General features: G+C 45.4%; 3 protein-coding genes across 4 annotated transcripts in view; all 3 read right to left on the bottom strand.

The window, feature by feature from the left end:
• Positions 1-16,611: 16,611 nt before the first annotated feature.
• On the bottom strand, positions 16,612-34,900 carry LOC121583231 (protein regulator of cytokinesis 1). 2 transcript variants are annotated; one of them, XM_041899421.1, is made up of 14 exons: positions 34,743-34,900; positions 33,700-33,832; positions 33,481-33,603; positions 33,133-33,366; positions 32,797-32,967; positions 32,541-32,690; positions 32,068-32,218; positions 31,848-31,984; positions 27,249-27,344; positions 24,242-24,394; positions 23,524-23,625; positions 23,015-23,107; positions 22,518-22,622; positions 16,612-17,387 (listed from the first exon to the last, which is right to left on the bottom strand). In XM_041899421.1, exons 1-14 carry the CDS (start codon positions 34,757-34,759, stop codon positions 17,322-17,324), a joined length of 1,731 nt encoding a protein of 576 aa, XP_041755355.1. In that variant the 5' UTR covers positions 34,760-34,900; the 3' UTR covers positions 16,612-17,321. The 2 variants fall into 2 exon arrangements, with proteins under 2 accessions (XP_041755355.1, XP_041755356.1); XM_041899422.1 differs by having other exon boundaries at positions 23,015-23,104.
• Positions 34,901-39,500: 4,600 nt separating this feature from the next.
• On the bottom strand, positions 39,501-43,315 carry LOC121583230 (sulfate transporter-like). The gene is made up of 3 exons (XM_041899419.1): positions 43,112-43,315; positions 41,320-41,967; positions 39,501-41,090 (listed from the first exon to the last, which is right to left on the bottom strand). Exons 2-3 carry the CDS (start codon positions 41,911-41,913, stop codon positions 39,567-39,569), a joined length of 2,118 nt encoding a protein of 705 aa, XP_041755353.1. The 5' UTR covers positions 41,914-41,967; positions 43,112-43,315; the 3' UTR covers positions 39,501-39,566.
• Positions 43,316-71,161: 27,846 nt separating this feature from the next.
• The window catches only part of LOC121583229 (purpurin-like), a 2,224-nt gene continuing 1,296 nt past the window's right edge, over positions 71,162-72,089 (bottom strand). Inside the window, exons 4-5 of the mRNA XM_041899418.1 lie at positions 71,667-71,992; positions 71,162-71,408 (exon numbers count right to left, since the gene is read on the bottom strand). Of these exons, the coding sequence (XP_041755352.1) occupies positions 71,398-71,408; positions 71,667-71,992 (337 nt within the window). The 3' untranslated portion in view covers positions 71,162-71,397. The remainder of the gene's footprint in view (positions 71,409-71,666; positions 71,993-72,089) is intronic.

Here is a 72,089-nt window from a genome sequence, read left to right as displayed (position 1 = left end):
GGAGAACGTTCTGCTGCCTGCAACATCCTCCAGCATGACCGGTTTGGCAGTGGGTCAGTCATGGTTTGGGGTGGCATTTATTTGGGGGGGCCGCACAGCCCTCCATGTGCTCGCCAGAGGTAGCCTGACTGCCATTAGGTACCAAGATGAGATCCTCAGACCCCTTGTGAGACCATATGCTGGTGCGGTTGGCCCTGGGTTCCTCCTAATGCAAGACAATGCTAGACCTCATGTGGCTGGAGTGTGTCAGCAGTTCCTGCAAGAGGAAGGCATTGATGCTATGGACTGGCCCGCCCGTTCCCCAGACCTGAATCCAATTGAGCACATCTGGGACATCATGTCTCGCTCCATCTACCAACGCCACGTTGCACCACAGACTGTCCAGGAGTTGGCGGATGCTTTAGTCCAGGTCTGGGAGGAGATCCCTCAGGAGACCATCCGCCACCTCATCAGGAGCATGCCCAGGCATTGTAGGGAGGTCATACAGGCACATGGAGGCCACACACACTACTGAGCCTCATTTTGACTTGTTTTAAGGACATTACATCAAAGTTGGATCAGCCTGTAGTGTGGTTTTCCACTTTAATTTTGAGGGTGACTCCAAATCCAGACCTCCATGGGTTGATAAATTTGATTTCCATTGATCATTTTTGTGTGATTTTGTTGTCAGCACATTCAACTATGTAAAGAAAAAAGTATTTAATAAGATTATTTCATTCATTCAGATCTAGGATGTGTTATTTTAGTGTTCCCTTTATTTTTTTGAGCATTGTATATTTGAATATTTAGTTTTAGTCATTTAGCAGATGCTCTTATCCAGAGCGACTTACAGTTAGTGAGTCCATACATTTTCATACTGGCCCCCCTGTATGAAAATAATTAACAAAGATTATTTAAAGATTATTTTTAAACATACTTTTTAGTTTAACCATAAGATGTGTTCTGTCTTTTCTGGTGGATTAAACAGAAATTGCAACCAGCTTTCTATGGCTTGTTTAAAAAATATAGATATATTGGAGATCATTTTCAAATAAACGAAAGTGAGAGGTTGTAATCTGAATAAAGGGGAAAAGGCCATTTTTGAACACGGGTTGAGCCATTCTTACTAATCTGCTGGAAAACCAGTTCGGAATTAAGTATAACTTTTGTATGACTGAAGCCTTTAGTGAGAGGTTCAATGCTTTAATATTTAATCATTTCAGCCCTCTGCATTCATATTCATTATATAAATAGGCCAGTTAAATTTAGTCTGGCTTGCCGTTCCAAATAAAGTGGAATATTTTTCGCTCATATACACTACCAGTCAAAAGTATGGACACACCTACTCATTCAAGGGTTTTTCTTTATTTTTTACAATTTGTTACATTGTAGAATAATAGTGAAGACATCAAAACTATGAAATAACACATATGGAATCATGTAGTAACCAAAAAAATGTTAAACAAATCAAAAATAAATTTTATATTTGAGATTCTTCAAATAGCCATCCTTTGCCTTGATGACAGCTCTGCACACTCTTGGCATTCTCTCAACCAGCTTCATGAGGTAGTCACCTGGAATGCATTTCAATTAACAGGTGTACCTTCTTAAAAGTACATTTGTGGAATTTCTTTCCTTCTTAATGCGTTTGAGCCAATCAGTTGTGTTGTGACAAGGTAGGTGGGGTATACAGAAGATAGCCCTATTTGGTAAAAGTCCAAGTCCATATTATGGTAAGAACAGCTCAAATGAAGGTCAGTCAATACGGAACATTTCAAGAACTTTCTTCAAGTGCAGTCGCAAAAACCATCAAGCGCTATGATGAAACTGTCGTTCGGTGTAGGCAAGGCCATAGACCCATGGGGCGGCGCACAATTGGCCCAGTGTTGTCCAGGGTAGGGGAGGGAATGGCCGGCAGGGATGTGGCACAGTTGGTAGAGCATGGCGTTTGCAACGCCAGGGTTGTGGGTTCGTTTCCCACGGGGGGCCAGTATGAAAAAATTAAATAAATAAATAAATAAAATAATGTATGCACTCACTAACTAGTCGCTCTGGATAAGAGCCTCTGCTAAATGACTAAAATGTAAATGTATAAGTAAATAGGTAAACTGAGATATGACTAAGAGTAAATCAGGGTGATTTTTCCACAAATAGACAGGTATTTACCTTTCCATGGTAGCAAGATCTTATCTATTTTTGCTAACTTTCTATTACAATGTATTGTTGTGAGATCGTTATTTCTTTTGGGATATGAATACTGAGTATGTCCACTTCACTGTCTGTAACGAAGACGTAGGGAGTCAGGAAGCAGGTGCAATTGGTGAGTTTAATAAGAACGAACATAGAGTGAATACACGAACAAGAGTAGTGTCTGAACATGAACACAGAATAAATACTGCCTGATGGGTGATAACAACAGAAAGGGGGAGTAATCTGGGAAGTGATGAAGTCCAGGTGTGCCTAATGATGAGACGCAGGTGTGCGTAATGAAGGTTGCCAGGTGTGCGTAATGATGGGTTGCCAGGACCGGTGGTTAGTAGACCGGCGACGTCGACTGCCGAAGAGGGGGAGTGGGAGTAGACGTGACATATCTCGGACATATCTCGGACATGATTTTGGGATCTAGAACGTCGTCCACCGGAACCCAACACCGCTCCTCTGGACCGTACCCCTCCCAGTCCACCAGGTACTGGAGCCAACCCCCACGACGTCGGGAATCCAGGAGGGATCTGACGGCATAGGCGGGGCTTCCCTTGATGTCCAAGGGAGGCGGAGGGGTGTCGAGGGGGACGGCATCAGCCAGGGGACCAGGAACCACCGACCTGAGGAGGGAAACGTGAAAAGGGGGTGAGATCCGGTAGTTAGTAGGGAGCTGGAATCGGTAAGTTACCTCATTGACCCTCCGGAGGACTTTGAATGGCCCCACAAACCGGGGGCTCAGCTTCCGGCAGGGCAGGCGGAGCAGGAGGTTCCTGGTGGAGAGCCAGAAGTCATCACCAAGATGGAATATGGGTGCCTCACTGCGGTGGCGGTCCGCCTGGGCCTTCTGGCGGCGGACAGCGCATTGGAGCCTCACTTGGGCAGCGTCCCAAACCTCCTCTGCGTGCCGGAACCACTTGTCCACCGCAGGGGCTTCAGTCTGGCTCGGGGTTCACAGGGCCGGCTGGTACCCCAGGACACACTGGGAGACAGCCCGGTGGAGGAGTGACGAAGTGAGTTCTGGGCGTACTCCGCCCAGGGAACGAACCGGGCCCACTCACCCTGCCAGTCCTGACAGTGACACCTCAGGAACCTCCCCAGCTCCTGGTTGGTCCTCTCCACCTGCCGGTTGGACTGAGGCCGGTACCCGGATGTGAGGCTGACCGTGACCCCCAACTTCTCCATGAAAGCTCTCTTTACACCTAACGTGAATTGGGGACCACGGTCGGAGACGATGTCCTCCGGAAGGCCATAGTGCCAGAAGACCTGATGGAACAGTGCATCAGCGACCTGGAGAGCGGTAGCGAGACCAGAGAGAGGGATAAAATGGCAGGATTTTGAGAATCTGTCCACAACAACCATAACAGTGGTGAAACCATCAGACAGGGGAAGATCAGTAACAAAATCTTTGGCCAGATGGGACCAAGGCTGCTGAGGCACGGGGAGGGGAAGGAGTTTCCCTGCTGGAGCATGCCGGGGAGATGTGGTTTGGGCACATACGGAGCAGGAGTTGATGTAGTGGGCGACATCCTGTGCCAAGGTGGGCCACCAGTACTTAACGGAGATGGCTTGAGTGGTGCGGGTGATACCTGGGTGTCCAGCAGCAAGGGATGTGTGAGCACAAATCAATAGCTGTTCCCTTACCTCCGTGGGAACGTAGGTGCACTCCGGAGGACAGGTAGCAGGCGCAGGTTCCCTCTCCAGAGCTTGGCGGATGTCCAAGTCTTTGTCCCAAACCATGGGGGCAACGATTCGGGAGGGCTGTATAATGGGCGCACTCAGGACAGGAACCTCTCCTCAATCGTGGAGACGGAATCGTTGAATCTAGTAAAGAAAAGGGCCCACCTTGCTTGGCACGGGTTCAGCCGCCTCGCTGTCCGTATGTACTCCAGGTTCCGATGGTCGGTGATGATGAGAAACGTGTTCGTGGGACACCCTCCAGCCAGTGTCGTGGTTCCTTTCTGCAGGAGACAGTATGCACATGGATACAATTTTTGTGGATTAGCTTGACGGTGTGACAGGCTGGCCCCCACGCCCACTTCTGAGGCGTCCACCTCTACCACGAAGGGCAGCGTAGGAACTGGGTGTTTCAGCAACGGGGCGGAGGTGAAATGCCCCTTCAGTAGGCGGAAGGCCTCATTGGCTGCAGGACTCCACACCAAGTTACGGGGGCCACCTTTGAGGAGAGAGGTGAGGGGAGAGGCGATGGAGTTGAAGTTTTTGATAAAGCGGCGGTAGAAGTTTGCAAACCCCAAAAACCATTGTAGTCCCTTTATGGTGGTTGAGACTGGCCATGACCTGACTGCATTGACCTTCCTCTCCTCCATAACCACTCCCTGCGGGCTGATCTGATATCCCAAGAAGGAGACGGCGGCCTGATGGAACTGGCACTTCTCCGCTTTTACGCACAGATGGTTCTCCAGAAGGCGTCCCAGGACGGGAGGGGGTAGCGGTACTTGGTGGTGATGGCATTGAGACCTCTGTAGTCAATACACGGACGTAGACCCCCTCCTTCTTGGCCACAAAGAAGAAACCTGCCGGCGCAGGGGAGGTAGATGGGCAGATGAAACCCTGTTGGAGAGCCTCCTGGATGTAGTCCTCCATAGCCTTGGTTTCAGCCACCGACAGGGGGTAGATGTGGCTACGCGGAGGCGCAGAGTCTGTTAGCAGGTCGATGGCACAGTCCCAGGGCCGATGAGGTGGGAGACAGGTGGCGCGGGTCTTGAAGAAAACCACCCAGAGATCCTGGTAAACCTCCGGGATGTCGGCCTGGAGGGAAACCACAGGACTCTCAACCGACGTGGAACCACAGGGTAAGGGAAAGCAGGTCTTCCGACATCCGTGTGCCCAGGCAGTGATCTCCATCCTCGACCAGGAGATGGTGGGGTCGTGCCGTTGGAGCCACGGGAGGTGCCTGGATGATGAGGAAGGGAAGGTTTTCTTGATGCAGGGGCCATTGGTAATGGTGAGTGGTGCTGTGATGTGTGTAATTGTCCCAGATCCCAGTGGTCAGTTATCCAGCGCTTGAACCGGAAATGGAGAGCGGGTATAATATTATGTTCAGGGAGGAGGCAAGGGCCTGGTCAATAAAATTCCCCACGGCACCAGCGTCCACTAGAGCTGTAGAAACAACACAAGAGGGACAGCCAGCGAGTGAAATCGGTACTAAAAAGGGTTTGGTGGAGAGTGATGATGAAATACTCACATCTACCCCAGGAGACGGATGATCACGGGCCGTCCCTCTGCTCCGCATCGGTCTGGAGTAGGCGCTCACCCCCCTCTCTGCCCTCCGATGGATGATCGAAGACTCCTCTGAACAGAGCCATGAACCTCTCATAGGAACCCAGCTCCTCCTCTCCTCTCTCCCAGACCGCCGTAACCCACTCCAACGCCTGCCCGGTCAGCAGGGAAATAACTGTGGCAACCTTGGACCACTCGGTGGTGGGAGTTCCCATTTGATGAGCGAAATAGAGGGAGCACTGAAGGAGGAAGCCACGTCATTTGGATGGAGTCCCATCATATTTGTCGGGGAGGGACAAAAGGGCATCGCTGACCTGGGCAGACTGTTGAATGGGCTGGGGTGCTGGCTCGCTGGGTTGACTCATGGTAGAGGATCCTCCGCTCGTTGGAGGTGACGCCCCTTGAGGAAAATCTAGACGTTGAGGACCTCATCCATAGCCGTCCCCAGTTGGGCCAGCTGGTCGTGGTGTTGGCCAAGTAGGTCTCCCTGTTCGCCGACCATCTGGGAGATGTCTTGGTTGGCTGCTGCTTCCATTTTGTGAGGAATGGTGGAAAACAGACTGAACCAGGTTTTCCTCTAGGAATTTGCCTGTGCTTAGCTCCATTCCGTTTCTTTTCTATGCTGAAAAACTCCCCAGTCCTTAATGATTACAAGCATACCCATAACATGTTGCAGCCACCATTATGCTTGAAAATATGGAAAGTGGTACTCAGTAATGTGTTGTATTGGATTTGCCCAAAAAAGTTAATTGCATTGCCACATTATCTGCAGTATTACTTCAGTGCCTTGTTGCAAACAGGATGCATGTTTTGGAATATTTTTATTCTGTACAAGCTTCTTTCTTTTCACTCTGTCAATTAGGTTAGTACTGTGGAGTAACTACAATGTTGTTGATCCATCCTCAGTTTTCTCCTATCACAGCCATTAAACTCTGTAACTGTTTTAAAGTCACCATTAGCCTCATGGTAAAATCCCTGAGCGGTTTCCTTCCTCTCCGGAAACTGAGTTAGGAATGACTTTGTAGTGACTGGGTGTATTGATACACCATCCAAAGCGTAAGTTAATAACTTCACCATACTCAAAGGGATATTCAATGTCTGCTTTTTCTACCAATAACACCCTGGTCTTTGGGGTTGAATCTGTGTTTGAAATTCACTGCTCGACCGAGGGACTTTACAGATAATTGTATGTGTGGGGTACAGAGGTGAGGTAGTCATTCAAAAATCATGTTAAACACTATTGTTTCACACAGAGGGAGTCCATGCAACGTATTATGTGACTTGTTCAGCAAATCTTTACTCCTGAACTTATTTAGGCTTCCCATAACAAAGTTGTTGAATACTTATTGACTCAAGACATTTCATTCTTTATTAATTTGTAAATATTTCAAAAAACATAATTCCACTTTGAGATTATGGGGTATTGTGTGTAGGCCAGTGACAAAACATCTCAATTTAATCAATTTTAAATTCAGGCTGTAACACAACAAAATGTGGAAAAAGTCAAGGGGTGTGAATACTTTCTGAAGCCATTGTAGCAGGCTCCAATAGCAGGGTCCATTTCCTCAGACAGACCACCCTCTCTCTCTCACACAGTCCCTCTCACTCCTGTCCTGCTCTGACCATACTGGTGGTCATCTGGTTATGATCAAGGTTTTGAGTTTAGGACCAAATTATTGGAGAATTTAACATTGTGTCTCAGCCTCAATCCAATAAACCCAATACAAACTGAAACAAGTAACATCTACATACCAGAGATGAGAGGAGCTGATCCGGATTGTAATTTCAGTTGTCAGTGACTGCAAACTGAGTTACCCAATGTAAGATGAATGGATAGGTAGATGGGTGGAGGTGAAAGGATAGAAAAATATAATATTTGTTTTCATCTATCAGTATATTATATTGTAGACCTACCTACTGTAGCAGTGGCATAATGCCCGGGATAACGGTCTGGTGATCGGAAAGTTGGTATTTTAATTTCCTTTGGGGTACATACTGCTGTTGTGCCCTCTTCAATAGAAAAACATGTTTTATTCTGTTATTTTTTGGTCTGGGAATAAACTGTTGTTAAATGTACCATTGCTCTACATTTGTACAAATATTGCCTGCTGCTATTCCAGGACAAGTTGCACCAGAGATGGTCTTTGGTTGTACTACATTAGAAACTATCTGGGACTTTGGGATTTGATAGAGTTGCAAAAAATCAATTTATTTGTTTTCAGAGGCAGACCAAATCCTTCGTAGCATGTTTTGGCAGCAAGACATTCAGGGTACTCAAGTACCCAAGGGACTCATGCCACATTCTTTATTCTGAACCCTGCGAAATAAGGTAGAAGTGGTCTGTATCACATACTGTACCTCTCTTTCTACATTCTTTGATGTCATGTCAGAAGAAAAGCATATTATTATTAAGCCAATCAACATGTGATCTCCATGGCTCCTCATGTCTGCCTAGTACATGTCTGAGGTCCAATGTTTTGGTTTGATTTCCACCCAGAGTCCTCCAGGTTTCAGAGTTTATACTTTAAGACTGATCACATTATATGTTGGAAAGAACAACCATGTGGACCAGCGCCCGAGGAATCAAAATGAAATTAAACAGCAAACTAGTCAATAAAACCTTCCCATGGATATGTTCAAATGGTCTCCCTGCGTCTCTGTTGATGTAGAACTCATGTGTATCAGATTTAAGCTTCAGGTTTAATCCACGTCAGAGACATGTTGAAGATCCCACGGAGGACAGTGGATAATAAACATCTAGGCCCAGATTCACAAAACACTTCTTACGTAAGAAGCTTCTTAAGAAAAAAAAAAAGTTCATAAGATAGTTTGTAAGTGCAATTCCTCAACAATATCTTAAAATGTACAGTGGGGGAAAAAAGTATTTAGTCAGCCACCAATTGTGCAAGTTCTCCCATTTAAAAGATGAGAGAGGCCTGTAATTTTCATCATAGGTACACGTCAACTATGACAGACAAATTGAGATTTTTTTTCTCCAGAAAATCACATTGTAGAATTTTTAATGAATTTATTTGCAAATTATGGTGGAAAATAAGTATTTGGTCACCTACAAACAAGCAAGATTTCTGGCTCTCACAGACCTGTAACTTCTTCTTTAAGAGGCTCCTCTGTCCTCCACTCGTTACCTGTATTAATGGCACCTGTTTGAACTTGTTATCAGTATAAAAGACACCTGTCCACAACCTCAAACAGTCACACTCCAAACTCCACTATGGCCAAGACCAAAGAGCTGTCAAAGGACACCAGAAACAAAATGGTAGACCTGCACCAGGCTGGGAAGACTGAATCTGCAATAGGTAAGCAGCTTGGTTTGAAGAAATCAACTGTGGGAGCAATTATTAGGAAATGGAAGACATACAAGACCACTGATAATCTCCCTCGATCTGGGGCTCCACGCAAGATCTCACCCCGTGGGGTCAAAATGATCACAAAAAATCCCAGAACCACACGGGGGGACCTAGTGAATGACCTGCAGAGAGCTGGGACCAAAGTAACAAAGCCTACCATCAGTAACACACTACGCCGCCAGGGACTCAAATCCTGCAGTGCCAGACGTGTCCCCCTGCTTAAGCCAGTACATGTCCAGGCCCGTCTGAAGTTTGTAGAGTGCATTTGGATGATCCAGAAGAGGATTGGGAGAATGTCATATGGTCAGATGAAACCAAAATATAACTTTTTGGTAAAAACTCAACTCGTCGTGTTTGGAGGACAAAGAATGCTGAGTTGCATCCAAAGAACACCATACCTACTGTGAAGCATGGGGGTGGAAACATCATGCTTTGGGGCTGTTTTTCTTCAAAGGGACCAGGACGACTGATCCGTGTAAAGGAAAGAATAAATGGGGCCATGTATCGTGAGATTTTGAGTGAAAACCTCCTTCCATCAGCAAGGGCATTGAAGATGAAACGTGGCTGGGTCTTTCAGCATGACAATGATCCCAAACACACCGCCCGGGCAACGAAGGAGTGGCTTCGTAAGAAGCATTTCAAGGTCCTGGAGTGGCCTAGCCAGTCTCCAGATCTCAACCCCATAGAAAATCTTTGGAGGGAGTTGAAAGTCCGTGTTGCCCAGCGACAGCCCCAAAACATCACTGCTCTAGAGGAGATCTGCATGGAGGAATGGGCCAAAATACCAGCAACTGTGTGTGAAGACTTACAGAAAACATTTGACCTGTGTCATTGCCAACAAAGGGTATATAACAAAGTATTGAGAAACTTTTGTTATTGACCAAATACTTATTTTCCACCATAATTTGCAAATAAATTCATAAAAAATCCTACAATGTGATTTTCTGGATTTTTTTTCCTCATTTTGTCTGTCATAGTTGACGTGTACCTATGATGGAAATTACAGGCCTCTCTCATCTTTTTAAGTGGGAGAACTTGCACAATTGGTGGCTGACTAAATACTTTTTTCCCCCACTGTAATTATTTTCTTACGAACTTCTCAAATATCTTCTTATGAATCTTCTTAAGATGTTTGTTACTAGGCAACCAATTTAGCTATCTAGCTAGCAATGGCAATCATATTAGCATATTTCCTACTGAGATTACTGTTCTAAAACATGTTATTGGGTTTAAAATAATCAATACTGAAACTTTCAGATGAAGTTTGTGAGTGAATTAAACATGTTCAATTGCTTTCATGAGCTTATTCTCTCACTGCTCTGCATTTAAGACAAGGGTTTAGCTATTTTGGAATAAAGAACAAATCCCAAAACTTTATTTTCAAGAATCACATTTTTTCTTAAATTTTTAAGAAACATAAGAAATAGCGCAAGAACATTCCCAAGAACGTTTTGGTACAATAGCAACTTTGCTTAATTTTCTTCATAAGTCTACATGACAGTTAAGAATACATTTCTTAAGGTTTTGTGAATCTGGGCCCTGGACTGTTCCTGAAATACTGTTCCCACAATCTTCTCTAATGCTGCTGTAATCACACCTGAGTTCTACAGTATGTGGAGGACATGTGTGAAGTGTGATCATGCTATGATGGATATTTCTCCATCTCCATGATATGGCTGATAGTGAAGGTTGAGTCATAGTTAGAGCAACATTCTGTTGCTTAGCAGTGGAATGGGTGTGGTAGTGTCATTGACAGGTGGCACCATTAACTGATTAAATCAGTATGTGTCTTACAATAAATAAATAAATACATATTATTTTGAAAGAATAGCTGTGAAATAATTTGCATAAAGGAAGGGACCAGGAAATCTGGTCACAATGCAGACACAGTGGATGGATAACAGACACATTTTAATACCATATGTTGACACATTTCTGGAAATGTGGACACAATCAGAATTTAGACAAGATCAGGACAAAGGACCCATGTTAGCACCAGGTATAAACAGGGCTTTAGATGCATTCAAAGACAAGGCAGTCAGTGAATTTAACCACACACATGGTACACTGAGTATACCAAACATTAGGAACACCTTCCTAATATTGAGTTGCACACCTCCCTTTGCCTTCAGAACAGCCTCAATTCGTCGTGGCATGGACTCTACAAGGTGTCGAAAAGCATTCCACAGGGATGCTAGCCCATGTTGACTCCAATGCTTCCGACAGTTGTGTGAAGTTGGCCGGATGTCCTTTGGGTTGTGGACCATTCTTTATACACATGGGAAACTGTTGAGTGTGAAAAACCCAGCAGCATTACAGTTCTTGACACACTCAAACCGGTGCGCCTGGCACCTACTACCATACCCCGTTCAAAGGCACTTAAATATTTTGTCTTTCCCATTCACCCTCTGAATGGCACACATTTACAATCCATGTTTCAATTGTCTCAAGGCTTAAAAATCCTACTTTAACCTGCCTCCTCCCCTTCATCTACACTGTTTGCAGAATTACTGTCTACTGTCTCACGAAATCCATAGTTTGAAAGCGACCATTTACTGGAAGCTGTGCAGCGCCATTTTCCCCACGTGGGCAAATTTTCCCCACCTAGCAATTCGAGTTCCAGCCAATGAGGTTCAGCCCCTCGCCATTTTAGTGACAGCTACAGTGTCTTGCAAAAGTATTCATCCCCCTTGGTGTTTTTCCTATTTTGTTGCATTACAACCTGTAATTTAAATTGATTTTTATTTGGATTTCATGTAATGGACATACACAAAATAGTCAAAATTGGTGAAGTGAAATGAAAAAAAATAACTTGTTTCAAATAATTCTAAAAAATAAATAACGGAAAAGTGGTGCGTGCATATGTATTCACCCCCTTTGCTATGAAGCCCCTAAATAAGATCTGGTGCAATCAATTACCTTCAAAAGTCACATAATTAGTTAAATAAAGTCCACCTGTGTGCAATCTAAGTGTCACATGATCTGTCACATGATCTCAGTATATATATATACACCTGTTCTGAAAGGCCCCAGAGTCTGCAACACCACTAAGCAAGGGGCACCACCAAGCAAGCAGCACCATGAAGACCAAGGAGCTCTCCAAACAGGTCAGGGACAAAGTTGTGGAGAAGTACAGATCAGGGTTGGGTTATAAAAAAAGATCTGAAACTTTGAACATCCCACGGAGCACCATTAAATCCATTATTTTAAAAATGGAAAGAATATGGCACCACAACAAACCTGCGAAGAGAGGGCCGCCCACCAAAACTCACAGACCAGGCAAGGAGGGCATTAATCAGAGAGGCAACAAAGAGACCAAAGATAACCCTGAAGGAGCTGCAAAGCTCCACAGCAGAGATTGGAGTATCTGTCCATAGGACCACTTTAAGCCGTACACTCCACAGAGCTGGGCTTTACGGAAGAGTGGCCAGAAAAAAAACATTACTTAAAGAAAAAAATAAGCAAACATGTTTGATGTTCGCCAAAGGCATGTGGGAGACTCCCCAAACATATGGAAGAAGGTACTCTGGTCAGATGAGACTAAAAGTGAGCTTTTTGGCCATCAAGGAAAACACTATGTCTGGCGCAAACCCAACACGTCTCATCACCCCGAGAACACCATCCCCACAGTGAAGCATGGTAGTGCTGTGGGGATGTTTTTCATCGGCAGGGACTGGGAAACTGGTCAGAATTGAAGGAATGATGGATGGCGCTAAATACAGGGAAATTCTTGAGGGAAACCTCAAGAGATTTGAGACTGGGACGGAGGTTCACCTTCCAGCAGGACATTGACCATAATCATACTGCTAAAGCAACACTTGAGTGGTTTAAGGGGAAACATTTAAATGTCTTGGAATGGCCTAGTCAAAGCCCAGACCTCAATCCAATTGCGAATCTGTGGTATGACTTAAAGATTGCTGTACACCAGTGGAACCCATCCAACTTGAAGGAGCTGGAGCAGTTTTGCCTTGAAGAATGGGCAAAAATCCCAGTGGCTAGATGTGCCAAGCTTATAGAGACATACCCCAAGAGACTTGCAGCTGTAATTGCTGCAAAAGGTGGCTCTACAAAGTATTGACTTTGGGGGGGTGAATAGTTATGCACGCTCAAGTTCTGTTTTGTTGTCTTATTTCTTGTTTGTTTCACAATAAAAAAAAATTGCATCTTCAAAGTGGTAGGCATGTTGTAAATCAAATGATACAAACCCCCCAAAATCCATTTTCATTCCAGGTTGTAAGGCAACAAAATAGGAAAAATGCCAAGGGGGGTGAATACTTTCGCAAGCCACTGTAGCAAGATGAACACACAGCAGAGCGAGAGAATATGCACATATGTGAAGTAGTACGCAATTTTCTGGGACCACTTTTGGCTTGTGAGCGCTACTTTAACTACTGGCTAAAAAGTATGCAAAGGTTCTGGAGTATTTCTTTAAGTGAGAAAGATCTAAGCTAATAAACTGGATCAGCTTACTCATGTTCACTACACATTCTCTTTCGAAGACTTGTATAGAGTTGAAAGGATGTTGGAAAGTTTAGGTCATATTGGACATGTACTGCATGGTATGTAGTTATAGTGCTTCTTTTGACATGTTTATGTTGAGTCCATGACCCAGTTTGTGTTTATTTTGACACATGTTCTTTTAAAATTGTACATGCTGGAGGTTTCCCAGTTATCAAAAATGCCACCAAAGCGTTTCCATTATATGAAATACAGGTCATGGTTCAGGGGTTACGAGGGGGACTATAGGAGACATTTTGGTTAAATGTGGGAATGTCCACTATGGAGAGCGATTTTAGTTCTTTAACCATAAACATCTCAAGCTAAATCATAACTGTCTGTGGGTGAATGGAACCATACAAGTGTGCTGCTCTAGAAATTTATAATTGGCATTCAAATTGTCTCAATATATGCCTTTTAGCAGACACTTTTATCCAAAACGACCTACAGATGCAGGATCTTAATTTGATCACCCTGTTGCAGGAGAACTTTCCTGCAATGCAGGAATTGTAAAACGTGTTGTGTATTTGGGGTTTAAAAAGGCTTCTGAAGTTTGTAATTTCCACTTTGAAATGTCAGACTTGATTTTCCCTTACAATCGTTTTAATCATTATACAGGTATGTTGCTGTGTAAATTAAAAACACGCTCTGGAACTTTGGCGACTAATAAGTACTGTTTTACCTCAATTAGCCACAGAATCCCTAGTTTGAAAGCCATTGGGTTTTTTTTGGAAGCTGTGCGTTGGCATTTTCCCCCACATGGGCCAGCTCCCTAGCAATTCGAGTTTCAGCCAATGAGCTTCAGCCCATCGCCAGAGAGAGAGCAACGATGTGGTGCACAAATCTGCACATACGTGACGTAGTACGCCATTTTTGGGGAACACTTTTGGCTCGTGAGTGCGACTTTCAGAACTACTGGCTAAAAAGTATACAGAAGTACAGGAGAATCTAACAAATTAGTAATTACAGTGGCATTATTACATCTTTAATGGCAGATCAGCAGTGTAAATATGACCTAAAACAATTACAATACTGTTTATGGACAATTCATGAGTCTTTTGTCATTCCTGTTTGAAACAGTGTAGGAGTGATAACACGTTCCCAAGTTTGATGGATGTCCATGTGACTGATGGATGTTCATGTGACAAACTTTACTGGTGACATTTTCATGTTGTCAAGTTGATCATGACAATGCCTGACATGACAATTACCTCCCATACTGTACGGGCTAAGCCAGGTGGCATCTGACATTGTTTGTCTGAGTATGATAAGTACTTACAGAGCTCTACTTGGACAGTAAAGGGAATCCTGAGAGAACAGAGTGCATTTGGAGGTGGAGGAACATTGCTTTTTGTTTTGTTCCCCCTCAGGTTTCTCATCGAGGGTTTTGGTGTTCTGATAATGAGGCCAACCGTCATCTGGCCTCCTGAGGCTGGCTTCAGTAGACTCCCTGGAACTCAGGCAGGGCAGCAGTAGCACCTAGCAACACTAGTCCTACTTATTTCTCACTTCTTAGGAGCCTTATTACTGAGCCCCTCAGGCAGCAATAACTCAGCTAACCCTACATGTGATTAAACCACCTAAGACATGATCTATCCAATATTCCAAATATGACGTGTTTTCTCACAGGCTAAGAGGGGTATTTTTGTATAGTAATTAAGAATACATGTCTTGAGGAATGAAATATGTGTCAATTATTCTATTTTTAGTGTAGCTGGTTGTGTAACACGATGTGGTATCTGCCCTGCCTGCTAGAAGCCAACTACAGTGTACCTTTCTATACAAACAGAACTGCATTATAACTCATGAGAAACAGCACTTGCATACAAATACCGTACACCTACCGGTACATTAGTCAAATGTGTTTTTTCAGATTCACCTTTCCATTGGATATCATTTGTATTTTACTTTGACCCTCATCAGCTTATAAACGGTAACTAACAGCATTCTTTTCATTTCCCCCTTCTAGACTATCCTTCCTTCGCAACCGAAGCAACAGTGAACGGCAGAAAGATTTTATCCAATGAGCTAGAATCTCAGGACTCCATGGGTAGACTATAGCCCAGAGAGATAATGGCGTTAACCTGCTTGTCTCACACAAGTTGAACAAGTGGTTTTAAAATGGGGACATATGGTCACGACAATGAGATTCTGAGCTGAAGGACTTGAGAGGACTGCAGTCCGATAATTGAATTAGCAGATCATGGTTTATGGAATTTCCTGCGAAAAAGCACTGTCCAGTCGAGGGTCCCCCCAAGTGAAAACTATCAGACAATGAAGATACAGGAAGAGATCAAAAGCCAGTTAGTGTGCCTGTGGAATGACTTCAGCATTGTGCCAACATTGTTGGTGATTGATGTTCCAAGGGTCCCTATGAAGTTAAAAGCTATTGTACATGTAATCAGTTGGCCAAGCAGTTTTGTGGATGAGGGTCTCTCCAATTCCTGCTAGTGACCTGTGTATGTTAAGGACGACTACATTTAAATATGTCAATCAACTTAACATTTACTATTCATATTCTCTTTTGGCAATAAATATTTAATGTATATTTGAAGCAAAAAATTATAATTTGGGGGGGGGGGGCATAGTTGGGATGTACCAAATGTAACTTTATCATGTAATGTGCCAATAATTTAGCAACTAAAAATGTGCTTCTCAATGTCTAAAATTATTTCCAACTGGATCAGGGTATTGTTCTAACTCATTGCTGTCTGTTTAATCTAGCCTTGGATTTGTAATCATGCAGCCTAGACAACGTGATGGGCTTCAAATGGAGACAGTTGAATAGCAAACAGCTTTAATTGTGTAATACTGTGTTGCCTTGAAAGCATTTCAAATGTTCTTGACCATCATGCCATTGTTTGAGTGAGGCAATTATACAGCCAAAATCCTCTTCTCCCTGTTCATAAATGACTAACTTGATTATCCATGACAATTACATGGTTTCTACAATCCCACTCATCGGTAGAGGAGTGTTTTGGCTCAACGTCAATGAAACAATCCAGGATTGATGGAGCAGAAGAGGAATATCATTCATTTTCTATAACCACTCAAGTTTACAGGGCCTGGTTCAATCTCAGGACTCTAAATCAACATTCCCTATTATGAATAAAGACAAACTAATTTCATGTGTATTCATCTTTACCATAAATAAAAGTTCAAACAGTCCCATGTAGCTCAGTTGGTAGAGCATGGCGCTTGCAACGCCAGGGTTGTGGGGTCGATTTCCGCGGGGGACAAGTATGGAAATAAGTATGAAAATGTATGCACTCCCTACTGTAAGTCGCTATGGATAAGAGCATCTGCTAAAAGACTCAAATATAAAAGATAGGTGACATATAGATATTTATTAATAGGTATAAAAGAAACAAAGTAAAATTCACATGTTGACATAAGGCACACGGGTCAAGACAAAACACATTGCCAAGACAGTGTGTGCAGAACAAACAAACGGAGAGAAGTAGCTTTACAAGAAAGCAATATTTACAAACAGAAATATATTTTTAAAAGCTGTATGTGGATCTGCTGGAAGGTCTGTATCAAAACAGGATGCTTCCTCTGGTGTTACCAGGACATTTATTAAAAAGTAAAGTAAAATATTTTAAATGAATAGTACTGCATGTCTAACATCTAAGGGGCTCTACCTTTAAAAAAAAGTATCAAAACTTGTGCAATACCTGCCCTGGACGGCAGAATATTAAATCACAGGAAAACATGGCTTTATGACAGTGTCATCCACACCTGACATTTACTATTGCAATACGTTGCAAGTTCTACTAAGAATCCCTTTTGACCTATCCACTTCCTACAGGTTGTCTAAAGCATTACTATACATAGAGGCAAACTTGGTCAGATTTCAAAGTAACAACAACACCAACTAGCTAAAATTAGTTGCATCAAGACATCACAGACTTGTCCGTTGATGCTTGCATTACCTGAAATTCTCACTGACCATTACAAACACCGCCCGTATAGCCAGGAGAGGAGTGACAAGTGGACAGAACACAACCTCTGAGGAGTGAACTGTGCACGCACCTCTTAAAATGTGGGGTCCTTCGCTGTCGAATTGAAAACAGCGTCACTTGTCTTATTGGACAGCGCACTCTGGAGGGAATGAAAGATACATATTTCAGTAACTGATATCATAACCTCCCCCAAAAAACATAGGTCAGTATTTGATGTGCATTCGGAAAGTATTCAGACCCATTAACTTTTTCCACATTTTGTTACGTTACAGCCTTCCCCTCATCAACCTACACACAATACCCCATAATAACAAACTAAAAACAGGTTTAGAAATGTTTGCAAATGTAAAATAAATAGAAAAAAATAACAGAAAGTGAAATATCACATTTACATAAGTATTCAGACCCTTTACTCAGTACTTTGTTGAAGCACCTTAGCCAGCGATTACAGCCTTGAGTCTTCTTGGGTATGACGCTACAAGCTTGGCACACCTGTATTTGGGAAGTTTCTCCAATTCTTCTCTGCAGATCCTCTCAAGCTCTGTCAGGTTTAATGGGAGCGTCACTGCAAAGCTATTTTCAGGTCTCTCCAGAGATGTTCGATTGGGTTCAACTCCGGGCTCTGGCTGGGCCACTCAAGGGCATTCAGAGACTTCACATTTACAATGTTTATTATTATTATTACTTTTTTTGCATTTTAGTCATTTAGCGACTTACAAGAGCAATTAGGGTTAAGTGCCTTGCTCAAGGGCACATTGACAGATTTCACCAAGTCAGCTCGGGGATTCGAACCAGCAACCTTTCGGTTACAGGCACAACCTCTTAACCGCTAGGCTGTCACCCAGCCTTCGAGACTTGTCCCGAAGCCACTCATGCGTTGTCTTGGCTGTGTGCTTACGGTCGTTGTCCGGTTGGAAGGTGAACCTTCGCCCCATTCTGAGGTCCTGAGCATTCTGGAGCAGGTTTTCATCAAGGATCTCTCTGTGCTTTGCTCCGTTCATATTTCCCCTCGATCCTGACTAGTCTCCCAGCCCCCGCCACTGAAAAACATCCCCACAGCATGATGCTGCCACCACTATCCTTCACCGTAGGGATTGTGCCAGGTTTCCTCCAGACGTGGCGCTTGGCATTCAGGTCAAAGAGTACAATCTTGGTTTCATCAGACCAGAGAATCTTGTTTCTCATGGTCTGAGTATTTAGATGCCTTTTGGCAAACTCCAAGCGGGCTGTCATGTGCCTTTTACTGAGGAGTGGCTTCCATCTGACCACTCTCCCATAAAGGCCTGATTGGTGGAGTGCTGCAGAGATAGTTGTCCTTCTGGAAGGTGCTCCCATCTCCACAGAGGAACTCTGGAGCTCTGTCAGTGACCATCCGGTTCTTGGTGACCTACCTGACCAAGGACCTTCTCCCCCGATTGCTTAGTTTGGCTGGGCGGCCAGCTCTAGGAGGAGTCTTGGTGGTTCCAAACTTTTACCACAGGTGGACTCCAAGTTGTAGAAACAGTCTCATAGCAAAGGGTCTGAATACTTATGTAAATATGGTATAATTTTTTTTATATATACACATTTGCAAAATTTTCAAAAAAACTGTCAATTTTAGAATAAGGCTGTAACATAACAAAATGTGGAAAAAGTCAAGGGGTCTGAATACTTTCCAAATGCAGTGTAAATTCATGTGTCCAGATTATTGAAGTACAGTGACACAGTCTTAAGGCTGTTCTTACAGTGAAGTCAGAGTATAGTTTAAAAAGCTGGTCTAGTTTGGACACACCTACTCATTCAAGGGTTTTTCTTTATTTTTACATTGTAGAATATTAGTGAAGACATCAAAACCATGAAATAACACATATGGAATCATGTAGTAACCCAAAAAGTGTTAAACAAATCAAAATATATTTTATATTTGAGATTCTTCAAAGTAGCAACGCTTTGCCTTGATGACAGTTTGCACACTAATGGCATTCTCTCAACCAGATTCATGAGGTAGTCACCTGGAATGCATTTCAATTAACAGGTATGCCTTGTTAAAAGTTAATTTGTGGAATTTATTTCCTTCTTAATGTGTTTGAGGCAATCAGTTGTGTTGTGACAAGGTTGTGGGGGTATACAGAAGATAGCCCTATTTGGTAAAAGACCATGTCCATATTATGGCCACAACAGCTCAAATAAGCAAAGAGAAATGACAGTCCATCATTACTTTAAGACATGAAAATCAGTCAATACGGAACATTTCAAGAACTTTTAAAGATTCTTCAAATGCAGTCGCAAAAACCATGAAGCGCTATGAATAAACTGGCTCTCATGAGGACCGCCACAGGAATGGAAGACCCGGAGTTACCTCTGCTGCAGAGGATAAGTTCATTAGAGTTACCAGCCTCAGAAATTGCAGCCCAAATAAATGCTTCCCAGAGTTCAAGTAACAGACACATCTCAACATCAACTGTTCAGAGGGGAGTGTGTGAATCAGGCCTTCATGGTCGAATTGCTGCAAAGAAACCACTACTAAAGGACACCAATAATAAGAAGAGACTTGCTCGGGCCAAGAAACACAAGCAATGAACATTAGACCGGTGGAAATGTGTCCTTTGGTCTGGAGTCCAAATTTGAGATTTTTGGTTCAAACCGCCGTGTCTTTGTGAGACGCGGTGTGGGTGAACGGATTATCTCGACATGTGTAGTTCCCACCGTAAAGCAAAGAGGACGAGGTGTTTTGGTGTGGGGGTGATTTGCTGATGACACTGTCTGTGAATTATTTAGAATTCAAGGCAAACTTAACCAGCATGGCTACCACAGCATTCTGCAGCGATACGCCATCCCATCTGGTGTGGGCTTAGTGGGACTATCATTTGTTTTTAAACAGGACAATGACCCAACACACCTCCAGGCTGTGTAATGGCTATTTTACCAAGAAGGAGAGTGATGGAGTGCTGCATCAGATGACCTGGCCTCCACAATCCCCAGACCTCAACCCAATTGAGATGGTTTGGGATGAGTCGGACCGCAGAGTGAAGGAAAAGCAGCCAACAAGTGCTCAGCATATGTGGGAACTCCTTCAAGACTGTTGGAAAAGCGTTCCAGGTGAAGCTGGTTGAGAGAATGCCAAGTGTGCAAAGCTGTCATCAAGGAAAAGGGTGGCTATTTGAAGAATCTCAAATATAAAATATATTTTGATTTGTTTAACACTTTGTTTACTACATGACTCCATGTGTTATTTCATAGTTTTGATGTCTTCACTATTATTCTACAATGTAAAAAATAGTAAAAATAAAGAAAAACCCTTGAATGAGTAGGTGTGTCTAAACTTTTAACTAGTAGTATGTGTGTGTGTGTATATATATATATATATATATATATATATATATACACATACATATACACACACACACACACAGTCGTGGTAAAAAGTTTTGAGAATGACACAAACATTAATTTTCACAAAGTCTGCTGCCTCAGTTTTGATGATGGTAATTTGCATATACTCCAGAATGTTATGAAGAGTGATCAGATGAATTGCAATTAATTGCAAAGTCCCTCTTTGCCATGAAAATGAACTTAATCCCCCCCAAAAAATTCCACTGCATTTCAGCCCTGCCACAAAAGGACCAGCTGACATCATGTCAGTGATTCTCTCGTTAACACAGGTGAGAGTGTTGACGAGGACAAAGCTGGAGATCACTCTGTCATGCTGATTGAGTTAGAATAACAGACTGGAAGCTTTAAAAGGAGGGTGGTGCTTGAAATCATTGTTCTTCCTCTGTTAACCATGGTTACCTGCAAGGAAACACATGCCGTCATCATTGCTTTGCACAAAAAGGGCTTCACAGGCAAGGATATTGCAGCTAGTAAGATTGCACCTAAATCAACCATTTATCGGATGATCAAGAACTTCAAGGAGAGAGGTTCAATTGTTGTGAAGAAGGCTTCAGGGCGGCCAAGAAAGTCCAGCAAGCGCCAGGACCGTCTCCTAAAGTTGATTCAGCTGCGGGATCGGGGCACCACCAGTGCAGAGCTTGCTCAGGAATTGCAGCAGGCAGGTGTGAGTGCATCTGCACGCACAGTGAGGCGAAGACTTTTGGAGGATGGCCTGGTGTCAAGAAGGGCAGCAAAGAAGCCACTTCTCTCCAGGAAAAACATCAGGGACAGACTGATATTCTGCAAAAGGTACAGGGATTGGACTGCTGAGGACTGGGGTAAAGTCATTTTCTCTGATGAATCCCCTTTCCGATTGTTTGGGGCATCCAGAAAACACCTTGTCCGGAGAAGACAAGGTGAGCGCTACCATCAGTCCTGTGTCATGCCAACAGTAAAGCATCCTGAGACCATTCATGTGTGGGTTAGCTTCTCAGCCAAGGGAGTGGGCTCACTCACAATTTTGCCTAAGAACACAGCCATGAATAAAGAACGGTACTAACACATCCTCAGAGAGCAACTTCTCCCAACCATCCAAGAACAGTTTGGTGACGAACAATGCCTTTTCCAGCATGATGGAGCACCTTGCCATAAGGCAAAAGTGATAACTAAGTGGCTCGGGGAACAAAACATTGACATTTTGGATCCATGGCCAGGAAACTCCCCAGATCTTAATCCCATTGAGAACTTGTGGTCAATCCTCAAGAGGCAGGTGGACAAACAAAACCCCACAAATTCTGACAAACTCCAAGCATTGATTATGCAAGAGTGGGCTGCCATCAGTCAGGATGTGGCCCAGAAGTTAATTGACAGCATGCCAGGGCAGATTGCAGAGGTCTTGAAAAAGAAGGGTCAACACTGCAAATATTGACTCTTTGCATAAATGTAAAAGCCTTTGACACTTATGGAATGCTTGTAATTATACTTCAGTATACAATAGTAACATCTGAAAAAAATATCTAAAAACACTGAAGCAGCAAACTTTGTGAAGATCAATACTTGTGTCATTCTCAAAACTTTTGACCATGACTATGTATGTAACTGATTTTGTTATAATGTTTGAGTCACTCAGATAGCATAACAACACGGCATAAGCCATGACAAATTGTGTAGAATTGCAGGAAACTAGCTTTGAAACTGTACTATTTTCTCTCCACCCCATGACAAAATTGCAGGACATTTGATTTATAAGGGCAAAATGTATCTGCGGCCAAGAGGGTTGTACATATTTTGGGGTCGGAGTCCTCACCATTGGCCACACCAACTACGACCCCCACCCCCCGCCCAGGCTAACTTCACCACAGCTGCTGAAAGAAATCCTAGGGGAAACACTGAGTTTAGTTTAAAATGCTGCTCTTACAGTGAAGTCAGAGTAGCTGATGTCAACAGGTTGTTTCCTCTCTGTACTGTTGTACTCCAGCAGGGGTGTTCTCTGACTGCTACTGCTCTCCAGGGACCTTGTTTTCTGCTCAGCCAATGAGTGGACACAAACAAACATGGCACATCAGAGTCAACAAACTGAACATGCAGCACACTTCCTTCTCTGCAGTCTCTGCTTACCTATCGAATCCATCTGAAGTATTACATTTCTACATCTCTTGACCAGAATGATTAACTTGGAAAGAGGTTAGATTCTAAAGACGAGTTTTAATGTATCTGTCAATATTGTTTGTCTTTCACAAGCTAGGTAGACTGTGGAAAGTGGATTACCGCTCGAATAGGCAAAATGCTATAACAGCATCACCTAGTGGTTGTCTTAATAGTCGTCCAGCTATATAAATGGAAGATGTTCACCATCCAAGTTGGATATAAGTGTGCAAGCACAAGAACAGTTTGGAGTGAGTGCTGGGTGTGTACCTGCATCTGAACCTGGGAGAGAGGAGGCTTTCTGCTGGGCATACTGATGAAGGTGCTGGATGACCGCACCCTGGTAAGCTGGCTAGGAGTCTGCTGAAAGAAGGGCTGTGTGGGTCAAGGTCATGTAAAACTAGTGACACCTTTCTTTAAAATGTTCCACCTATGTAAGGTTCTTAACATGAGACATTCTTACTTTACGCAATTATATAAAAATAAGTGTTACCACAATAATAAAGTGTCCAGTTGGTTTTGGAGGCGAGTGAACTAGTCTCATGTGGACCACTGTAAGTGCTAGTTACTGTATCTTCTACAATTACATATCTGGATATTCTTTCAGACAATATCGCAATATTATGTTTGGGCTAGTCAGCTGTCCTTGCACCAAAACTCCAGTATTTTTCCTTCAAAGCTTGTTCTCCATCTTTTTTTTAAATAGTGAGCCAATTTGTTTTCAGCACTTTTATTTAATATCGTATTGTGAGGTCCCTTGCAATTCCCAGCCCTAGTACCTTCCTGATCTTGTTGGGGGTGGGGCCATTTATCCCTCCATGGGCCCTCTTCGTGGGAGTTTTGAATAGAGTCGTCATCTCCCCCTTCTTTGATGTCTGCAACTTCAACACAGACACAAACAAAGCCTCAGTCACGGACCAGTCAATAACAAACAATCAGTCCCCCAGAATGGTCAAATCCCCTTTTCCCACCACTGCCATTCGGCAGATACACATGCTGACCACCATACTCTGTACAAACCTATTTTAAATCTAAGTTCAGCACAGTAAGTTTAATAATTGTCCTTTTGCACATGGGAACAGAGAGATATGGTTTTACGATAGTTTGTGATGAAAAACAGTCACCTTGTACGAGAGAGATTTACACAGTTATCAAAATGTCATGCCAGAGTAAGCCTACACGAAACACAGCCCTTATTTTAAGTGTTTATAAAATCCCCTATGGGAAAAATGCATGGTGGAAAAACAATTGAAACCATTTCCCTGTTTGACTGCTAGGTTTTATGGGGATTATTACTCATACTGTGGTAATCTATTTACATCATTTAGCAGACGCTCTTATCCAGAGCGACTTACAAATTGGTGCATTCAACTTATGGGGGGGGGGTAGAAGGATGACTTTATACTATTTATACTTTATACTATTCCAGGTATTCTTTAAAAGAAGTAGGGTTTCAAGTGTCTCTATGGGAGAGAATAAGGAGGGGGATGGACTTACGGCGGCACGTTCACTTTTCTCCTTGCCTCTCTGCTGCTTGTGCTCCTCCCATTGGCTGGAGATGTAGGTCATGACTCTCTGGCCCTGGACCAGGAAGGCAGAGCCCTGGTCCTTCTCCCAGACTTCAACCCCCGTCCTCAGCACTTCCTCCAACTGGTCACATCACATAACAGGGAGAAACAACGTCACTTTTCCTTTGTCAAAAGCCCTTACAGAGCCTTGCAAAAGTATTAATCCCACTTGGCGTTTTTCCTTTTTTGTTGCATTACAACCTGTCATTTAAATGGATCTTTATTTGGATTTCATGTAATGGACATACACAAAATAGTCCAAATTGGTGAAGTGAAAAAAATTACTTGTTTCAAATAATTCTAAAAAATAAATAACGGAAATGTGGTTCGAGCATATGTATTCACCCCCTTTGTTATGAAGCCCCTAAATAAGATCGGGTGCAACCAATTACCTTCAGAAGTCACATAATTAGTTAAATAAAGTCCACCTGTGTGCAATCTAAGTGTCACATGATCTGTCACATGATCTCAGTATATATACACCTGTTCTGAAAGGCCCCAGAGTCTGCAACACCACTAAGCAAGGGGCACCACCAAGCAAGCGGCACCATGAAGACCAAGGAGCTCTCCAAACAGGTCAGGGACAAAGTTGTGGAGAAGTACAGATCAGGGTTGGGTTATAAAAAAAGATCAGAAACTTCCCCACGGAGCACCATTAAATCCATTATAAAAAAATGGAAAGAATATGGCACCACAACAAACCTGCCAAGAGAGGGCCGCCCACCAAAACTCACGGACCATGCAAGGAGGGCATTAATCAGAGAGGCAACAAAGAGACCAAAGATAACCCTGAAGGAGCTGCAAAGCTCTACAGCGGATATTGGAGTATCTGTCCATAGGACCACTTTAAGCCGTACACTCCACAGAGCTGGGCTTTACGGAAGAGTGGACAGAAAAAAGCCATTGCTTAAAGAAAAAAATAAGCAAACACGTTTGGTGTTCGCCAAAAGGCACGTGGGAGACTCCCTAGACATATGGAAGAAGGTACTCTGGTCAGATGAGACTAAAATTGAGCTTTTTGGCCATCAAGGAAAATGTCTGGCGCAAACCCAACACCTCTCATACCCCTGAGAACACCATCCCCACAGTGAAGCATGGTGGTGACAGCATCATGCTGTGGGGATGTTTCTCATCGGAAGGGACTCGGAAACTGGTCAGAATTGAAGGAATGATGGATGGGAAATACTTGAGGGAAACCTGTTTCAGTCTTCCAGAGATTTAAGACTGGGACAGAGGTTCACCTTCCAGCAGGACAATGACCCTAAACATACTGCTAAAGCAACACTTGAGTGGTTTAAGGGGAAACATTTAAATGTCTTGGAATGGCCTAGTCAAAGCCCAGACCTCAATCCAATTGAGAATCTGTGGTATGACTTAAAGATTGCTGTACACCAGCGGAACCCATCCAACTTGAAGGAGCTGGAGCAGTTTTGCCTTGAAGAATGGGCAAAAATCCCAGTGGCTAGATGTGCCAAGCTTATACAGACATACCCCTAGAGACTTGCAGCTGTAATTGCTGCAAAAGGTGGCTCTACAAAGTATTGACTTTGGGAGGGGGGGGGGTGAATAGTTATGCACGCTCAAGTTCAGTTTTTCTGTCTTATAACTTGTTTGTTTCACCAAAACAAATATTTTGCATCTTCAAAGTGGTAGGCATATTGTAAATCAAATGATACAACCCCCCCCAAAATCAATTTTAATTCCAGGTTGTAAGGCAACAAAATAGGAAAAATGTCAAGGGGGGCTGAATACTTTCGCAAGCCACTGTATATACACAAGTCACTGGCCATTAGTGCATTTGGAAAGAATTCAGACCCCTTGACTCTATTCTTATTTTGTTACATTACAGCATTATTCTAAAATGTACCCCCCTCCCCTCATAAAATCTACACACAATACCCCATAATAACAAAGCAAAAACAGGTTTTTAGATTTTCTTTGCAAATGTCTTAAAAATAAGACTGAAATAGTACATTTACATAAGTATTCAGACCCTTTACTTAGTACTTTGTTGAAGCAGCTTTGGCAGTGAATACAGCCTTGAGTCTTCTTGGGTATGACGTTACAAGCTTGGCACACCTGTATTTGGAGAGTTTCTCCAATTCTTCTCTGCAGATCCTCTCAAGCTCTGTCAGGTTGGATGGGGAGCGTCGCTGCATAGCTATTTTCAGGTCTCTCCAGAGATGTTCGATTAAGTTCGTCCGGGCTCTGGCTGGGCCCCTCAAGGACATTCAGAGACTTGTCCAGAAGCCACTCCTGAATTGCCTTGGCTGTGTGCTTAGGGTCAATGTCTTGTCGGAAGGTGAACCTTCACCCCAGTCTGAGGTCCTGAGCGCTCTGGAGAAGGTTTTCATCAAGGCTCTCTCTGTACTTTGCTCCGTTCATCTTTCCCTCGATCCTGACTAGTCTCCAATCCCTGCCGCTGAAAAACATCCCCACAGCATGATGCTGCCACCACCATGCTTCACCGTAGGGATGGTGCCAGGTTTCCTTCTTCTTCCAAACTTCTTCCATTTAAGAATGATGGAATTTCTGAATGCACTGTAACGTCATTGGCATTTTACATAAGACCACAACTACACTGACACCACCATAATAAGCAGCATATGAGAATGACCTTGAACCGATCATTGGATGCTCCAGTGAGCGGTTGTGAATAGAAGCTGTGCTGAATTAACGCTCAACTGCAAAGTGCCTCAACTCAGTAGGAGATTGTTTGATTACCATCATCAACCATGTCTGCCACTTTTCATAAACATAATATTTTATATGTAAAAATAAGAAGACTATAATTTCTACAACTTCAATTCATTTTAAATTAGGTCAAAATAATTGTCAGAGATGAATGAATGGTATAACTTTCCTTCAGACTGTGAAGCCAACCGCCATACAAATTTATAGAAGGACATGTTGACTTAAATCACATCCAGCCTTACCTTTGGCAGCATCTTTTGAATTTTGACCTTCTCTTTGGCCTCTTTAAGAAGGGCTCCTCCTCTGTTGGAGAAGCGGTTTGGATCATTGGCCTTTTTCTGCAAAGAGAAGTTTGAGTAATAGATTATATATTTTGTCAAATTATATAATTAACAAAATTAGCAACACACTGAACATGTATCAGAAAAAGAGCAGCTTGTTGTTTAGTATCTACTGTGGATATTTATTTTAGTTTACAGCAAATCCAAAACAGATTACATTAGTGCTGACCCCATTTAGTCGGCCAAGATTATTTTTTAGTCGAGCAGCAGCCCAAAAAACATAATATATATATTTTTGTTACTGCTCGACTAAAAACAAATCTTGGTCGATCAACAGCCTATCGACCACTCAAATAAATGGGGTCAACCCTAATGAATCTGTTTTGGATTTGCTGCAAACTAAAATAAAATATACACACAGTGTATTCGGAAAGAATTCAGACCCTTTGACTATTTCCACATTTTCTTACGTTACAGCCTTATTCTAAAATGGATGAAATTATTATTTTTCTCATCAATTTACACACAATACCCCACAATGAAAAAGCAAAAACAGGTTTTTAGAAAAGTTAGCAAATTTATTAAACACACAAAACAGAAATATGACATTTACATAAGTATTCAGACCCTTTACTCAGTACTTTGTTGAAGCACCTTTGGTAGCGATTACACCCGAGTCTCCTTGGGTATGACGCTATAAGCGTGGCACACCTGTATTTGGAGAGTTCCGCCCATTCTTCTCTGCAGATCCTCTCAAGCACTGGCAGGTTGGATGGGGAGCGTCGCGGCACAGCTATTTTTCAGGTCTCTCCAGAGATGTTCGATTGGGTTCAAGTCCGACCTCTGGCTGGGCCACTCAATGACATTCAGAGACTTGTCCCGGAGCCACTCCTGCGTTGTCTTGGCTGTGTGCATAGGGTCGTTGTACTGTTAGAAGGTGAACCTTCCCCCCAGTCTGAGGTCCTGAGCGCTCTGGAGCAGGTTTTCATCAAGAATCTCTTTACTTTGCTCCGTTCATCTTTCCCTCGATCCTGACTAGCCTCCCAGTCACTGCCGCTGAAAAACATCCCAACAGCATGATGCTGCCACCACTATGCTTTAACGTAGGGATAGAGCCAGGTTTCCTCCAGACGTGGCGCTTGGCAATCAGGCCAAAGAGTTCAATCTTAGTTACATCAGACCAGAGAATGTTGTTTCTCATGGTCAGAGTCCTTTAGGTGCCTTTTGGCAAACTCCAAGCAGTCTGTCATGTGCCTTTTACTGAGGAATGGCTTCCATCTGGCCACTCTACCATAAAGGCCTGATTGGTAGAGTGCTGCAAAGATGGTTGTCCTTCTGGAAGGTTGTCGCAGCTCCACAGAGGAACTCTGGAACTCTGTCAGAGTGACAATCAGGTTCTTGGTCACCTCCCTGACCAAAGCCCTTCTTTCACGATTGCTCTGTTTGGCCGGGCAGCCAGCTCTAGGAAGAGTCTTGGTGGTTCCAAACTTCTTCCATTTAAGAATGATGGGGACCTTCAATGCCGCTTGAATGTTTTGGTACCCTTCCCCAGATCTGTGCCTCAACACAATCCTGTCCCGGAGCTCTACAGACAATTCCTTCGACCTCATGACTTGGTTTTTGCTCTGACATGCACGGTCAACTGTGGGACCTTATATAGACAGGTGTGTGTCAAGGCTCATAGCAAAGGGACTGAATAGTTATGTAAATAAGGTATTTGTTTTTTCTGTGTAATAAATTAGCAAAAAAATCTAACAACCTGTTTTTGCTTTGTCATTATGGGGTATTGTGTGTAGATTGATGAGGAAAAAATATGTCATCAATTTTAGAATAAGGCTGTACCGTAACAAAATGTGGAAAAAGAAAGGGGACTGAATACTTCCCGAATGCACTGTGTATATACACATTTCCAGTCAAAAGTTTGGACACACCTACTCATTCAAGGGGTTTTCTTTATTTGTACTATTTTCTACATTGTAGAATAATAGTGAAAACATCATAGCTATGAAATAACACATATGGAATCATGTAGTAACCCAAAAAGTGTTAAACAAATCAAAATATATTTTATATTTGAGATTCTTCAAAGTATTCACCCTTTGCCTTGATGACAGCTTTGCACACTCTTGGCATTCTCTCAACCAGCTTCATGAGGTAGTCACCTGGAATGCATTTCAATTAACAGGTGTGGCTTGTTAAAAGTTAATTTGTGGAATTTCTTTCCTTCTTAATGCGTTTGAGCCAATCAGTTGTGTTGTGACAAGGTAGGGGTGATATGCAGAAGATAGCCCTATTTGGTAAGAGACCAAGTCAATTTTATGGCAAGAACAGCTCAAATAAGCAAGGAGAAATGACAGTCCAGCATTACTTTAAGACATGAAGGTCAGTCAATACGGAAAATGTAAAGAACTTTGAAAGTTTCTTCAAGTGCAGAAGCAAAAACCATCAAGCGCTATGATGAAACTGGCTCTCATGAGGACCGCCACAGGAAAGGAAGACCCAGACTTACTTCTGCTGCAGAGGATAAGTTCAATAGAGTTAACTGCACCTCAGATTGCAGCCCAAATAAATGTTTCAAGTAACAGACATCTCAACATCAACTGTTCAGAGGAGACTGCGTGAATCAGGCCTTCATGGTCGAATTGCTGCAAAGAAACCACTACTAAAGGACACCAATAAGAAGAAGATACTTGCTTGGGCCAAGAAACACGAGCAATGGACATTAGACCGGTGGAAATCTGTCCTTTGGTCTGATGAGTCCAAATGTGAGATTTTTGGTTCCAACCGCCGTGTCTTTGTGAGACGCAGCGTAGATGAACGGATGATCTATGCATGTGTGGTTCCCACCGAGAAGCATGGAGGAGGTGGTGTGATGGTGCTTTGCTGGTGACACTGTCAGTGATTTATTTAGAATTCAAGGCACACTTAACCAGCATGGCTACCACAACATTCTGCAGCAAAACACCATCCCATTTGTTTTGCCCTTAGTTGAACTATCATTTGTTTTTCAACAGGACAATGACCCAACACACATCTAGGCTGTGTAAGGGCTATTTGACCAAGAAGGATAGTGATGGTGTGCTGCTTCAGATGACCTGGCCTCCACAATCACCCGACCTCAACCCAATTGAGATGGTTTGGGATGAGTTGGATCGCAGAGCAAAGGAAAAGCAGCCAACAAGTGCTCAGCATATGTGGGAACGCCCTCAAGACTGTTGGAAAAGCATTCCAGGTTAAGCTGGTTGAGAGAATGGTAACAGTGTGCAAAGCTGTCATCAAGGCAAAGGGTGGCTACTTTGAAGAATCTAAAATATATTTTGATTTGTTGAACACTTTTTTGGTTACTACATGATTCCATGTGTGTTATTTTTTATAGTTTTGATGTCTTCACTATTTTTCTACAATGAAGAAAACAGTAAAAATAGAGAAAACCCTTGAATGAGTAGGTGTGTCCAAACTTTTGACTGGTACTGTATATAATTTTTTTATGTATGGTACACGAGACAACCGTCTGATTCATGCCTGTCTCAGTGGACTAATCCATTGCGGAGGCCGCGGGGATGGCACACCAGTAGTACATTTACCGTTCGAATCTACAACGTTTGTTTGGTTAAGGTAATTTCTGTTAATGCATTCAATATATTATTATTACAGTCTTTTACCGTTCTCATTGTCGGAGTGGACACATTGTTTGCGGACCGCACAACCTAGGCTACGCTTATGAGGAACAAGTTTTGGTTTAATTCATACCATTTACAAGTTGTCCATTTATTCATTGTCTTTTGTTTGTAGCTCTCCTGTCAATGTTGATTAAGGACGCACACTGGATTATGTATAGAAGTAGGCCTAGACTACCTGGCCTGCACGCAAACGTAGGCCTATTTGGGGATCTACCTGCAGGCTGCAATGTTTTCATTTGTTGTCTTCATGTAGGCTATTTTACGTCTACATAGTTGGCAATTGCAATAGAAGTTACTTTTAGAATTTTGATTAACCACATAATGATTGAGATACGAAGACTTTGTTATAAATTAAATTAAACTGTTCCACGAAAATGTGCATATGAAAATCATAACTGGCACGCAGATCGGTAGAAATGCTAAGATAAATTGGCACTCCAAATGGAAAAGGTTGCCAACTGCTGGTGTAGCCTATTACCGGCAACTTCAGGAGCTTAACGACAGAATCTGCGAAGGCCAGCAGCAAGGGGGAGGAGGAGGGTCGTGAACCCTTTTTTCTCTCTCTTCTGGTTAGGCTATCTTGATCTCTGGCTCCCTCAACTCATGTGTGTCTTCATTATTTAATCACTGTGCTTAAAGCATAAGACAAGCTCATTAGCCTACATATAGGCTAGTTGATTTCATTAAAACACATAGGGTGTCTATATAGGGAAAAATACACCTTTTAACATTTCAACCAATCGATTGGTCGAAAGAAAAGTCAACTCTCCATCGACCAAGATTTTTTTGGGTCGCGGACAGCCCTTGATTACATGCACAATTTTACAAAACGTTGCAATTTATTTCACAAACATAACTTGACCGCAAATACAAGCAGTACCTCAAAGTCCTGGAAGACGGCCCAGTACTTCTCCCATTTCTGCAGGGCCTCCAGTAAGGGCTTTACCTGGTCGTAATAATTCTTCACCTTCAATAGCGCAGCATCATGCAGCGCCAACAACTCCTCTGTGAAGTTATCTAGGGAAAGACGGATTGGTTCGATCAGTATGTATGTGTGTTTTGTGTGTGAGCGTGAGATTTCATAGTGTTGTTCTACTCACTGTCACAGAAGTGGACGTTGAAGGGTTCCCTCTGCTCAGGGCCCAGGTTGCACTTGTCCCAGCTGGCCACTAGTTCCTGTCGGACATTTTCAATCACATCCTCCAGCCTGGCCTTCTGCAGTTCTGTCAGACGGTCCACCTCTCCCTGCCACTGGACGGGACAACATGGTCAGGTTCAGTAAGAAGAAAAAGGAAAGCAATGCTCAAAAACAGTGATAAGGAGGAGTTACTATAAGAAACCCACATTTTTGTTTTCGGTGTTCCCTAATGAACACTACCCGGGTACAGGACTGTCTCAAACACTGTGGCGTACTAGCACCATCTCTGTTCTGTTCCCTTGTTAGCTAAGTCTGAGGCAACATTATAGTCAAAGTGCAATGTTTACTGTTTTGAACAGCTGTGTGTGGTATGCAGGTGAAGCTTTGTCCAACACAGTGGTGAAGTAGAGGTATGAAGAAGGAGTGAGTTCCAACCTGTGTGATTTGGTCAGAAAGGGTACCCTGCACACTCTCTTGGAACACATTGTGGTCTTGCTCCAGCGCTTCCAGACGATTCCACAGGCACATGGCTCGTTCTTTCAGCTCAGCTAGAGTATTCGTCAGGGATTCCTTCTTGACTTCCATCTACACAAAATGATACAAATACTATTGGCCCAGACCTAGAAGTCACACTAGATTCAATATAATTTTTAAGTAATCATTAGTAGTGTGGCTAGATTATTTTCAGTACCTGGGAGAGCAGCAGTTTGAGGGCTTTGATGTTTTCATTAGTGAGCAGGAATGTCTCCTCGTCGTGGCACACAGACTCTTTCTCCAGGCTAGTCTCTGGTTCATGACCCATCTCCTCCATCAACTTCCTGATGTCCTCACGCAGACCTGAGAACACCTGTGCACGACTCTTCTACAGGACAAGAGGTTAGATGTTTTCAAATATACCAGTAATGAGCAGTTGAGACATAAAGTGACATTTTGAATAATAATGTTGCTTTCTAAAGACAATAGGAGATTCAACATGACATTCATACTAAACCCAAATCTTCCCCCTGGCCTGCAGCCATTACAATACCTTTTCCTCGCTGAGGGTCTGGATGTGCTCCCGGAGCTCCTGCAGCTGTGTGCGAGATGGCATGCTGCCAGTGGGGATGTAATAGGGCGTGATGCACAGCTCCACACACAGTTCCTTATCCTGCTGCTGCAGTCCGTGTAGCTCCTTCAAACGCTCCCCCTTCTCCTTGGTCAGAACGTCCACACGCAGACGGAGGTTCTTCTCGATCTGGAGGACTGTCAGGCCCTCCTCCAACTGACAGGTGGACAAGATGGAGAAAGGAGGTCAGTACAAAGGAAGGGAAGGAGTCAAGCAGAGGAAGCAGCTAACAATGTTGTTGATTATTAAAAGCCTTAAAGTATCACTTACTTTGTATGGTTCCGTTGACATTTCCAGGCACAAGGTCTCCAGCTGTTTTTTAAAAGTGATTATATTGGCCCGGATGCGGTGCTTCAAGGCTTCCTCCTCTATGATCATGTCATTCAAAAGGCCCTTTAGGAAAGGAATGTCATAGTTGGTTAATTAACTATTTGACGAGGCTTCGGTAACATTCAGTTCATCTGAATATACTGTTTTCTAAAGCCTCACCTCAATGTGTTTCTTCACAGTCTCCATTCGCTCCACCCTCTGCTCCTCCATAATGCCTATGCTGTCCCAGATGTCCACCAGCCTGGCCATGGCATGGTTTATACCCGTCACTAGCGAGAAAGCCAGGGCTTCACTGCAGAGATGAGTGACAAGACAATCACATTTGGTAACTTAAGCTGGCTAGGTAGCTAGTTATCAAACATATAACTTGGTATTTTGAACACTTTGTTTACCGCCAGACTAGCTCTGGTCCAAGCGCATGCGTTGGATCTGCACTACGACGGATGGGCCAGACATAACTAGTCTGGCGGTTCTGGCAGAGAAAGGTTCGTCAACAACAGTTACAGTAGCATCTTTATTTTGGTGAGTAATGGAAGTGTGTCAATATTACGGGGGAAATCCATCTAGGGATGAATGTAAAGATGAAGAGCGTAGAACAGGGTTCTTCAATTCCGGTCCTGGAGGGCCGAAACACCTCTGTTTTTCATCCTCTCCTTCTAATCAGGGGCTAATTCAGACCTGGGACACCAGGTGAGTGCAATTAACTACCAGGTAGAAATAAAAAACTGAAGTGTTTAGGACCTCCAGGACCGGAATTGAAGAACCCTGGCGTAGAAGAACGCTCATGTGGTCCTCTGTAGCTCAATTGGTAGAGCATGGCGCTTGTAACGCCAGGGTAGAGGGTTCGATCCCCGGGACCACCCATACGTAAAAATGTATGCGCACATGACTGTTAGTCGCTTTGGATAAAAGCGTCTGCTAAATGGCATATTATTTATATTATGCCGCACGTAACGCCCTGGACCAGCGCTTACACACACAGCTGGCTAGTTAGTAAAACAGTATCAAAAATTAGCGTTAGTCCTCTGTTAGCTAGCAAAGGTTTGAACATTTCCCCTATCTCGGCAATGCTGCAATGCCATTAGCTATTTGTATTGTGGAAGCAACTTCTCATTTTATTCAACCAAACTCATTGATGCAGCTAACTGAGTCTATGTACTGTACTAACGTTAGCATACTTTAGCAAGTCAACTTGAACGTACCTCCTCCGACTGGACATAGCTTCTCCGAAAACAATGAAGGAAAAATAGGTAGCTATTGAAGAATATAACTTTTTTTATACAAAAAGACGTATAGATGGCTGGCTGGTTTGAAATGTCAACTCAGCGGTGCCGAAGCAGTACCGTTTCTGCTGTTTGTGATAAAAATTCAAAAATGGGTTCCTTGTTCAAGAAGGGCTGTGATTGGCTATTCACTCACCAATGACACGCCCACTTTCTCACTTTGGTCAGGAGGCTTTCTGCCTCCATCAAGTGGACAGTAGGCTACATTGCATTTTCACTTCAGTACTATACAAAGTCAAAATATTTGTATAAAATGTACGTCACACGCCATATCAATGTTATTTGTTGGTAGCTATTGCTGATTAGATGGATACACAGTCTGTGCATTCAATAATGTTGAATAATGAGTCAGGACAGCTCAATGTCTGTAGTACTCTGATGAGATGTTTGAACCTGCAATATGAAAAGTCAGCATGATGCATGCCAATGTCCAAAGTTAACGATTCTTTCTGTCATACTGACAGCAAATTGTGAAATGACCGAACAGTAGTAGGCCTGTAAAGGTTGAGCACAGAGGATGTGTTCCAATGTTGCATTCTGTTATTTTCCAGTTAATCATTGACACACTGTCTGTCAAGTGAATTGGCAACTGAAAAGGACTAACATTCATTATAACGTCGTAGTCTCCAAATCATTAGTCATTTAAATTATACATAGCTAGTATTGTAGTAGTTTATTAAACCATGAATTTACTGATACTTTATACAAAATTGTTGTTTCTATTGATAACACAGATGCACAGTATATAAACACATTCAAGCACCCACGACTCTACAAAGTAATATAAAATACAATTTTAAGAAGATTTAAATAATTATTTGATAAGATTCCAAACTTTTAAAGTTAATCTGAAACATCAACTTATATTGAAAATCTTTAGATAACGGTGCAATATTGGAATAGAAACTGGAGGTTGTGTGTTAGAAAATAAATGGTGAAGTCGACATGTACAGTGGGGAAAAAAAGTATTTAGTCAGCCACCAATTGTGCAAGTTCTCCCACTTAAAAAGATGAGAGAGGCCTGTAATTTTCATCATAGGTACACGTCAACTATGACAGACAAATTGAGGAAAAAAAATCCAGAAAATCACATTGTAGGATTTTTTATGAATTTATTTGCAAATTATGGTGGAAAATAAGTATTTGGTCACCTACAAACAAGCAAGATTTCTGGCTCTCACAGACCTGTAACTTCTTCTTTAAGAGGCTCCTCTGTCCTCCACTCATTGCCTGTATTAATGGCACCTGTTTGAACGTGTTATCAGTATAAAAGACACCTGTCCACAACCTCAAACAGTCACACTCCAAACTCCACTATGGCCAAGTCCAAAGAGCTGTCAACGGACACCAGAAACAAAATTGTAGACCTGCACCAGGCTGGGAAGACTGAATCTGCAATAGGTAAGCAGCTTGGTTTGAAGAAATCAACTGTGGGAGCAATTATTAGGAAATGGAATACATACAAGACCACTGATCATCTCCCTCGATCTGGGGCTCCACGCAAGATCTCACCCCGTGGGGTCAAAATGATCACAAGAACGGTGAGCAAAAATCCCAGAACCACACGGGGGGACCTAGTGAATGACCTGCAGAGAGCTGGCACCAAAGTAACAAAGCCTACCATCAGTAACACACTACGCTGCCAGGGACTCAAATCCTGCAGTGCAGACGTGTCCCCCTGCTTAAGCCAGTACATGTCCAGGTCCGTCTGAAGTTTGCTAGAGTGCATTTGGATGATCCAGAAGAGGATTGGGAGAATGTCATATGGTCAGATTAAACCAAAATATAACTTTTTGGTAAAAACTCAACTCGTCGTGTTTGGAGGACAAAGAATGCTGAGTTGCATCCAAATAACACCATACCTACTGTGAAGCATGGGGGTGGAAACATCATGCTTTGGGGCTGTTTTTCTGCAAAGGGACCAGGACGACTGATCCGTGTAAAGGAAAGAATGAATGGGGCCATGTATCGTGAAATTTTGAGTGAAAACCTCCTTCCATCAGCAAGGGCATTGAAGATGAAATGTGGCTGGGTCTTTCAGCATGACAATGATCCCAAACACACCGCCCGGGCAACGAAGGAGTGGCTTCATAAGAAGCATTTCAAGGTCCTGGAGTGGCCTAGCCAGTCTCCAGATCTCAACCCCATAGAAAATATTTGGAGGGAGTTGAAAGTCTGTGTTGCCCAGCGACAGCCCCAAAACATCACTGCTCTAGAGGAGATCTGCATGGAGGAATGGGCCAAAATACCAGCAACAGTGTGTGAAAACCTTGTGAAGACATACAGAAAACGTTTGACCTGTGTCATTGCCAACAAAGGGTATATAACAAAGTATTGAGAAACTTTTGTTATTGACCAAATACTTATTTTCCACCATAATTTGCAAATAAATTCATTAAAAATCCTACAATGTGATTTTCTGGATTTTTTTTTCTCATTTTGTCTGTCATAGTTGACGTGTACCTATGATGAAAATTACTGGCCTCTCTTATCTTTTTAAGTGGGAGAACTTGCACAATTGGTGGCTGACTAAATACTTTTTTTCCCCACTGTATATGTTATGGGGAGTCTGTCCTAGCCAAACTCAAAATGAAACATAAAATAGATTGATTCTCCCTTGTTTAGTAATTGGATGGTCAATCATAAATCCCCTATAAAACATCCAGTGCATTAACATTATCACTGACACATGTTCATCACTGTACAAATGCTTGCTAGTCTTATTATTCAAATATAACATGGAGGGATGGGGGCATCTTTTTGTTGTGCGTGGTACATGTTTAGATCGACTGTCAGTTGAATCCCATATAGTGTTGTAAAGTGAAGAGCCTGAGCTCTGATGTAATGTATAGCATGTTACTGTACAGCCACTGCGTTCCAATTTAGGCGCTTACCAGTGACCAAATCTGTCATTTCCAACCCGTGTAGGGGATGACAGGGACTGTGAGTGTAAAGGGCTACCAGGCCCATGGGACACCGTCCATGTCACCTTTTTCATTGTTTTATATTTATATTTAAAAAAATGTTTGGGTGTGTCAATTTCGACCGAGCCACCCAACTAAAAAATGGTCCAGCCTATCTGGCATTTGCCAGAATTTCCAGTAGGCCAATCCACCCCTGACCAGAGCCATTTATTTACATATCCATTTATTTGGATATACACTGCTAAAAAAAATAAAGGGAACACTTAAACAACACAATGTAACTCCAAGTCAATCACACTTCTGTGAAATCAAACTGTCCACTTAGGAAGCAACACTGATTGACAATATATTTCACATGCTGTTGTGCAAATGGAATAGACAACAGGTGGCAATTATAGGCAATTAGCAAGACACCCCCAATAAAGGACTGGTTTTGCAGGTGGTGACCACAGACCACTTCTCAGTTCCTATGCTTCCTGGCTGATGTTTTGGTCACTTTTGAATGCTGCCGGTGCTTTCACTCTAGTGGTAGCATGAGACGGAGTCTACAACCCACACAAGTGGCTCAGGTAGTGCAGTTCATCCAGGATGGCACATCAATGCGAGCTGTGGCAAGAAGGTTTGCTGTGTCTGTCAGCGTAGTGTCCAGAGCATGGAGGCGCTACCAGGAGACAGGCCAGTACATCAGGAGACGTGGAGGAGGCCGTAGGAGGGCAACAACCCAGCAGCAGGACTGCTACCTCTGCCTTTGTGCAAGGAGGAGCAGGAGGAGCACTACCAGAGCCCTGCAAAATGACCTCCAGCAGGCCACAAATGTGCATGTGTCTGCTCAATCAGAAACAGACTCCATGAGGGTGGTATGAGGGCCCGACGTCCACAGGTGGGGGTTGTGCTTACAGCCCAACACCGTGCAGGACGTTTGGCATTTGCCAGAGAACACCAAGATTGGCAAATTCGCCACTGGCGCCCTGTGCTCTTCACAGATGAAAGCAGGTTCACACTGAGCACATGTGACAGACGTGACAGAGTCTGGAGACGCCATGGAGAACGTTCTGCTGCCTGCAACATCCTCCAGCATGACCGGTTTGGCGGTGGGTCTGTCATGGTGTGGGGTGGTATTTCTTTGGGGGGCCGCACAGCCCTCCATGTGCTCGCCAGAGGTAGCCTGACTGCCATTAGGTACCGAGATGAGATCCTCAGACCCCTTGTGAGACCATATGCTGGTGCGGTTGGCCCTGGGTTCCTCCTAATGCAAGACAATGCTAGACCTCATGTGGCTGGAGTGTGTCAGCAGTTCCTGCAAGAGGAAGGCATTGATGCTATGGACTGGCCCGCCCGTTCCCCAGACCTGAATCCAATTGAGCACATCTGGGACATCATGTCTCACTCCAACCACCAACGCCACGTTGCACCACAGACTGTCTAGGAGTTGGCGGATGCTTTAGTCCAGGTCTGGGAGGAGATCCCTCAGGAGACCATCCGCCACCTCATCAGGAGCATGCCCAGGCGTTGTAGGGAGGTCATACAGGCACGTGTAGGCCACACACACTACTGAGCCTCATTTTGACTTGTTTTACATCAAAGTTGGATCAGCCTGTATTGTGGTTTTCCACTTTAATTTTGAGGGTGACTCCAAATCCAGACCTCCATGGGTTGATACATTTTGATTTCCATTGATACTTTTTGTGTGATTTTGTTGTCAGCACATTCAACTATGTAAAGAAAAAAGTATTTAATAAGATTATTTCATTCATTCAGATCTAGGATGTGTTATTTTAGTGTTCCCTTTATTTTTTTTAGCAGTGTATATGGCTCTGGTCTATACCACTGAGTCACCAATAGATCTAGATGTTACCCTTTCATTGGCAAATTGAACTGCCGCATGTACAGTATAGAATGACAAGCTTTCCATGTCTTTGTCAGCCTTCCCAAAGAAAGAGCCTTGTCTGAGAGAATCTATGACCGTGGTGTTACAGCTTGCTAGCAGCACTGTGACACCCAACTCCTTATAGTCTTTAATGATCCCTTTAAAGGTTTGCATCCCTGTTGAGTCTACGAAGGGCATGGCAGAGCAGTCTAAGATGATAGTGTGGAAATCAAGTTCTCTGGACACCAGCCCTACATTCACCTCTCCATTAGTCTTGTCGGCTCTCCTGGCTTCCTTCGCTGCCATTTTCTCTGCTTTTTTCTCTGCTTCCCTCCTCCTGGTCATCTCCAGGAAGGGTTCCACGCCAACGGCCTTGTACAGCGACTTCAGGAAGAAGTCCTTGTTTGCATAGTACAGCGGGGCCTGGAAGCGGAAGATCTTCACTTTAGGGAGGGACATGAGGTTTTCATACTCCTCCATATCCTCGTAGTGGACAGTGTCATGGATCTGTCCTAGCAGAGAAACCTTGGGCTTCTGGGTCTGGACGATGACACAGAGGATAGAGAAAACTACCCCAACCACCAGCCCCATCTCCACACTGATCAGAGCTGAGGCACTCATAGTCACCATCCAGACGATAGCGTCCATCTTACTGACGCGCCACTTACTGGGCACGTCTCTGAACTTACGGAGAGCTCCCCTCAGGCTGACAATGATGATACAGGCCAGGACGCACTTCTGGAGGGAGTAAAAGAGGGGGGCGAAGAAGAGCAGGACCAGGAGAACGACAAAGGCACTTACAATGCTGGAGACCTGAGTCTGGCAGCCCGTGGAGTCTTTCACCATAGTCTTAGCCAGGGCAGCGCTGGTGGTGAAACAGTGGAAGAAGGAAGGGATAATGTTACAGAAACCAATGGCCATCATCTCCTGGTTGGGCCGGACGGTGTAGCCGTTCTTCTTGGCAAACATCTCCGAGAGGGAAACCGTGAAGGCAAAGCTGATCACAGCCAGTGGGATGGCATCGAAGGCCACCTGGGGCATCAGACCAAAACTGGGCACCTTAGGGGGGATGAAGCCTGTGGGGATAGCACCAGAGACACCGGAGTCGTACCGTCCGTGAAAGTCTCCAAAGTGGGACGCCAGTGTAGCGCCCGCCACCACTACCAGCTCTGTGGGCAGTGGGATCTTCAGACGATCCTTGTAGCGATCTTGGAGCTCCTTCCCCAACACCAGGACAGAGATGCAGATGATGCTGGTGATGAGGTCACAGTAGTTGGTGTTCTGGATGTTCCTGAAGATATTGATCCAGGTGACCACCACGGTGCCGTAGCCCTGGTGGCGAGGGATCTTGAGCCCCAGTAGGTACTTGGCTTGGACGGTGAGGATGGTGAGCGATGCGCCTGTGGCGAAGCCGTCCAGCATGGGAGCAGAGAGGTAGACGGATACGAAGCCCAGTCTGAACACAGCCATCAATACCTGGAAGGAGACAACCATGTTTATCAGATAGTTAATTTAATCTAATCTAAAGGTCAATATTCAGCACAGTCATCTTTGATGTGAGGTGATTTATGATGTTTAGAACATGAGTGTTTAATCAAGTCTATTAACTGATTTAACTTCATAAAAGCAATCGTTACATCTGTTCCACTCAATTTTGAAAGCAGTTTTGAGAGTGCTGAATCAATCAGAGTAGTTGAAACTGTACCTGGTAAATCCCAGCCAAAAATGTCAAGGCTGCTGCGATGCTGATGGCATAACATTCTTTCCCACACTCCATGCCGAAGGCCCCCATTTTCAGGTTGATGGCTGAGCTGTCTGAGTCTCCTGTTACATTTAAGATTCCATCTACGGTGGCTGCTTTGGTGTCATCCAGCTCGAACCCTGCCATATACACCTCTCTGTCCACCACCTGGCCCACCATGAGGCTCATCAGACTGAAGATGCCCACAGACACGTGCCTGGAGGTCCCCATGAAGAAGTAGATGATGTTGGCGAAGAAGGAGGTGTAGAGGCCATAGATAGGGTCCACTCCGGCCAGCAGGCAGTAGGCGATGGCCTGAGGGACCAGGATGATGCCTATGATGAGGCCTGACATGAGATCACCCCAGATATACTCTTTCAGCTTGTACTTGGGAAGCCAGAGCACCACAGGGAAGAACCCAGTCAAGGTGTTCTTGACCCTGGGCACAGAGCAGGACAGGCTACGGCTCAGCTTGGTCTTCAGAACGGTCATGGGCTCTTTCCGCTGCCGGACCCTCCGCTCCAGGTGGGGAACTTCTGTGACCTTGGCTTCCTCCATGGCCTCTGAAAGGGGTGGGCTGTGGGGGTGGTGGTGGGGTGCTTAGCTGTGCTCCTGGAATGAATCAGACAGAGAATCTTCACTCATCATGACACTCTTTGATCATTAGATAGTGTGTCCTCCCCGAAGGAAACAATGATTAAACACCTTCCCAATTAGCATTTGAATTCAAGGGGTGTTGCATCACTCTCGTTAAACTTAGATGGGTAGTGTAATATATAATTGAAACTGTAACAGAGGTTCAGTCAAGTAGTGATTTAGTGAAAATGGCTTCACTGTATGAAAACATTGAAAAGCAATAAACATGTCGTGATCTGTGAGAGATTAGTTAGGCTATCGTCAAAGAAACTTCCTGCTTGCTGTTAATGTGCTCCCACATCTAGTTCAATGTTACACAGCGACATTCAGCACCGTGGCAACGGAAACACTTACTCAAGGACCACAGTGAAAATATACAGGTGTCTTAGGCAACCTATCTGTCAACCCATCTCAGATTGCCCCTTAATCCAAAGACAAACGCAGACAATGTATTGACAAACCATATAAAACTCCAATATATCTTAAATGGGACCTAACCAGAAATATCAAAATATCAAAGCATGCCTCTAATGATATCAGTAGAAAGAAAAAATGCCAACATCTCTAGATTGAGATTAATGAGTGATCCAGACATTCACCATAGAGCTCATCATGTCTCATCATGTCTTCAGAAGCCCTAAACTATGCAGTAGATAACTATCCCACTGGGCACACACTGGGTGAATCAATGTTGTTTCCACGTCATTTCAATTAAATTAGGTTGAACCAACATGGAATAGACGTTGTGCCCAGTGGGATGATAACCCTTTACAGTAGCAGTAAACAGAAGATTAAGTCTTATCATTGTGTCCCATCATAACCTCATTACAGCTGTCTGATGGGCTTTGATTCCTGCTTCTTCTTCCTGTACCAAAGTCAACATCCACCCCTCATGTATTAATTGCACTAAGTGGACTCAAATAGTAATAGCAATTGTAGGTCAAAAATAATATTTTTAGACACTCCAAATTTGAACACTATTTTAACACTATTTTAACGCCCTCCTCTAGATGCCCTACGTTTACCTGTCTTAAAATGCATGAAATGGCACACATAGGTTACAAACGTAGGCTACTTGTTATTCTACCAACGTTCAGGCTGAGGCAAAACAATAACTCACCCACACTTCGTTCTGCCAACCCAAAGAGGAATGCAAATTAGGTGTAAAAGTTTTGTAGTCAGGAACATGTAACCTACAAGTACACCTGAAAATATTTATCACTATCTGTGTTCTCCCTCACAGCCAACATGTGTCACATGCTCTCTCTCTACTTTTCTCTTCTTCTGTCTCTCCTGTCTCTCTGGCAGTGTCATACATGCGCCTCTCTTGCTATCCCTGAGCAGAATGACAAAAAGGGTGTTGTCGCAAATCTATGTTGGATGAGTATAGCGATAAGGGCGACCCTTGCCCTGACACTGATCATTGCCATAGGCTGGACAGCCTGGAGGGGGGTCCACTTTATGGAAGCAAGACATCCCTTGGGCAATCTAGTTAGGTTCAGGGCAATAGGGTCACAAAAGTCAATATTTTACTGGCTGGTGTGGCTTATCTATCTGTTAATATTCAGACCTAACCTGGGATCTGGTTTTCAAACTGAAACTGAAGAAGAAGGGTCACAAACTGAAACTGAAGAAGAATGGTCACAAACTGTTCACATACAGTAGTTCCTGTTGACACAGTGACCTGGTTTGGTGATTGTCTTACAACACAGCAATAAGATAGGGGTTAATTCACTATTGACTTGACACCAGATTACTGATCCCCGCTCTCAGTTTATTATGTATTGCATAAATTAATATATCTATGATCAGGTGTCAAATATGGAAACTTTAGAACTAGATATGTTTTGCATTTCACAAAATGTCCTGTTTCCAGAGGCCTCAGTAAGGTTTGCCTTTAAGGTAAATATGTGTTCACACATTATTGTTTACTTCTGCACTGCATAGTGATCATTGATGGACTACTAGATTTTGAGTTGTGTTTCTGGTTTCTAGCTATGTCATTGACTAAGATTTAACAAATGAAGCCATGGAGCAAATTTGCTATATGAAGTCCCATTGTCCTCAATGTTATGGCACAGAAATCGATCTGTGACTGTTGCTAATAGTTCCTGTCTCGTGACCTGCAGTGATGTCATATCTGTGGACCCAATATAAAAGAATGACCTAGCTTGAAATCACATGTGAAATCCCATTATGATATGGCATGACTCCAGTGTGGGATCACAAGACGGACTATGTGTCGTTTGGTCTTTGCACTATTGTGCCATGAGAGAGAAGTTGTACAATGGCCCTTGACATTATATCCAGATGAATTAAGTCACATATTAAACAGTGAGGCCTTGTGAGATGTGTGTGAATTGATTTGTGCCAAGTCTTGGCATACACCATAACTTATCACACTGTTTGACCAGTTTAGTTGAAACACACCCTCCATGAGGCCCATTACTGAAGGTCTGGATCATCACTATGAAATAGAAGTTGTGTAAACATAATAAACTACATGTATGGGATCATCTTTGTGTATAGAATGATATTATATAGCATTTTATAATGGAATAGCTTAAATGCAAATTAAAGAGGGCTTTTTCACTAATCAGTTATTCATTTCATTTAGGTTTTTGCTTTGTGTGGCTGTATTTCATAGTGAATGTGTCACGGGTGCTGTAGGTGGGTGTGGTGCAGGAATCAAGCGCAGGACGCAGAAACTAAGTCCAAAAGACTTTAGTGAAATATTCACTTAGTACACGAGCTCAACAAGCCCGGAGGCTAAAATAAAGGCGCACACTGGCGTCAAACAAAAGGCGCACTAACATGTGCGAAAAACCCTCTCCAAAACAACGGAGGGAAACACGTAGCACAGAACACCAAACAGAAGCGCAATCACACACAACACCTGACACACACAACGAGAACTAAATAGGACACTAATGAACACTAACTGGAAACAGGTGTACAACATGAAGACAAAACCAAAACGAACATGAAACATACAACGGTGGCAGCTAGTACTCCGGGGGACGACGACCGCCGAAGCCTGCCCGAGCAAGGAGGAGGAGCAGCCTCGGCCGAAACCGTGACAGTACCCCCCTTGACGCGCGGCTCCAGCCGTGCGCCGACCCCGCCTCGGGGACGACCAGGAGGACGCAGAGCAGGGCGCCGGGATGCCCCCGGTGGAACTCCGACAGGAGAGACGGGTCTAGGATGTCCCTCCGCGGCACCCAGCACCGTTCCTCCGGGCCGTACCCCTCCCACTCCACGAGATACTGGAGACCCCCCATCCGACGTCTCGAGTCCAAGATGGACCGAACGGTGTACGCCAGAGCCCCCTCGATGTCCAGTGGGGGCGGAGGAGTCTCTCCTATCTCACCTTCCTGGAGTGGACCAGCTACCACCGGCCTGAGAAGAGACACATGGAACGAGGGGTTAATATTCTTATATTCAATAGGCAGATGTAACCTATAACACACCTCGTTCAGTCTTCTCAGGACTTTAAAAGGCCCCACAAACCGCCAACCCAGCTTCCGGCAGGGCAGGCGGAGGGGCAGGTTTCTGGTCGAGAGCCAGACTCGATCTCCAGGTGCGTACACCGGCCCCTCACTGCGGTGGAGATCGGCGCTCGCCTTGTGTCGACGGATGGCCCGCTGCAGATGGACGTGTGCAGCGTTCCACGTCTCCTCCGAGCACCTCACCCAATCATCCACCGCAGGGGCCTCGATCTGGCTCTGCTGCCAAGGTGCCAGAACCGGCTGGTAACCTAACACACATTGGAAGGGGGTTAGGTTGGTAGAGGAGTGGCGGAGAGAGTTTTGGGCCATCTCTGCCCAGGGAATATACCGAGCCCACTCCTCCGGCCGGTCCTGGCAATACGACCTCAGAAACCTACCCACATCCTAGTTGACTCGTTCTACCTGCCCATTGCTCTCCGGGTGGTACCCCGAGGTAAGGCTCACCGAGACCCCCAAACGCTCCATGAACGCTCTCCAGACTCGGGAGGTAAACTGGGGGCCTCGATCAGACACTATATCCTCGGGTACCCCGTAATGCCGGAAGACGTGGGTAAATAGTGCCTCTGCGGTCTGTAGGGCAGTAGGAAGACCCGACATAGGGAGAAGACGACAGGCCTTAGAGAACCGGTCCACAACGACCAGGATGGTGGTATTCCCCTGCGAGGGGGAAGGTCTGTCACAAAATCCACTGAGAGGTGGGACCAGGGTCGTTGTGGAACGGGCAGGGGTTGTAACTTACCCCTGGGCAAGTGTCTGGGCGCCTTACACTGGGCGCACACCGAGCAGGAGGAGACATAAACCCTCACATCCCTGGCTAACGTGGGCCACCAGTACTTAGTGCTAAGACAATGCACTGTCCGGCCAATACCCGGATGTCCAGAGGAGAGTGACGTGTGAGCCCAGTAAATGATTCGATCCCGAACCTCGAGCGGAACGTACTTCCGACCCACAGGACACTGTGGAGGGCTAGGGTCGGCACGCAACGCCCGCTCGATTTCAGCATCGACCTCCCACACAACCGGTGCCACTAGACAAGACGCCGGTAGTATGGGAGTAGGCTCAACGGACCTCTCCTCCGTGTCATACCGCCGGGACAGAGCATCTGCCTTACCGTTCTGGGACCCAGGGATGTACGTGATTTTAAATACGAACCTGGCGAGAAACATACTCCATCGAGCCTGGCGAGGGTTCAGTCTCCTCGCTGCCCGGATGTACTCCAGGTTCCGATGGTCAGTCAAAATGAGGAAAGGGTGTTGAGCCCCCTCAAGCCAATGCCTCCACACCTTAAGGGCCTGAACTACAGCTAACAGCTCCCTGTCCCCGACGTCATAATTTCGCTCCGCCGGGCTGAGCTTTTTAGAGTAAAAGCACAGGGGCGGAGTTTAGGTGGCGTGCCGGACCGTTGAGAGAGTACGGCCCCTACACCGGCCTCAGACGCGTCCACCTCGACCTGAAAGGGTAAGGCGGGATCCGGATGCGCCAGCACCGGAGCCGACGTAAACAGGTCCTTCAGTCTCCCAAAGCCCTGTCCGCCTCAGCTGACCACTGCAGGCGCACCGGACCCCCTTTTCAGAAGGGACGTGATGGGAGCTGCCACCTGTCCAAAACCCCGGATAAACCTCCGGTAGTAATCCATAAAGCCCAAGAACTGCTGCACCTCTTTGACAGTGGTTGGGGTTTGCCAATTACGCACGGCTGACATCCGGTCCACCTCCATTTTCACCCCTGACGCGGACAACCGATAACCCAAAAAGGAGACCGACTCCTGGAAAAACAGACATTTCTCTGCCTTGACATACAGGTCGTGCTCCAACAGCCTCCTCAATACACGACGCACCAGGGCTACATGCTCGGCTCGGGTAGACGAGTACACTAGAATGTCATCAATGTACACGACCACCCCTTGTCCCTGCATATCTCGGAAAATCTCATCCACGAAGGATTGGAAGACTGACGGAGCATTCATCAACCCGTATGGCATGACGAGATACTCGTAATGACCCGAGGTGGTACTAAACACTGTTTTCCATTCGTCGCCCTCCCTAATGCGCACCAAGTTATACGCGCTCCTGAGATCCAGTTTTGTGAAAAACCGCGCTCCGTGCAATGACTCCGTCATGGTCGCAATCAGAGGGAGTGGATAACTGTATTTCACAGTAATCTGATTGAGACCACGGTAATCAATGCACGGGCGCAACCCTCCATTCTTTTTCTTCACAAAAAAGAAGCTCGAGGACGCAGGAGAAGTGGAGGGCCGTATGTATCCCTGTCTCAAAGATTCGGCTATGTAAGTCTCCATAGCTTTTCTCTCCTCTTGAGACAAAGGATACACGTGGCTCCGTGGGAGCGCTGCTCCTGCCTGGAGGTCTATCGCACAATCCCCCTGTCTGTGAGGAGGCAACTGCGTCACCCTAGCTTTACTAAACACAATAGCCAAATCCCCATATTCAGGCGGAATGTGCAATGCGGGCACTTGGTTTGGACTTTCCACCGAAGTCGCCCCCACGGAAACACCCAGACATCACCCCTCACACTGAGCAGACCACCCATTGAGAGCTCTCTGTTGCCACGAAATGGCAGGGTTATGGGTACTTAACCAGGGAATTCCCAGCACCACCGGGTACGCAGGAGAGTCGATCAGATATAGCTGTATAGTCTCCTCATGACCCCCCTGCGCACACATCCTAAGTGGCGCTGTGATTTCCCTAATCAACCCCGACCCCAACGGGCGGCTATCTAAAGCATGAACGGGAAAAGGCTTGTCAACAGGCAGGAGGGAAATCCCTAAATCTAAACAAAACTTCCGATCAACAAAATTCCCAGCTGCGCCTGAATCTACTAGCGCCTTATGCTGGGAATGAGGTGCAACCTGTGGAAAACGAACAGGTATACAAAAGTGTGCAACAGAGAGCTCTGGGTAAGTGGGGCGTCTACTCACCTGGGAATGCTCCCCAGTGCGTGGCCTGTTGTCTCCTCCTCCTGGAGACCCTCCCCAGCACCTGGCCGCAGTGTGCCCTCCACGACCGCAATTGGTGCAGGGGACAGGCCCCCCTCGGGCTCCTTCTCCTCCTTTCTCTAGCGCCAGCACCCCGAGCTCCATAGGGCTCGGCTCGGGAGGTGCTGGAGGGTGGAAATGGACGGACCCCACTCGGGGCGTCCACGGGTGGCCAGCAGGGTGTCCAGACGGATGGACATGTCGACCAACTGGTCGAAGGTGAAATTGGTGTCCCTGCAGGCCAACTCACGTTGAACGTCCTCCCGTAGGCTACATCGAAAATGATCGATGAGGGCCCGTTCATTCCACCCCTGCGTCTGCCGCTAGAGTCCGGAACTCCAGTGCGAACACCTGTGCGCTCCTCCTCCCCCTGTCTAAGGTAGAATAGACGCTCCCCCGCCGCTTTGCCCTCGGGTGGATGGTCGAACACGGCCTTGAAGCGGCGGGAGAACTCCGCGTAGGAGATGGTGGTGGCGTCTATCCTCCTCCACTCGGCGTTGGCCCATTCCAACGCCTTGCCCGTGAGACAGGAGATGAGGGCGGAAACGCTCCGTGTCCCGAGGGCACCGGGTGTACAGTGGCCAGGTAGAGCTCCACCTGCAGGAGGAACCCCTGACACCCGGCAGCTGTGCCGTCATACGCCCTCGGGAGCGAGAGCCGAATCCCACTGGGTTCCGGACCTGGGACTGGTGGACCGACCGATGGTGGTGGCCAGGTAGGTGGAGGTGTGGGTACCCCTCTGGACTCCCATCGGTGTAGGGTGTTGATGACATCCTGTAGAGCGGTCCCCAGTTGTCTGATCTGGTCATCCTGGCCGCGGACATGCTCCTCCAGCGACTCAGGTGCGGCTGTTGCTCCTGCTGATTCCATTTATATGGGGTGTGTGATTCTGTCACGGGTGCTGTTGGTGGGTGTGGTGCAGGAATCAAGCGCAGGACGCAGAAACTAAGTCCAAAAGACTTTAGTGAAATATTCACTTAGTACACGAGCTCAACAAGCCCGGAGGCTAAAATAAAGGCGCACACAGGCGTCAAACAAAAGGCGCACTAACATGTGCGAAAAACCCTCTCCAAAACAACGGAGGGAAACACGTAGCACAGAACACCAAACAGAAGCGCAATCACACACAACACCTGACACACACAACGAGAACTAAATAGGACACTAATGAACACTAACTGGAAACAGGTGTACAACATCAAGACAAAACCAAACGAACATGAAACATACAACGGTGGCAGCTAGTACTCCGGGGACGACGACCGCCGAAGCCTGCCCGAGCAAGGAGGAGGAGCAGCCTCGGCCGAAACCGTGACAGTATGGCACCATTGTTGGTGGGCTGAAGACGTGGCATTCAACAGACCCCTGTCCAACAGTGTAACAGGCTTCAGTAGAGTAACAGTATTAAATTACTGAAATGTGTATGCCCTCTCATTATTGTTTAAGTGTGACAATGTGCAACACAATACTGCTCATCATCCATTTGTATACAATGCATTCAAGACAGAAAATACCTCATGAAAAACCTATATATGTGAAAGACATGCAGAGAGGAATAAAACATGCTGATGAAAACCTTTTTTTTATTTTTTATATTGAAATATTATACAATTAATGAATAAGGCAATATAATATATTTATAAATGTGTAACTATATAGGATGCACACTATACATGATAGATATGAGAGGATTACTACTCAGTCTCTTTAAATACATCAGAGCCGGGGTGTTGTCTGATGTACTATTCATTCTCAGTCTAGAAATGTATCCATTTTATCTGCAGGGGTCCATCTGTGGCTGCATAGAACCAGTCAACGTAGTGTACAAGGATAGGAGACTCACCCTGATATAAGGAGCGTGGAGGCTGGTGAGAGGACACAGTAGCCATGCCTCCTTTTCTGAGATCTTCACTGTGCTCACACACAGGCCTGATTCCGTACAGCCGGGTGGAGCAAAGGATGATGGGAGTAGGAGCCTCATTGTCATCCAGGCCCCGCTCATCTAATCCTCCAATCAGAGAGAGAGAGACAAGGGGATGGGGGATGGGTTTGTGGGCTGGGTCATTACTATAAAAACTGAGGCATCCATTCACTGATGGGACTGAGAGCCAGCGTGAGGGGGTTGAGTGAATGAATGGTCTCTCTCCAAGGCACAGAATGCTCATAAACGGTGTTGGATGTGCTATGTAGGTTGTTCAAGATATATTGCTTTTTCTAGGACCCATCACTAGCACTGTTACTTTGTCAAATGTGTCACTGCCAAGTGTTCTATTATCTCCCCAGGTAGCCTACCCCAGCAATGATATCTAGGTGTTCTATTCTATTCTATTGTTGGGTCCTGTTTGCAGTGCTGGCTGGACAGCCAGTTCACGCTTGCGTTCATAGTACATGTGGTGTGAGAGTAATTTAAAGTCCTTTACACATTAACTTCCTTTGAAGATCGTTTTTGTTTTGTATCAGCATGTAAATGTTTGAATAGGATTAGTCAGAGAGAGGGGGAAAACTCAGGTAAACTCTTGGCCTTGAAATCCCCACTAACTGAGTGAATAGAACCAGAGCTTGGCTTGAGCAGCAACGTTGAACATTCTCCCTTTGATCCTAACAAGATTGATGGTATCAAATTAATGAGACATTTATCCTCTAATACTGATAGATTGCTGCTGTGCACCTGACAAAAGTGTGAACTCCTATCAACTACAATGGAATTATGTGGCCAAACAGTGCTTGAACCTTATCAAGAGGACATGCAACATGTATAAATTATTCACACATTGTTACCAGTATTTTGGCATCTGCCCAATGACAAAAGGAAATTCTTATCCAGATCCCTTTGCTTACTTAAGGGTTTTGTATTGGCAACATGTTCTTATCTTTACATACTTATGTCCCATTAATTAGAATCATACATTGCTGTACTTAAGAAGATAGATACTTAGGTGCAAAAAATACTTTGGCTTGCATACAATTACATTTTCTAAAAGCCAAGATAATTTCAATTGGTATCATGGAAAAGCAGGCTTTTTTTCCAGCTCAAATTTCCAGGGTCATTGTTGTTGTAAAGTCCTTTGGTCTGGGTTATATTGGAACCATATAATAATTTGTTGCTACATTGAATACCTTAGGTCTATATAGAATGCTGAGTCACACTAAGTCCTTATAGGGTTTTCTTAAATCGGTCACCAATTACTTTATGGTTATGTGTCACACCCTGGCTCTGGGGACTCTATATGTTGAGCCAGGGTGTGTAGATTCTATGTGTTTTTGTTCTATGTCCACAGTCTAGTATTGTATTTCTGTGTTGGCCAGAGTGGTTCCCAATCAGAGGCAACGAGTGTCAGCTGTTGCTGGTTGTCTCTGATTGGGAGCCATATTTAGACAGGCTGTGTTCCCACAGGTGTTGTGGGATCTTGTTCCGTTTGGTTTGTTCCGTGTTGGTTGTGTTTAACCTAGGACGTCACGTCATCAGTTATTGTTTTGTTCGTATTATCACTAAAGATAATAAAGTATGTTAGCTCATAACGCTGCGCCTTGGTCTACTCCATTCAACGATCGTGACAGAAGATCCCACCATACCAGGACCAAGCAGCGTGTCCAGGAGCAGGCTGCCTGGACATGGGAGGAAGCGCCGGGAAAGGAGCTGGAGAGGTTGGCGATGGCCCAGGTGGGCAAATTGTGGTCCTGGGAGGACATGCTCGGGGGCAAAGGGCCATGGGCTAAGGTTAAGGCCCTGGCGAGAGAGGAGCAACGGCGTCAACAGTGTCGTCGTCGGACGGACGAGAGGCAACCCCAAAATATTTTTAAGGGGGGGGCACACGGCATGGGCGACTGGGCAGCAGGAGGCTGCCACAGGGCGAAATGGGAGATTAGGAGAGGAGGCCACCGGGTTTGGGGGGCCAGAAGGCAGGTTGGCGGAGCCTGGATGGAGAGCAGAGCCAACTCCCCGTACTCAGGCATGGCAGCATGAGACTGGGCAGGTTCCGGGGTATGCGGAGCTGCGTACTGTGCCACGAGTGGTCCGGCATAGTCCGGTACGTCCTGTGCGAGCACCCCGCACGTGTCGTGCGAAGGTGGGCATGCAGCCAGGACGGAGTGTGCCGGCTCAGCGCTCGTGGCCTCCAGTGCCTCTCCTCGGTCCCGGATATCCTGCGCCAGTGTCACGTGCTGTTATGCCAGTATGGGTACACAGCCCTGTACGTCCTGTGCTGATGCCTCACACAGAGTGTGTGAAGGTAGGCATTCAGCCAGGACGGGTTGTGGCAGCTCTTCACTCCAGGCCTCCTATCCGTCTCCACAGCCCGGCCCGGCCTGTTCCTGCTCCTCGCACCAAGCCTACGGTGCGCGTCGCCAGCCCGGCCTGTTCCTGCCCCTCGCACCAAGCCTACGGTGCGCGTCGCCAGCCCGGCCCGGCCTGTTCCGGTCACTCGCACCAAGCCAGGGGTGCGAGTCGTCAGCCCAGCCCGGCCTGTTCCTGCCCCTCGCACCAAGCCTACGGTGCGCGTCGCCAGCCCGGCCCGGCCTGTTCCTGCCACTCGCACCAAGCCTACGGTGCGCGTCGCCAGCCCGGCCTGTTCCTGCCCCTCGCACCAAGCCTACGGTGCGCGTCGCCAGCCCGGCCCGGCCTGTTCCGGTCACTCGCACCAAGCCAGGGGTGCGAGTCGTCAGCCCAGCCCGGCCTGTTCCTGCCCCTCGCACCAAGCCTACGGTGCGCGTCGCCAGCCCGGCCCGGCCTGTTCCTGCCACTCGCACCAAGCCTACGGTGCGCGTCGCCAGCCCAGCCCGGCCTGTTCCTGCCCCTCGCACCAAGCCTACGGTGCGCGTCGCCAGCCCGGCCCGGCCTGTTCCGGTCACTCGCACCAAGCCAGGGGTGCGAGTCGTCAGCCCAGCCCGGCCTGTTCCTGCCACTCGCACCAAGCCTACGGTGTGCGTCGCCAGCCCGGCCCGGCCTGTTCCTGCCACTCGCACCAAGCCAGGGGTGCGAGTCGTCAGCCCGGTAAGGCCCATTCCTGCTCCACGCACCAAGCCAGGGGTGCGAGTCGTCAGCCCGGTAAGGCCCGTTCCTGCTCCACGCACCAAGCCAGGGGTGTGCGTCGTCAGTCCGGCACAACCCGTGCCTGGGTCACCGGTGCCTGGTCAGGTACCGGTCAGCTGCTCCACACCGGAGCTTAAGCAATCCGCTCCTACGATGTCCAGTCCAGCTCCAGCCAGCGGGGCCAGACCGGACCAGGGGCGCTACGGGGGGATTATTGGAGGGTGGTGGGCAAGCCCGGAGCCGGAACCGCCTCCGAGGAGGAATGCCGACCCAGCCCTCCCCTGTTTGGTTTATGTTGAGGCGCGGTCGCAGTCCGCGCCTTTAGGGGTTAGGGGGGGGGTACTGTCACACCCTGGCTCTGGGGACTCTATATGTTGAGCCAGGGTGTGTAGATTCTATGTGTTTTTGTTCTATGTCCACAGTCTAGTATTGTATTTCTGTGTTGGCCAGAGTGGTTCCCAATCAGAGGCAACGAGTGTCAGCTGTTGCTGGTTGTCTCTGATTGGGAGCCATATTTAGACAGGCTGTGTTCCCACAGGTGTTGTGGGATCTTGTTCCGTTTGGTTTGTTCCGTGTTGGTTGTGTTTAACCTAGGACGTCACGTCATCGGTTATTGTTTTGTTCGTATTATCACTAAAGATAATAAAGTATGTTCGCTCATAACGCTGCGCCTTGGTCTACTCCATTCAACGATCGTGACATTATGGAGTTGTGTATTTAAGACTGTGAGCAGTTGTTTGGGGAAAAATAACGCATATCATACAGGTTTTATGTTATTCATAACACAATTATTTTCCATATTGCACATAATTCATTCTTCCACATGATTGTGGTAGTATTGTGTGCTAGAATGCGCCAATAGGATCGCACCAGCTTCTACCCCTAAGCCATAAGACTCCTGAACATCTAATTAAATGGCTACCCAGACTATTTGCATTGCCCCCCCCCCCCTAATCGGTGACCCCACACATTGACTCGGTACCGGTACCCCCTGTATATAGCCTCGCTATTGTTATTTTACTGCTGCTCTTTAAATATTTGTTACTTTTATTTAGTATTATTTTTGTGATTTTTTTTTTGTTGGTATTCTTTCTTAAAACTGCATTGTTGGTTAAGAGCTTGTAAGTAAGCATTTCACTGTAAGGTCTACACCTTGTGATGGGTGATTTGAAGGAGTCAGGCGCAGGAGGGTTAATCACAGAATAACGTAATTTATTACGGAATACAGAGTTACGCAGTAATGCTTCAAAACAGTCCAGCCTCCTCGCTGCCCGGATGTACTCCAGGTTATGGTGGTCCGTCCAGACAAGGAAAGGGTGTTTCGCCCCCTCGAGCCAGTGCCTCCACACGGTCAGGGCTTGGACAACAGCCAACAGCTCCCAATCACCAACGTCGTAGTTCTGCTCCGCCAGGCTGAGCTTCTTGGAGAAGAAGGCACAGGGGCGGAGATTGGGTGGCATGCCAGAGCGTTGAGATAGGACCACGCCTATCCCTACCTCGGACGCATCCACCTCCACTACGAACGGTAGTGATGGATCGGGGTGGGCCAGTACCGGGCTGAGGTAAACAGACCCCTCAGGTTACTGAAGGCCCTGTCAGTCTCAGCAGACCAGCGGAGCCGGGATGGCCCACCCTTCAACAGAGATGTGATGGGAGCTGCGACCTTGCCAAAGCCCCGGATAAACCTCTGATAGTAGTTGGCAAAGCCAATAAAGCGCTGCACCTCCTTTACCATGGTTGGAGTCGGCCAATTACGCACGGCTGAAATGCGATCTCCCTCCATCTCCACACCTAAGGTGGTAATGCGGTATCCGAGGAAGGAGACGGACTGTTGGAAAAACAGACACTTCTGCCTTGGCATAAAGGTCATGTTCCAACACTCGGGCCAGCACTTTGCGAACCAGGGACACATGCTCGGTGCGCGTAGCGGAATACACCAGAATGTCATCGATGTAGACCACTACACCTCGACCAAGCATGTCCCGAAACACCTCGTTCACAAAGGACTGGAAGTATGAAAAATGTATGCACTCACTAACTGTAAGTTGCTCTGGAAAAGAGCGTCTGCTAAATGACTAAAATGTAATGTAAAATGTAAGACGGATGGAGCATTCATCAAACCGTAAGGCATCACCAGGTATTCGTAATGCCCCGTGGTTGTGCTGAATGCTGTCTTCCACTCGTCCCCCTCTCGGACTCGCACCAGGTTGTACGGACTCCGGAGATCTAATTTTGTGAAGAAGCGCGCCCCACGCATTGACTCGATCACAGATGGAATGAGGGGTAGAGGATAACTAAATCGTATCATCCTCTTGTTCAGTGATCGGTAATCAATGCAAGGGCGCAGACCTCCGTCTTTCTTCTTCACAAAAAAGAAACTTGAGGAGGCGGTTGAAGGGGAGGGACGTATAAACCCCTCCATAGCCTCCATTTCAACCTGTGACAGGGGATACACATGACCCCTGGGAGCCATAGCATCTACCTGGAGGTTTATCGTGCAATCCCCCGCCCGATGAGGTGGTAATTTGGTCGCCTGCGTTTTGGAAAACGCGTGCGCCAAATCGAGGTATTTGGGGGGAATGCACACGGTGGAGGTACTGTCTGTACTTTCCACCATGGTTGCACCAACGGAAACACCTATCCTGACACTCTCACGACCACCCCATGAGAACCCTCTGCGGCCATGAAAAGGTGGGGTTGTGGAGTGCTAACCAGGGGAGACCTAACACAACAGGGAAATCAGGAGACTCAATAATAAAAAAAGTGACTTGCTCTCGATGAGTCTCGTGTGTAACCATAGTGACTGGTGCTGTAACCTCCCTAACGATCCCGGACCCTAATGGTCGACTGTCAAGTGCTCTGATGGGGAGTGGAATGGATAAGGGAACCAATGTAATGCCTAGACTATGTGAAAATTACCTGTCCATAAAGTTCCCAGCTACGCCTGAATCGACCAGCGCCTTACACTGGGGAACTACAATGTAATCAGGAAAGTGGATGGGTAGGGTACAGTGCGCAGCAGAGGGCTCTGAACGAGTGTGGGTGTTCGATACGTGGGGTGACGCGAGAGTGCCCTGCCTGCCGCCTCCAGACCCAAAAGAACGCTGACGACATCGTGCAGTGAAATCGCGTGCCACCAGAGTGACACTGGCACTGTCGTCCTCCGCTCTCCCGGATCACCGCTACACCCAGCTCCATCAGCTCATGATCCGGGTTGGGGGGGGTTGGAACGGGCAGGCCCCCTCCAGGATGGCCATGTCCACCAGTTAAGGGAAGGACAACATGGTGTCCCGGCAAGCTAGCTTCCTTCGGACGTCCTCCCGTAGATGGCACCGGAAGTGGTCGATGAGGGCCCGCTCGCTCCACCCGGACCCAGCTGCTAGAGTCCGGAACTCCAGGCGAATTCCTGCGCGGTCCTTGTCCCCTGCCTCAAGTGGACCAGCCGCTCACCCGCCTCTCTACCCTCGGGCGGGTGATCAAAGACAGCCCGAAAAAGGCGAGCGAACTCCCCGTAGTTGTCCAACGTGGCTCCTCCTTCATTCCAGACCGCGTTGGCCCACTCCAGGGCTTTCCCTGAGAGGCAGGAGACGAGGGCGGACACCTTCTCCCGCTCCGATGGGGCCGGGCTGATGCTTGAATAGTATAGCTCTAGTTGGAGGAGGAATCCCTGGCAGAGAGCAGCTGTCCCGTCGAAATCCCGTGGTCGGGATATATGGATCCCTCTGGGTGCTGGGGTGTGGGTGGCTGGATCCGGTCGTCCAGCTGGTCCCGACAGATCGGGTCCTCTCCTCTCCAGGCGTTGGACGATCTGGAGAACCTGATCCATCGCTTCTCCCAAGCTGGCTAGCATCGTCAAATGCTCCCGGACCCGTGCCATGACTCCCGGCATGTGCTCCTCTCCTGCTGACTCCATGGCGGGTGTGTGATTCTGTGATGGGTGATTTGACGGAGTCAGGCGCAGGAGGGTAAATCACTGAATAACAGAATTTATTCCGGAATACAGAGTTACGCAGTAATGCGTCAAAACAGTCCAGTGCGCAAAACAGGCGCAGGGGAAAATAAGCCGGCAATACAAAATACAAGGAGCTCAACCGAGCGTCACTCTCCTCACAATAAACAATCACACACAAAGACAAGGGGCAGAGGGAACACTTATACAGGTACTGATGAGGGGATATGAACCAGGTGTGTGTAATAAACAAGACAAAAACAAATGGAATGATGAGATATGGAGCGGCAGTGGCTAGAAGGCCGGTGACGACGAACACCGAAGCCTGCCCGAACCAGGAGAGGAGGCAGCTTCGGAGGAAGTCGTGACACAGCTGTTGTATTCGGCGCATGTGACAAATAAAATTTGAAATCCATGTGTATTCAAAGTTATCTAAATTCTCCAAAGTTCTTTAAACAAATAAAAAATAGACCTTCAACTTGTAGGCATTGCAATTTAGGCTATTATTTTGGGTACTGGTGTTCAGCGGAATAATTTTAGAACTCTATTTCTGTTTTAGAGACCCTAGCTCACAGGCCTCTAAATATAGCCTCTAAATACATTTTAAACAAAATAGTTGAAGAAGCACGTGCAGTGGCTGATAGGGAAAACAGATCTGGCAATAAGAATAGCAGGCTATACATAGTCTTGACCATTTGGGACCCCTTGGCTATTTCACTCAGGACAGGTTATAGCTAAGACTTAATCAATATTTTGTTAGATATACGCTCTGCGTGATGGGGTTGCGCAACGCAAATGGCTATAACAAGTCTACATACAGAATGGAATTCACTAATTCAACAGTCAAAATGCCTAATATAAGGCCTACAGTCCGTGCTCCCAAATACTGGAAAAAGTGTGATTCATTAGGTTACATGATCACCACAATAGCCCCACGTGGCTATAAAAATCAATTATGCAATTATACAGTGCAATCAGAAAGTCTTCAGACCCCTTGACTTTTTCCACATTTTGCTATGTTACAGTCTTATTCTTAAATGGATTAAATAAATACAAATCCTCATCAATCTACATACAATACCCCATAATGACAAAGCAAAAACAGGTTTTTAGAATTTTTTTGCAAATGTATCCAAAATAAACAACAGAAATACCTTATTTACATAAGTATTTAGACCCTTTGCTATGAGAATCGAAATTGAGCTCAGGTGCATCCTGTTTCCATTGATCATCCTTGAGATTGGAGTCCACCTGTGGTAAATTCAATTGATTGGACATGATTTGGAAAGGCACACACCTGTCTATATAAGGTCCCACAGTTGACATTGCATGTCAGAGCAAAAACCAAGCCATGAGATCGAAGGAATTGTCCGTAGAGCTCCGAGACAGGATTGTGTCGAGGCAGAGATCTGGGGAAGGGTACCAAAAACATTCTACAGCATTGAAGGTCCCCAAGAACACAGTGGCCTCCATCATTCTTAAATGGAAGAAGTTTGGAACCACCAAGACTCTTCCTAGAGCTGGCCGCCCGGCCAAACTGAGTAATGGGGGGAGAAAGGCCTTGGTCAGGGAGGTGACCAAGAACCCGATTGTCACTCTGACAGAGATCCAGAGTTCCACTGAGGAGATGGGAGAACCTTCCAGAAGGACAACCATCTCTGCAGCACTCCACCAATCAGGCCGTTATGGTAGAGTGGCCAGACAGAAGCCACTCCTCAGTAAAAGGCACATGACAGTCCATTTGGAGTTTGCCAAAAGGCACCTAAAGGGCTCTCAGATCATGAGAAACAATATTCTCTGGTCTGATGAAACCATGATTGAACTCTTTGGCCTGAATGCCAAGCGTCACGTCTGGAGGAAACCTGGCACCATCCCTACGGTGAAGCATGGTGGTGGCAGCATCATGCTGTGGGGATGTTTTTCAGCGCCAGGGACTGGGAAACTAGTCAGGATCAAGGCAAAGATGAACAGAGCAAAGCACAGAGATCCTTGATGAAAACCTGCTCCAGAGCGCTCAGGACCTCAAACTGGGGCGGAGGTTCGCCTTCCAACAGGACAACGACCCTAAGCACACAGCCAAGACAATGCAGGAGTGGCTTCGGGATAAGTCTCTGAATATCCTTGAACGGCCCAGCCAGAGCCCGGAGTTGAACCCGATCGAACATCTCTGGAGAGACCTAAAAATAGCTGTGCAGCGACGCTCCCCATCCGTGACAGAGCTTGAGAGGATCTGTAGAGAAGAATGGGAGAAACTCCTCAAATACAGGTGTGCCAAGCTTGTAGCGTCAGACCCAAGAATCAAATCAAATCAAATCAAATTGTATTGGTCACATGCGCCGAATACAACAGGTGCAGACATTACAGTGAAATGCTTACTTACAGCCCTTAACCAACAGTGCATTTATTTTTAACAAAAAAAGTAAAAATAAAACAACAACAAAAAAAGTGTTGAGAAAAAAAAGAGCAGAAGTAAAATAAAATAACAGTAGGGAGGCTATATATACAGGGGGGTACCGTTGCAGAGTCAATGTGCGGGGGCACCGGCTAGTTGAGGTAATATGTACATGTGGGTAGAGTTAAAGTGACTATGCATAAATAATTAACAGAGTAGCAGCAGCGTAAAAGGATGGGGTGGGGGGCAGTGCAAATAGTCCGGGTAGCCATGATTAGCTGTTCAGGAGTCTTATGGCTTGGGAGTAGAAGCTGTTGAGAAGTCTTTTGGACCTAGACTTGGCACTCCGGGTACCGCTTGCCGTGGCGGTAGCAGAGAGAACAGTCTATGACTAGGGTGGCTGGAGTCTTTGACAATTTTGAGGGCCTTCCTCTGACACCGCCTGGTAAAGAGGTCCTGGATGGCAGGAAGCTTGGCCCCAGTGATGTACTGGGCCGTACGCACTACCCTCTGTAGTGCCTTGCGGTCGGAGGCCAAGCAGTTGCCATACCAGGCGGTGATGCAACCAGTCAGGATGCTCTCGATGGTGCAGCTGTAGAATTTTTTGAGGATCTGAGGACCCATGCCAAATCTTTTTAGTCTCCTGAGGGGGAATAGGCTTTGTCTTTCCCTCTTCACGACTGTCTTGGTGTGTTTGGACCATGATAGTTCGTTGGTGATGTGGACACCAAGGAACTTGAAGCTCTCAACCTGTTCCACTACAGCCCCGTCGATGAGAATGGGGGCGTGCTCAGTCCTCTTTTTTTCCTGTAGTCCACAATCATCTCCTTTGTCTTGGTCACGTTGAGGGAGAGGTTGTTGTCCTGGCACCACACGGCCAGGTCTCTGACCTCCTCCCTATAGGCTGTCTCATCGTTGTCGGTGATCAGGCCTACCACTGTTGTGTCGTCGGCAAACTTAATGATGGTGTTGGAGTCGTGCCTGGCCATGCAGTCATGGGTGAACAGAGAGTACAGGAGGGGACTGAGCACGCACCCCTGAGGGGCCCCCGTGTTGAGGTTCAGTGTGACAGATGTGTTGTTACCTACCCTTACCACCTGGGGGCGGCCCGTCAGGAAGTCCAGGATCCAGTTGCAGAGGGAGGGGTTTAGTCCCAGGATCCTTAGCTTAGTGATGAGCTTAGAGGGCACTATGGTGTTGAATGCTGTGCTGTAGTCAATGAATAGCATTCTCACGTAGGTGTTCCTCTTGTCCAGGTGGGAAAGGGCAGTGTGGAGTGCAATAGAGATTCCATCATCTGTGGATCTGTTTGGGCGCTATGCAAATTGGAGTGGGTCTAGGGTTTCTGGGATAATGCTGTTGATGTGAGCCATGACCAGCCTTTCAAAGCACTTCATGGCTACAGACGTCAGTGCTACGGGTCGGTAGTCATTTAGGCAGGTTATCGTAGAGTCCTTGGGCACGGGGACTATGGTGGTCTGCTTGAAACATGTTGGTATTACAGACTCAGTCAGGGACATGTTGAAAATGTCAGTGAAGACACTTGCCAGTTGGTCAGCACATGCTCGGAGTACACGTCCTGGTAATTCGTCTGGCCCTGCGGCCTTGTGAATGTTGACCTGCTTAAAAATCTTACTCACATCGGCTACGGAGAGCGTGATCACATAGTCATCCGGAACAGCTGGTGCTCTCATGCATGCTTCAGTGTTGCTTGCCTCGAAGCGAGCATAGAAGTGGTTTAGCTCGTCTGGTAGGCTTGTGTCACTGGGCAGCTCGCGGCTGTGCTTCCCTTTGTAGTCTGTAATAGTTTTCAAGCCCTGCCACATCCGACGAGCGTCAGAGCCAGTGTAGTACGATTCAATCTTTGTCCTGTATTGACTCTTTGCCTGTTTGATGGTTCGTCGGAGGGCATAGCGGGATTTCTTATAAGCGTCCGGGTTAGAGTCCCGTTCCTTGAAAGCGGCAGCTCTACCCTTTAGCTCAGTGCGGATGTTTCCTGTAATCCATGGCTTCTGGTTGTGGTATGTACGTACGGTCACTGTGGGGACGACATCATCGATGCACTTATTGATGAAGCCAGTGACTGATGTGGTGTACTCCTCAATGCTGTCTGAAGAATCCCGGAACATGTTCCAGTCTGTGCTAGCAAAACAGTCCTGTAGCTTAGCATCTGCGTCATCTGACCACTTTTTTATTAACCGAGTCACTGGTGCTTCCTGCTTTAGTTTTTGCTTATAAGCAGGAATCAGGAGGATAGAGTTATGGTCAGATTTGCCAAATGGAGGGCGAGGGAGAGCTTTGTATGCGTCTCTGTGTGTGGAGTAAAGGTGGTCTAGAGTTTTTTTTTCCTCTGGTTGCACATTTAACATGCTGGTACAAATTAGGTAGAACGGATTTAAGTTTCCCTGCATTAAAGTCCCCGGCCACTAGGAGCGCTGCATCTGGATGAGCGTTTTCCTGTTGATTTATGGCCTTGTACAACTCATTCAGTGCAATCTTAATGCCAGCATTGGTTTGTGGTGGTAAATAGACAGCTATGAAAAATATAGATGAAAACTCTCTTGGTAAATAGTGTGGTCTACAGCTTATCATAAGATACTCTACCTCAGGCGAGCAAAACCTCGAGACTTCCTTAGTATTTGATTTTGTGCACCAGCTGTTGTTTACAAATATACACAGAACGCCACCCCTTGTCTTACCGGAGTCAGCCGTTCTATGCTGCCGATGTAGCGTATAGCCCGCTAGCTGTATGTTATCCATGTCGTCGTTCAGCCACGACTCGGTGAATCATAAGATATTACAGTTTTTAATGTCCCGTTGGTAGGATAACCGTAATCTTAGGTCATCCAATTTATTTTCAAATGATTGAATGTTTGCTAATAGCATTGATGGAAGAGGCAGTTTACTCGCTCGCCGTCGGATCCTTACAAGGCACCCCGATCTACGTCCACGATATCTCCGTCTCTTCCTCACGCGAATGACGGGGATTTGGGCCTTGTCGGGTGTCTGTATGATATCCTTCGCGGCCGCCTCGTTGAAGAAAAAATATTCGTCCAATACGAGGTGAGTAATCGCTGTCCTGATATCCAGAAGCTATTTTTGGTTATAAGAGACGATGGCAGAAACATTATGTACAAAATAAATTACAAATAACGCAGAAAAACACACATAATAGTACAATTGGTTAGAGGGCTGTAAAACGGCAGCCATCTTCTCCGGCGCTGTTGTATTCAGACTCGAGGCTGTAATCGCTGCCAAAGGTGCTTCAACAAAGTACTGAGTAAAGGGTCTGAATACTTATGTAAATGTGATATTTCCATTTTATTTTTAATACATTTGCTAAATTACAAAAAAAACTGTTTTTGCTTTGTCATTATGGGGTATTGTGTGTCGATTGATGTGGGGGAAAAAACAATTTAATCCATTTTAGAATAAGGCTGTAACATAACAAAATGTGGAAAAAGTCAAGGGGTCTGAATTCTTTCCGATTGCACTGTAATTGTGACCTTTAGTAAGCTAGCCAGCTAGTTAATGTTAGCTCACGGTTTGGTAGTCATAATTTTTCACGTGGTGACATGCTAGCTAGCATTAGCCCACCAGGGAAGGGATATTTAGCTAACGTTAGCTAGTTAACGATAACTCACCGTTCGTGTAGTCAGACTTGCTAACTAACGTTAGGCCGGCACCATGGCAAGGATAGTTGGTTAGCTAGCATGTCACCACTTAGAAAAGTCTGACTACACAAATGGTGAGCTAATATTAACTTGCTAGCTATCTAAATATCGCCTGGTGGGATAGCTAGTTAGGCACCTTGGTTGGCTAGTTAACGTTAGCTACATTAGCTAAAGTTGGCTCGCTAGCTCACAAAGGACTTGTGGGCTCAATGTTTTCCCCATACAAAAAGCAAACTCGTCAAATATGATGATGATGATAATATTGTGTAAAACAATGAATTTTTAGATGCATTGAAATTGACTATTTCCCCTTTTCCCCATGTTTTAGACATGAGGCGTGACATGCGGAACATCAGGCTTACCCCACAAGAAGCAACGCATGATCAATGCCACCGTCAGCAAGGAGATCTGCTGGAAGTGATGTACTCACTCTCTCACTCTGGGGGTAAGACATAATGTAAACATCGCAGATATAAATTCCCACTGTGCCCATGATAAAATGCAATGTGAATTGTGTTGTACTACTGAATTAAACTATAAGGATATGTACTCAGACCAGCCTTTGTGATTGAACTTACGTTAACTACATTACTTTAGATGGCTGCTTTGACCAAAACTTGAATGTAATATAACCTATTCTAAGAGCCTATTGTTTGTATGATCTTTATTCATTGTTTGCTTGTTTTTCAACAATGTCAGGTACAGGCAGGGATGACTGGGGCCTTCAGAAAGTAAGACACAGGGGGTAAGAAATAATTTTCGCATCACAGATATAAATTCCCACTGTGCCCATGATAAAGTTAACTACATTACTTTAGTTGGCTGCTTTGAGCAAAACTTGAATGTAATATAACCTATTCTGGGAGCCTAGTGTGTGTATGAACTATGTAGAATATTTTGGGACCGTTGGCTTCCCTGAAAACGGGTACTGACAGGAGGAGCAATATGAGTCTGTCAGAGGTTGTCAAGCTGGATGGGGATGGTGATTGAGGCTTTGGTGGTCCACACAATGAAGAAGCAGGTGTCTCTTCCAGTGATGTGGAGCTGATCTTGGACCTGGTCCCAGTAAGGATGGTCTTCACGGAGGCGGTATGTTTGTCATGTTTGTGTATGGTTCTCATGAATTAAGATTTAGTGTTGAGGGACCACTTATCACATTGTCCACGGTGGGTTTGTGTTATGATAAACAATGTGTTTTCTGTCCAGATAAAGATGGTGAGAGAGCATTGAAAAAGATGGTAGGTCTCTTTTGTTTTCCAGTCCAACAGGAGTGCATTCCTCAGACCATCCTGTGCATGGACATCCTGTGCCAGTGTGATCCGGTTGTGGAGACTACAGCAGATCGAGTCTGTGGATGAACAGGTCAGTAACTCAAATATTGAATTTGTAGATGCATCGACATTTTGACTTTATGTCCCCTTTTCCTGATGTTTTAGACATGAGGCGCGACATGCGGAGCATCAGGCTCAACCCACGAGAAGCACAGCATGATCAAAGCCACCCTCAGCAAGGAGATCCGCTGGAAGTGATGTCTCTCCCATCCTTAGATGTATTCTCTCTAGTTAATCAGTCCAGATGATTTTCGTAGGGTGTGACCTTTCCAACTCTACTTACTTCTTAATTCGAGTTCAATGATAACGTTGAAGTTCCAGGCACGAGGGATGATGACCGATTCCGGGATAGCAGGTAGCCTTTTGCTTAGATGTTGCTTTGCTTTGTTGTTGGCAGTTAAGTTGAAATATTGTCAGTTAAATTTAAATATTGTCAATTAATCATTCCACTTAAAATGGCTGGTTATTTGGCTAACAAACATACTGTGCAGATATATCTACACATTCATCTGGTTAATTGATAGTGTGAGGAGGAGTGACATGATGCTGTGCTATTACATTTGTAAATGACCTGGTATAACAGCAAAATGAGCTAAAAGTAAACATCTGCTAACTACTTTAATCATTGCATTATTGCAAATAATCAGGCAGCTGCCATTTTCCATTGGGAAAGAAAAATGGCCCTGCATTTATCAAAAAAAGAAGCTCCACACAACGAAGTTGAAATAATTTAAACATCACATTTATAAATTCCCACTGTGCCCATGATAAAATGCAATGTGAATCGTGTTGTACTACTGAATGAAACGGTGAGGGGATGCACTCAGACCAGCCTTTGTGATTGAACTTACGTTAACTACATTACTTTAGTTGGCTGCTTTGAGCAAAACTTGTATGTAATATAACCTATTCTGGGAGCTGTGTGTGTGGAATATCTTTGGACCATTGGCTTCCCTGAAAACAGGTACTACTGACAGGAGGCACGACGACAACGCTGATCCAGTGTGCAAAAACAATTTCCAATATATTTACAGATGTTCACTGTTGCAGTGCCAACTTTGGGAGCATGTGGTCCTTGGAAAAACTATTCTAGTCCAGCAATATGAGTCTGCCAGAGGTCGTCACTCTGGATGGTGATGGAGGCTTTGGTGGTTCACACAATGAAGAAGCAAGTGTCCCTTCCAGTGATGTGGAGCTGCCCTTGGACCTGGTGCCAGTAAGGATGGTCTTCATTGAGGCCTCCTGGATATAGAAATCTTTCGACTTCACTGCCTCCTCAATGATAAGGTCCCTTGCATCCTAGGGACACTTAACCTCCACCGCTGCTGTGTTACCCACCAGACCATCCGGTGAGGCACCCAGGATCCTAGACCCCGTGACCCAAAGCCCTAACTTATGCACATCCACCCCTGTAGCCATTTTGAATTCCTTGATGCCCTCTTCTTCGTTATCTGTGCCCCACTTTACTGACAACACCCCATCCAACGACTGTGATCTGAGGATCCTTTTTAGCAGCGACAGAGTAACGCACTTGGCCCTAACCACTGCTCCCTTATTGCTGCCCATCAACCTCCCTCTCCTCATGGTGTGCCAGTTGGGGTTGGTGCGCTGTCGAACTGTTGCCTGCCGTATAGCCTACTGCTGCTCCACTGACAGCGCCAGGATGCCTGCATGCCCCAGGTGCCCTTGTTTTTTAACAATGTCCGGTACAGACAGGGATGACAGGGAGGATAGCGGTTGTTCTGGCTCAGGTTCAAGGAGCCCTGGAGATGGTTCCTTAGCCACTGAAGATCCTCCTCTGTGGGCTCTCAGGACCGAGGATTGTAGTCTTCGGCCGGGTACAGGTCCTCCACTGACTGCACCTGGTTGGGCACGACTGGCTTCCTCCACTCGCATTCCACATCCGTACGGCCGATATTGTGAACCGCAAAAATAGCCAATGCAGCCGCATGGCTACACTTATGAACTCCATGGGGCGTTCGCATGTGGAAAAGAGAATCCCCTGGTCACCTATAGAGACCTGACAAGAGGAAGGATGTTAAGTGCCACATGCCTTTCAATGCATGACTTTGAACACCTTGAAATGCGTTTGTTGTAGGAAATGTGCTATATAAATAAAGTTTGATTTGATTGATGACATTACAGCTGTAGAATATTTAATAAACTGTCATTTTCACATGAGCACAAGTGCAGTTTTTTAAAAATTTTAATTGATATTTTGGGATTTTATCACTTGACATATCAATCATGTAGTGGGAAGGATCATATAAATCAAGACTGTGTGAATGCATGTACCACCCCAAGTAAATAAACACTGTGCCTTTGAAGATTTGTCTCTGGTCATGAAACTACAATACAGGCTGGATGTCTAAACAAAGTCAATTCTGAATGTAAATAGATTTTTATATTCTCCTAAATTACAACATTCTAGAACTGAGTTATCACACATCTAAGTCTTATATCCAGGGTAATCTGGTTAATGACTATATAACTGATTAAGTGGCTCTTTCTTTGTAGAATGTTGACAGTAGTATAGAACACATTGTATTGCTAAGATGCTCAAACTTAACTTAATAGCTACACTCACCGACACAAGATAAACTTCATCCCTCATGCTGGCCCTGACCAATCCGGTAAGTTGCCCCTAACTATAGCTGCACTTCTCCACATGGCCAGACTTATAGTGGTCTTCTCCCCTTTTAGTGCTCTTATGCTCATCCTTGAGAAATGCTATAAGGTCTGAAATACACACAAGTCGACATACTGTACAAACAATTATCTAGGCTAAGTAAAACCAAATATTTTTTGATCTACTGCTCTGCTAACTAGATAACTAAGGTGTAGTCAGTGGCTAGCTAAGACAGAAAAGGGACGGAAGAAGTTCATGGATTGGACACGGGTCTCTTCGCACTGGTGAACGGAAGCTGACAGTGTTGGCTAGAGAGGATGTGCAGGAGCTTCCTGCAGGAATGTGTAGTCTTGGTGAGGTCTTCTGTTGCTAATTAGCATATCACATTTTTGAGAGTAAATTGAGGCGACTATATTAATAAAACTCACCTTGTCCGAGGGAGAATTACAGAGGCTATCAAAATGTCACGCCAGGGTAAGCCTACACGAAAAACAGACCTTATGAAGTAGTTCTAAAATCCCAAACACAAAAATGAATGGGGAAAAAACGATTGAAACCATTACCAGGTTTTATCGCTAGGTTTTATGGGTATTATGACGTGTCCACTGTGCCAGACTATAGAGATGAATATATTGATAAAAGTCACCTTGTCCGAGAGAGGGTAAGCCAACACGAAACACAGCCCTTATTTTAAGTGTTTCTAAAATTCTCCATGGGAAAACTGTATGGTTGAAAAACAACTGGAACCATTTCCCTGTTTGACCGCTAGGTTTTATGGGTATTATGACACCTCCACTATTGGGCTCTATATTTTTTGGACTACCAAGAAATGTATTGGTGAATTATATTAATCATGCATTTAACTGCATCCATCTATTCTGCCAACAATGCCTTACTGTACAATGCCTCATGTACGTCAATGTTGAGTCAAATAGAACCTATTTTTAAAACCTCTTATAAAGTTGGTTTTGTAGCATAAACTGGGAATGTGATATTTTTTGCTGATATTAATGATTTTCTGTTTGTTTCATATCTGTAAAGTCATTAAAACGCTGTCAGTTCCACCTAGCTAATGATGATATATTTATTTTTGTGGGGTTAGAGTTCACGAGAGAGGGGACTGGACTGGTAAATGAAAAATATAAAATTCTCAGGATTACATTCTCTGTGGAGAAAATATAGCTAGCAAACAATTCCTGAATAACTAGCTTGATTAGCCTATTGCAAAACTACAACTCAGCTATTCTGTTAATACTCAAGGTCACATTGTGTGTTGACCATATTCTCATTAAACCTGGGGACTTTCCGGATAAAGGCTTTGGGGTCTCACATAGAATTACATACTGTATTAGAACTCTAACATGATCATTTAATAGGATCTCTGTGGTCGCATGGTTCAGGAGTTGAGGCTTGAGGTGTTGAGGAGTTAAGCTGGTGTGGGATAGAGACTTCCCGAACTGCCCTAGTCTGGACCTAGCTGGACCTGGACCAATGGATTATCTGCCATTACTCACAGTTCACAGCCAAGACTACTGGAAAACAACTGAGCAGCTAAATCCACTTATATTATTAACCATGGCTCTTACAAAGAGGTTCTGTGAGGAGAAGCTTTCATCAGCAATCTGGCGACTGTGGGACTGGTGAGTGGGACCATCTGGACCAGTTGAATACAAAACAACAACACAATAGACTCAAAACAAACTAGCTACACCGTAACAACAAAGCCACACTCATTCATAGAATATAGAGGGATATATTGAAAATGCAATTCATCTGTATATTTTATGATGAATGTATCCCATCCTATGTTATTCCATAGGCCTATATTATAATTCAAATCATTTGAAAATACAGTATTTGAATTGTGCATATTTCTTTAGTTTATTAATGCCACATTCACTCTTGTATTTTGTATGTACCAAAGCTTGTACATATTGATCTCTGCACTTTCTGGTGTGTTCTGTGTGTTCTGTGTTGATCAGGTGTGTTCTCGCCACATTGTTTGTTGTCCAGCGATTAAAGAGCTTCTAGTCCAGCCGTGATCTGGAGTAATACAGTGTTGAGACAGACAGCCTAACCTCTTACCTCTCAACTCACACCATGGGGTGTAAATGGATCAGATCAGATCGGTGTGAAAACCCGCTTCTGAGGCATCTCCGTAGCCTCTTCTGAGACACCTTCCAATCTGGCCCTGTTTTAACCCCAGGCATATGGGTGAAATTATGGGCGGTGCACAGTATGTAGAGGATAAGACGGATGGATTCATAACATGCTTAATCACTGTGTTTGTGTGTGGGTGGATGGTGAGGTAGTATGTCTGTGAGCCGGAAATTGAGCTCATGTCATAGTAGTTGGTACTATTCTGAGTATAGGTATGGTAGTTGGCAGTAGATGAGAATATTGTATGTGTGGACACCTACAAATGTATCTCTGGGCTATGACAGAATCTAATTTCTTCAAGGTCTCGAACAGTCGTTCTGATTCCCATGTAAAATAGCCTTTAGAGTGACTACAATTTCACCCATAATATTTGTTTTGGATAGAAATGCATATTTGTTGTGGAAAAAGTAATTTTTCTCTCATGGCTAACTACCAGGAAGTTTGAAAAGACAGGCTGAGTAGGTGGGGAGCTTATATTTTTGAGCTCGCCTTGACTGACAGCACTTTGAAACACCTATGTCAAGCAACTTGGATGCAGTGAGCAGTGTTGCAGTAAAATCATCTCAAGCTAATTTGGTGATACACAAAGCAACTCAAACAACATTGAAATTCCATCAATGATGACCTTCTTAAAACAATTCCATCAATCTACACACAATACCCCATAATGACAAAGCAAATTTATTAAAAATGAAAAGCTGAAATATCACATTTACATAAGTATTCAGACCCTTTACTGAGTACTTTGTTGAAGTACCTTTGGCAGCGATTACAGGCTCGAGTCTTCTTGGGTATGACGCTACAAGCTTGACACACCTGTATTTGGGGAGTTTCTCCCATTCTTCTCTGCAGATCCTCTCAAGCTCTGTCAGGTTGGATGGGGAGCGTCGCTGCACAGCTATTTTCAGGTCTCTCCAGAGATGATCGATCCGGTTCAAGTCCGGGCTCTGGCTGGGCCACTCAAGGACATTCAGAGACTTGTCCTGAAGCCACACCTGCGTTGTCTTGGCTGTGTGTTTAGGGTCGTTGTCCTGTTGGAAGGTGAACCTTCAGCCCAGTCTGAGGTCCTGACGCTCTGGAGCAGGTTTTCGTACAAGGATCTCTCTGTACTTTGCTCTGTTCATCTTTCCTTTGATCCTGACTTGTTTCCCAGTCCCTGCCAGTGAAAAACATCCCCACAGCATTATGCTTCACCGTAGGGATGGTGCCAGGTTTCCTCCAGACGTGACGCTTGGCATTCATGCCAAAGAGTTCAATCTTGGTTTCATCAGACCAGAGAATCTTGTTTCTCATGGTCTGAGAGTCCTTTAGGTGCCTTTTGGCAAACTCCAAGCGGGCTGTCATGTGCCTTTTACTGAGGAGTGGCTTCCGTCTGGCTACTCTACCATAAAATCAATTTTAGAATAAGGCTGTAACATAAGACAATGTGGGAAAAGGTAAGGGGTCTGAATACTTTCCGAATGCACTGTAGTTCTTGATTAAACATGGATGCAACTCAGAGATTTGTTTAAAAAATATATTTATTTTCACATACACACTTGACTTGACACAACGCACCAACCCCGATTGAGCAACCCTTCCCTTGAGACAATGGTGGCGGAGGTTGACTTTTCCCTCCCGCCTCGCAACATGGTCTATTCATTTCTACAGCGCGCTGCTATGGATCTATCCATTGGCCCTGGACGCCTCTTCTCATGCCAGCATGCTTAAGGAATTTGGTGCAGGCTGCGCTGACAATTTAGCAAGCTCCTGTAGAGGAAAGAGAAGTCCAAGTCTGGTTAGGGAGCATGAATAAGTTCTCTGCCTAAGAAAACGTTTCTGTGCTGGGGCATAATGCAGATTGTTATGAATATTTTCAAACCTATTTGAACTACAACTCTTAGCTCCCTCTTAGCTTTCATTTATTAATTAGGATGCTCTCCTTCATGCTCATTGATATAATCTAGACATGATATCATTTAACCTTTGTTTTCATGCTGTGTCCCTATAGACAGGTGTCCAACTCACCGGACTGCAGGACAGGCTCAAACTGGCCAGCCATGCAGATCTCCTCCTGTTTCCCACGGACAATGCGCTGGATTGCTGGGGGCAGGCCACGGGGATTACGGGAGAAGATCAGGGAGTAACCGTCTTCACAGCTTCCATCGTCCTTCAGAGTACGGCAGGCGTAGGTGATGGCATAGTTATCATAGTCGGTGTCAATCACCCAGTAGTTGTCACCTCCACTGGCCAGGTAGCTGGCCAGTCCCTGGTAGTTCATGAACATCTTGCCGGGGTTGGTGGGGTTAGGCACGGTGTACTGGGCAGCCATGTCAGCGCACACAACCCAGAACCTGTCAACACAACAACACAGACTCATATTTGCACAGAACCCAGAACATGTCAACACACTCAAACTCATATTAGCTCTCGCAACTTAAAACCAGAGGT

Source organism: Coregonus clupeaformis, chromosome 15 (assembly GCF_020615455.1).
Source record: "Coregonus clupeaformis isolate EN_2021a chromosome 15, ASM2061545v1, whole genome shotgun sequence".
Classification (NCBI taxonomy): Eukaryota; Metazoa; Chordata; class Actinopteri; order Salmoniformes; family Salmonidae; genus Coregonus; species Coregonus clupeaformis.
The sequence above is the reverse complement of the archived record's forward strand: the minus strand, read 5'-3'. Positions and strand labels throughout refer to the sequence as shown.

What these genes read in the sequence shown, in the direction of transcription:
- LOC121583231 (XM_041899421.1), bottom strand. An exon ending in TGTCAACGGAACCATACAAA is followed by an intron (nt 33,367 to 33,480) that starts GTAAGTGATACT and finishes TCCACCTGTCAG; the next exon opens with TTGGAGGAGGGCCTGACAGT. An exon ending in TCTCCCAGGTTCAGATGCAG is followed by an intron (nt 22,623 to 23,014) that starts GTACACACCCAG and finishes TTGGCTGAGCAG; the next exon opens with AAAACAAGGTCCCTGGAGAG.
- LOC121583230 (XM_041899419.1), bottom strand. Translation starts at nt 41,913, where the DNA reads ATGGAGGAAGCCAAGGTCACAGAAGTTCCCCACCTGGAGCGGAGGGTC. An exon ending in TTTTGGCTGGGATTTACCAG is followed by an intron (nt 41,091 to 41,319) that starts GTACAGTTTCAA and finishes GTCTCCTTCCAG; the next exon opens with GTATTGATGGCTGTGTTCAG.